General features: G+C 46.5%; 2 long non-coding RNA genes across 2 annotated transcripts; one reads left to right on the top strand and one right to left on the bottom strand.

The window, feature by feature from the left end:
- Positions 1-20,437: 20,437 nt before the first annotated feature.
- LOC131925604 (uncharacterized) lies at positions 20,438-21,173 on the bottom strand. The gene is made up of 2 exons (XR_009383302.1): positions 20,971-21,173; positions 20,438-20,856 (listed from the first exon to the last, which is right to left on the bottom strand). It is a non-coding gene; the product is annotated as an uncharacterized LOC131925604 (long non-coding RNA).
- A 641-nt stretch (positions 21,174-21,814) lies between these two features.
- LOC131925460 (uncharacterized) lies at positions 21,815-67,677 on the top strand. The gene is made up of 3 exons (XR_009383258.1): positions 21,815-21,911; positions 67,183-67,279; positions 67,374-67,677. It is a non-coding gene; the product is annotated as an uncharacterized LOC131925460 (long non-coding RNA).
- Positions 67,678-72,089: the final 4,412 nt, after the last annotated feature.

Raw genomic sequence — 72,089 nt, 5'->3', positions numbered from 1 at the left:
CAAGTCTTGTCTAGATCTGCAAGAACGTGTGATCAGCTCATAGCTAATTATGCTGGAGGACGTGCATGTGACCCAGTCTGTCTTTCCTTTTTCTCTTACCAGAGCATGTCCCTGATGCTGCTGATCGTGACCTTCATGACCTTGAGCTTTGTGTCTCTGACCTTTGCTCCCTTCTGCTTTCTGCTCAACTTTGTTGCCAGCTCCTCTTGTGAACTCTGCAGATTCGGGGAGGAAGGCAAACGGGAGGCATCCTGCTGTTTGAATTGATGTAAGTTAGAAGGGTCTGAGCGAGCAACTGGAATACACTTAGAGAAGGTCTCCAGGAGCCAGTGCACAGGATGTTTAGAAAAACCTGAAGGGACCACTCAGAGGATACTCCTGATAGCTGCCAACTGTGCTAGAAGGAGGAGACATGGAGATGAGAAAAGGGGGCTTTAAAAAGTTATTTTATGTATAATCTTATTTTTATTTTTATGTGTAGGTGAATTTCCCCTGCATGTTTGCTGTACACCACATGTGTGCAATACCTGAAGAGGCCAGAAGAGGGCATTGAATACTCTGGGACTGGGCTTATAGGCAGTTCTTGAATGAACATGAGGACCTGGCTGCTCCTAGGTGTGGTTGAGGAGAAAGGTTTAATTGTAGATATGAAGGAGATAACAGCCAGAGGCATCTGGAAGAGTCCAGACTGAACCAGGCCATGAGAGGAGAGGGTTGGGGGGGAGTGAGAGAGGAAGAGAGGAGAGAAGGTGAAAAGATCAAGAGAGGAGCTGTGGACCAAGAGGCCAAGAATGGATCCAAGAGAACTGGAAGATATGGGAAAAAGATAAACTGGATGATGCTGTGGGAAGCGAAGCCTAGACCCTGGGTTGGAGAGGTTTAGGGTAGGGAGCTTTGGGACCTGACAGTTCTGATCTACCATTTAGGTGCCAGTGATTGAACTTGGGTCCTCTGGACTCTCTTTCCTTTACAGGTTTTAATTACAAAGAAGGACAATTTTTCTAGAGGCCAGCCTGGTCTACAGAGTGAGATCCAGGACAGGCACCAAAACTACACAGAGAAACTCTGTCTCAAAAAACAAACAAACAAACAAACAAACAAAAAAAAAAGAAAGAAAAGAAAAAAAGAAAGAAATTACTAGTAATTCTCAAAGATAGGAAGAGATACTAATTTACACAAAGGTGAAAAGGAACAGATACGGGAGACTAATGTTTACAAAATTGCTAAAGTTTGAGTTTGTATATATTCTTGGGTGAAATGAATGATAAGCAGCACTGGTGGCGGCGCTGGTTACCGTGTGGAAAGGTCACGGTCACGTCAGAACCCAGTATTCGTTTTAGAGCTTTATTAGGAGGAAGAGGGGTGGGGGAGAAGAACCAGGCCTGGGAAAGGAGCACATGTGGTGAGAGACAGAGCAGAACAGAGAGAGGAGGTGGGGTCTGAGTCACGGCTCTTTAAGGCACAAATGGGCTTACAGAGCCACTCCATGCATGTGCAGATTGTGTGACCACACTGCACATACGTGATCATCAGTGCATCCTGATGACATAAGACGCAAGATGCTTTGCTTAACTCCTGAACTGCGCATGTGCAGTCATACAGCTAGAGCGAGGGCAGACTTCTAACATTGGGTGTATGTACATAGCTTTCATTCGATAGCCAAGTTCCACCCCTGCAGCAAGGACCAGCGAATGAGATTATGCTGAATAGAGAGGAGGGGCACCCAAGACAACCACTACATAAGAGTAATAATTAATAACGATGGCCAAGGCAGAAGCAAAACCAAGCCAAATTGTGTGTGTGTGTGTGTGTGTGTGTATGAAGATACAAAGTAGACAGATATGGCAAGAGTTCTGAATGATAAATATCCTTCAAGAGGCTCCCATTGGCTAACCTCTCTGCAACCAGCTGCTGAGTGTGTGTGGCAGGGCAGCGTTATCACCGCTGGAGGGAGGGTGAACTGGCAGAGGAGACTGGAGCAGGATTAAATAGTGTGTCTAAAAACTTGAAGGCCTCAGCCACTTCACTCCACCAGTTCTATTTTAAGGAGCCTACTCTTCACAGATGCACGTGTGCACCGGTACACGCATAAGAACACTGCTTTTTTTTTTTTAAAGATTTATTTATTTATTATGTATACAGAAGAGGGCGCCAGATCTCATTGCAGATGGTTGTGAGCCACCATGTGGGTGCTGGGAATTGAACTCAGGACCTCTGGAAGAGCATTCAGTGCTCTTAACCTCTGAGCCATCTCTCCAGCCCCAAGAACACTGCTTTTAGTAGTATTTGTACATGTGCACACCACTTATAAGAAGGATGGGTGTTCTCAGAAATGTACTGTTAGGTGGTTTCATCATTATGTCAATATTACAGAGTGTGTTTACACAAACCGAGATGGTGTAGGTCAACCACTTGACATGACTTCTTTCAGGCTGACTTTGAACTTGCTTGATAGTTGAGGATGATCTTGAACTCTTAATCCTCTTGCCTCTACCTCCTACATGCTGTGGCTCTAGATGTGTGAAAACAGGGCCTCAGAGACATCTCTAAGCCCCATATAATTTTTAAGTATAAGCACATAATTTCATTTAGAATATATAAATTACTTCCTTTGAGATTTTCCCAAATTTTTCAACAAAGGATTTTAATTGCATTGTGGTGTGGTGGAGCACACTTTTATATCCCAGCTCTCAGGAGGCAGAGGTAGGACAGCTTAGAGATGTGGGAAGTATAAATGTGGTGCACATAAATACATTTACATACTTACACATAAAATAAACATTTTCCTGGGTATAGTGGCACACACTCAGGAGGCAGGCACAGTCAGATCGCTGTAACAAAGGCTAGCCTGCTCTACATCGTGAGTCCCAGGCCAGCCAGGGCTACATAGTGAGACCCTGTTAAGCTTTAACAAAAGGATAGGGCTCAGCCAGTAACAAGCATGAGGACCTGAGCTTCATGCTAAGAACCTATGTAGAAAAACTAGACACAGTGGGTCCTGCTTGTAGTCCGAGTGCTGGGGAGGCAGAGACAGGCAGATCCCCAGGACTCACTGGCCAGCCAACCTAACCTGATGAGTGAGCTTCAGGCCAGTGAAAGACCCTGCCTCAAAAATAAGGTGAACAGCATTCCTGAGAGCTGAGGTTATTCCCCGGCCTCCATACACGTGTACACACATGTGCAGCATGTGTGCCTGCACATATATACGCACAGAAACTTTAAAATAATGATTAAAGTAGTAGTATAGGAAATACACACACTAGTGACAGCTGTTCTTTGTCATCAAGTATTATGGGTGTGTACAATGGTATGTATTGTATTTTATTCTTTCCTTTTCCATTTGTGTGTGTGTGTGTGTGTGTGTGTGTGTTGTTTCAATATGTGTGTATATGCATGCTTGTATGTAGGTAGGTTGTGTGTGTGCATGTGAGAGAGAGTGCAGGTGTGCTCACACACTCATTCATGTATAAGCCAGAGGTTGATGTCAGGTACCATCCCCCACCTCTCTCCCACCTCATTCATCCATGCAGAGTCTCTCAATCAAACCCTGAGCTCACTGCTATGGTTAGTCTTGCTAGCCAGCTTGCTCTGGGGATCACATTTCTACCTTGTAGGGATGGAATTACAGGGGGCCACTGAAACAGAATAAAGTAGAGAAGACCAGTTATTAGATGCTGATCTATTGATTTCTTCAGTGATTTACTTAAGGCTTGTTCTGCCTATTTGCTAAGCATGACTTCACTTGCTACCGGGAACAGAATGACCTGGAGAAAAAGCTGGAACCATGGGTTGTTACCTTTAACCCACTGCCTGTCGCTGTGTTTCTGTAAAACCTCACTTGTTTGAATCCCTAATGTTTGATTTTAGGGTATAAAATGAGAATGCAAACTGATACTGAGGCCTTTCAGGAGCCATCCTGGCTTTGGTTCACCAGTGACATCACTCTTCCACTCTCATTGACGTCATAGTGCTTATTCCAGAAAAATTCCCACAATCCCACCATGCCCAAATGGCATTTTAAGTGGATTCTGTGGATCTGAACCCTGGTCGTCACACTTATGCAGCAAGTATTGTAACCACTGAGCCAGCCCCACAGGCTGTGCTTTTATACGGCAGTTGTTTGTTAACTACAGCACGAACACGTGACTACGTCTTGGGATGGCTGAATGTCACTAGGTGATGGGAAACCTCAGCTTCTTTATAATCCTGTGGGACTACCATTGTTGGCTGGAATGTTGCTATGCTGTAAAGAGTGTGACCGAAGGCATTGATGAGTATTCATCAGTGCAAGAATCACTAAATGAGTCATGGTTCTTCCATGGAACACTGTGCAGTCGGAATGAAGAGGAAGACTCTGTTTACATCCTTAACTGTGTGTATGACGTTAGCATCCACCTAAAATAACATTCACGCTGTTTGACTCAATATCCCTATTTCTAGAAATACATTCAGAAATAAGTAAGGAAAAGGATGGAATCAGGGGGAAAAACTCATTACTAGTTATAGTCAGAAAAAAATAGAGATAAACTATAAACATCTAAATGATAAACTATAAATATCCAAATGATAGGAAAGTCATTTGTTTGCTTATATAACACAGGCACCCAGTGACACATATAGTTACTAAGTTACAACTTTAGGACTTTATCATAAAGTGAAGAAGGTATTTATATGCACAGACTTGGACACACACCTATATAAAGTGAAGAACCAAAGCACCCCCATTTCAAGCAAGCCCCTCACCCCAGCTTGAAACAGTTTCAAAACTCTCAGAGCTGCTGATATAGGTCCCAAGACAAAGTCAGGATGTTTGAAGAGCCATCTGGTAGCAACTGATTAACCATAGAATGCCCCAATGCCAGAGATGGTCAAAAGTACAAAGTCAGGATGTTTGAAGGACTATCTGGTAGCAACTGATTAACCACAGAATGCCTCAATGCAGGAGGTAGTCTATAAAGTTTGACAAACAACCGATTAAAACTACAAAGTAAGATAACACAGAAATTCTGGAAAGCCCCTAAAACTTGAGCCAATCAGAATTGTACTCGCACTAGCACCCCCAACTGATGTAACCTTGTGGTTTTTGCCTTTAAACACTGAGCTTGCAGAGGGGCGGGCACCTCCTCTAGCCTCCGCTGTGTCGGGGTGCTCCACTGAGGTCCCTGCCACGCAGCTTGAACTGCTTCAATAAACCTTGCTTTTGCATTTCGGTGAGTTCATGTCTCTTGTAGTCTCTTCAGGGGTCTCGCACCCAGGGCCATCAGGTAAAAAATGGGATGTTAACAGTGAGGCAAAAGAACGTGGCAGTAGACACCACCATGCTTGGCGAGGCTGGGCGTGGTGTGTGAATTAGCTGGTTTTCCTTGTCTGTTTTCATTGTTTTATACTCAAGTTTTATAAACTCACCCCTTGTCCCACGGATCCTCTGCAGTTCACTCCTTGTTTTTCAGTCACTCCAGGCATTGTGGCCACCTTCTCTCACCCACCCTTCATACCTTACCATGGGCTTATTGTGCGCCCATTTCTCTCTGGGTTTGTTTCAGCTGGCGACACAGTTCATGCCTCTATGAATGAGAAGGGGCTCAGGCTTTGGGGTTGGGAAGCGCAGGTTAGATTCATGGTTCATGTGAGACTTGGAGTGATGTCCTGTGCACTGGGATTACAAGTGGGCTGCCATACCCACCTGGCAGTTATGAGGGTCCTTCAGATCCAAACTCTGGGCCCCATGCTTACCTGGCAAGTGCATAACCATCTCCCGGTGCTGTTTTATCATCCTCATTCACCTATGGGATGGTGCCACCCACATTCAGGGTGGGTCTTCTTTACACTGTTAGAGCTTTCTGGAAATGCCCTCAAAGATACACCACCCCCACCCCCGTGCTGTGGATGATTGATTGATAAATAAAATGCTGATTGGCCAGTAGCCCGGCAGGAAGTATAGGGCGGGACAAAGAGGGAGGAGAATGCTGGGAAGTGGAAGGCTGAGGGAGGGAGACACTGCCAGCCGCCACCATAAAGTGAGATGTAAGGTACTGGTAAGCCACAAGCTATGTGGCAACTTATAGACTAATAGATACAGGTTAATTTGAGATATAGGAACTAGATAGCAAGAAGCCTGAGCCATTAGGCCAAACAGTTTAAATAATATAAGCATCTGTGTGTTTACTTTATAAGTGGGCTGCGGGACTGCCAGGTCTTGGCTACATTCCCCCCGACTCCAGGTGTGTTTCCATGGTGATTCTAAATTCCATCAAGTTGACACTGAAGATTACCCACCACAGAGTGTGCTAGTAAGAACTGTGCTGCAGGCTGGAGAGATGGTTCAGTGGTTAGAGCACTGGCTGCTCTTCCAGAGGACCTGGGTTCAATTCCCAGCACCCACATAGCAACCCATAACTGTATGTTATTTCAGTTCTGGGGAGCCCGATGCCCTCACACAGACAAACGTGTAAGCAAAACACCAATGCAAATAAAATTTTAAAAAATCATAAATAAAAGAACTATGCTAGGGTACCTGGCACAATCCAGCCATCCTTATTTCTTCTTTGGAGAATGAAGTTTAAGAAGAGCTGCCGAGTCTCCCCTGATGCTGGGAACCAGGTGTCCTTTCCACTTTAATTCCCTAAACTTACAGCAAAGACACAGCTCTGAACTGAGGGCTGAGGAGAAGGCTCTCAAGAGAGCAAGGGCAACAGCCTGGGCTCTTGCCAGGTCCTGCCAGGGAATGCTGGCTGTGACCACGTGAAGCTTCAAGGAAATCATCCGATGTCTCTTTAGCTATCCTTCAAGATCTTGGCTTTTTTCCATTCATCAATGGGCCTTAAATAATGCCTGACAATTGGTCACATAAATTATGCCTGATACTCACCAGTGGGGAGGAATAACTCTGTTAGTCAGCTGGGGCTGGCCATAGCCACCTAGTGTGTGTAGCGTTCTGTAGTCTGACTGGATGCCCAGGGCCTTATTAACACAGTATCATGATCTCCATGCCTGTCCTGTGGCTGGGTTCATGTTTCTTTCTAGGGAAATTTACCTTTGGCTCAGTTTGCTTTCCCTTTTAATTTACAAGCACGAGAAAGCACCCAGTTCCATCAAAGCCAATTCCAAGAACTTTGAACCATTTTGAGCTATGAAATTTGAGCTAGTCCCAGACCTGTCTCACCAAGACCCCTTGAGACTTGACAAGACATTGTCAAGACCTGGGGTTTCACAGTGCCGTAATTAGCACTGAGCCAGCAGGCCAGAGACTGTGTGAACACACACACACACACACACACACACACACACACACACACATACATTCTGTATCTTGTTTCTGTGCCCCATGGTCTTGTCACACACTTTGCGCATCAGTTTGGTAAGCCTTTGGACTGTTCTATTGCTGTGAAGAGACACTGTGACCGTGGCCACTCTTATAAAAGAACGAATTGAATTGGGGGTTTGCTTACAGTCTTAGAGGGTCAGCCATTATCACCATGGCAGGGGCATGGCAGCACTCATGATGCTGGAACAGTGGCTGAGCTACATCCTGATCCACAGGCCTAGTGTGGACTTTGGAAACCTCAAAGCCCATCCCTAAAGACACACTTCCTCCCAAAAAGCCACACTTCCTCATCCTTCTAATTCTTCTCAATCAGCGCCCCTTTCTGATTGACTAAGCATTCAAATAGGTGAGTCTATAGGGGGCATTCTTATTCAAACTACCACGAGGTCAAATGTCATTAGCCTTTACATTGCTGTGCAGAATAATCTTCACTTGTCACTATCAAATGCTGATTCCAAACCAGGAAGACTGATTTTGACGACTAATGAAAAGAGCAGTTTTTAGCCGCAGGGGAGCTGGACCCAGAGAATGACTGAGCAGCTGTGAGATCAGCTGAGGACTGCCAAACACTTGACTGCGTGCTTGGAGGAAGTGATGTGTATAGTTCTGCCCACTTAAAGTCTTGCTCTGAATACTTGGTGCTGAGGCAGAAGAGTCTCAAGTGTCAAGATATCCTGGGTTCAAGGCCAGCCTAAACAACTTAGGGACAGGTCTTAAAACTAGAAACTGCTACATTAAAAAAAGTTATCATACTTATCATATAATTTTGGTAAATAGAACACTTAGAAGAGCAAGTTCAATTTTAGCATTCCAAGACCCCCTCCCCAGGGCTCCGTGTGACAGTATGGGGACAGGTGGCCCCGTTGACAATTTGCAATGTTTTGCTCTTCTCTTTCTATCAGGACTGGGCCATGTAGCCATGAGGCCCCTCATATGCATCAAGTACGACCCAACCTGGGTTGCATACACTGAAGTGTTGCCTCTCTCAGCTCCTGCATCCTGGAGGGGGGTGGGGTGGGGCGGGTAATGGGGTATGTGCACTGTGGGTGATAGGCTGAGTAGAGGAGGCTTTTGTGGATCCCGGAAACAGTCTCTAGCTAGAAGGCTAGGGCAAGGGAGACACAGAGGCAGCTCCTTGACCCCAGAGATGTGTCCTGAGGAGCGTTGTGTCCTGAGACGGGCCACGGAAGGGCCTCCTTTGGGCAGGTCTAAGACCAGTGCTACTTCCAAGACTGTCCCAGGAATGTTGGGTCTCTGGGGCCTCTCCTTCCTTTTGCCTGTCTCTGTTTTGCAAATGTGTTATCTGAGTTTAAGACCTAAATCCTTGATGTCTAGGCTGGTGGAGTATTAGTCGAGCTTTGAGGGGCTTTGCTGGGCTTCAGACTGTGAGTGTCAGGACTTAAACGGAAACACTGCTAGGAGACCTCACGACCGACGGGGCTTCCGATTCAAGCCTTGTCTGCTCACTCCTCACTGGCTGGCTGCTCACGTATCATTCCTTCTTAAGACTGCCCTGGGATTTAGAGGAATATCCTTTCTTGATCCTGCAGCTCTCTCCCATCCGTCTTTCCTCATTCTCTGATATTCTGAAGGTCACCATTGGCAGGCCTGCGGAGCCTCAACAGGAGTGCCTACAGTGAACTTTTCCCAGAGAAATAAAGAGCGGCTGCTGACTGCCCTCTACTCAGATCTGTGGAGGGGGGACATTTGGTCTCTTAGGGGAGGTAGTGGCTACAGAGCCCATCTGTACCCTCCCCACCGAGCCTTCCTTTAGCCAGCTTGTTTCTGCCGGGGGGGCTGGAGGGGGTTACTCAGTACCGGGTTGACAGTGTGGATTCTGAAGACCATCCGCCAGACTTGGGTTGAAGTATTGGCTCCACAGCTTATCGGCTGTGCAATCTGGGCCAAGTCACTCGGCCACTTTGGGCCTCAGTTTTCCCCTCTAAAGTCTCTAAAATGGGGATAAGGATAATTGTGTTATAGATCATTAAGAGGCTTTGTGAGAAAGTTCACAAACAGTTCATGTTTTCAGCAGGAAATGTAACAATCGTGAAAGAAAGGAAGGAAAAAGGGAAGGAAGGAAGGAAGGAAGGAAGGAAGGAAGGAAGGAAGGAAGGGCTTGATGTGCATGGTGGCATGTGCCTGTGATTCCAACACTTGAGAGGTGGAGGCCGGAGGACCAGGAGTTCAAGGTGATCATTAGCTACACAATGAGTTCAAGGCCAGCCTGGGCTGCATGAGACCTTCTCTCAATAAACAATGATAGCTGCTCCTGTTAGCAGTTCCTACTCCTACCTTTGAGGGCAGCCTTGGCATTGTGTCGACCTTTCTGTGCTTACATATCCTAGTTGACTTTCTATTGAAGTGAATAAACACTGAGCCCAACATTGAGAGATGGGAAATTTGTCAGGGCGGGAACTCAAGGAGGGAATCAGGAACGGAAGCAGTGACCATGGAGGAACACTGCTTATTGGCGTGTTTCCATGGCTTGCTCAGCCTGCTTTGAAAAAATAAATTATTTTTATTTATGGGTATATGTGTGCCTGGGTGAGTTTCTGTGCACTACATTCATGTAGGTGTTTTTGGAAGCCAGAGGGTGTCAGGTCCCCTGGAGATGGATGTAGCTGTAGTTTTCTCCAGTCCTGCCTGGCCCACGGTCAGGACAAATCTCTCTCACACGCCAGTCCCGAAGCCACTCAGACCCAACTGAGTAAACACACAGAGACTTATATTGCTTACAAACTGTATGGCCGTGGCAGGCTTCTTGTTATCTAGTTCTTCTATCTTTTTTTTTTTTTTTTTTTTTGGTTTTTCGAGACAGGGTTTCTCTGTGCAGCTTTGCGCCTTTCCTGGGACTCACTTGGTAGCCCAGGCTGGCCTCGAACTCACAGAGATCCGCCTGGCTCTGCCTCCCGAGTGCTGGGATTAAAGGCGTGCGCCACCACCGCCCGGCTAGTTCTTCTATCTTAAATTAACCCATTTCTATAAATCTATACCTTGCCACATGGCTTGTGGCTTATGAGTATCTTATATGTTGGTACTCATGGCAGCGGCTGGCAGCGTCTCCGGACTGAGCCTTCCTGTTCCCAGCATTCTCTTCTCTGCTTGTCCCGCCTATACTTCCTGCCTGGCTACTGGCCAATCAGCATTTTTATTTATACAAAGTGATATCCACAGACAGTGGCTGGAGTTAAAGGCAGTTAGTTGTGAGTTACCTGATATGGGTGCTGGAAGCTGAACCCGGGTCCTCCGGAAAAGCAGCGAGTACTCTTAACCACTGAGCAATCTCTCCAGCTCCCGTTCTGTTTTCTTAGACCACCCAGGACCACCTGCTCAGAGGTGGCACTGCCCGCAGTGAGCTGGGCCTTCCCACATCAATCATCAGTTGAGAAAATGTCCCACAGACCAGGCAATTTGATGGAGGCATTTTCTCACTTGAGGTTCCCTGTCCCCACATAACTCTAGTCTGTGTCACGTTGAGAAATAACGAAGAAGCAGAGGCTTGTGGAAGAGTTCTTGTGGCAGAGAGGCCCACCAACAGAGCGGGTTCTCTGTGTTGGTGGGAGGCTGGAAGCTGTCTGTGCTGGGAAGACTCTCCTAGGGGACATAGGGAGGGCATTAAGAGCTGATCCCTAGATTCAGTGCCATCATGGACACAGAGCACAGTTTTCCCTGCCAGCTGGACACACTGCCTGTGAGTGAGGCCAGTGTGAGGGCTTCCACTGGAAAGCAGTCAGAACTAGAGCAACTTGATTGCAGATTTTTTGGCCTCCTCTCTAATGACATCTCTCCTCTCCAATCTCTAGCCCTTCATTTATGTATTTCTGCACATTGCCAAATCAGATACATACATCAGGTCTTTCAACCTTGCAAGAGTCATTGATTGTTATGTCTGCCGATGTAGATATGGAGAAACTGAGGCTGAGAAATTTCAACTACTAGTTTGTGGTGGTTGGTATTATTAATTTGGCAGAATCTGGAATCACCTAAGAGACAGTCTCTGGCATACCTGTGAGAGAGATTGTCTAGAATCTAGATCTGGGTTCTAGATCAAGGTTGGTCTCTTGAGAAAGTCTGTGCGGGATGATCTTGATTAGATTAATTGACAAGGGATGACCCATCTTACTTGTAGGCAAGACCATTCCCAAGGCAGGGATCCAGGACTGTATGAAATAAGAAAACTGAGCTGAGAATGAACATTTACTGTTCTCTGTTTCTTGACTGTGAATATCTATGTTTGGCTGCCTTAAGCTCCTGCTGTCAACCTCCCGGCCATGATGGACTGCATTCTTGGACGGTGAGCCAGAACAAGCCCTTTGTCCCTTCAGCTGCCTTTGTCCAAGTGTTTTAATCACAGCAGTAGGAAAAGAAACCTAGATATCATCCCAACTACACAAGGGGTAAGAGGCAGGGCTTGGACCTGCACCTAAATCTCTGTCCCCATCACTCAGGCCATGTCGAGTTTATCTGGCCATAGAGCTCTAAGGTGATTCTTGCAGTACATTCCTGCAGTAGATGGTAGGTCAGTGGAGGAACAGGCTTTCCCTACGAGGGTCAGGCTGAGGATGCTCTCGAGAGGTAAATGGACGCAAGATAGTTGGCAAACATGGCTTGAAAGTCACCATCATTTCAACCAAAATGAATGTAATTTGGCTTTGCCAAATGAACAGGCCTGGGGGTGGTGGGAATGATGGGGGATTAAGTACTTTCAGAATAGTTCCTTCTGGATGGAGGGCTTTTGTTTTCCACCCTCCCTTGACTGATCAAGGGTTGGGAGGGTCAGGGAAACAGATGGAGAGGCATTAGAGATGGAAGGTTAACATTGCCCCTGATGCGCAAGCACACTGTAAGAAAAAGTGACTTCACAATGCCCGGCAAATTTACTTCTGGGGAGAAACACATCCGCCATTTGCAGAGGATTTTCTAGGAACAAAGCCCTGTTGTCACTCTTCTTTGCAGTCTCTGAACTGGAGGACATCAGAGCCATGTCAGGGACTCAGTAACCATCCATGTCTCCACATTTCCCCCAGACTCGTCTCCACAGGGAGCAGGCTGTATGGTTAAGTGAACACACACACACACACACACACACACACACACACACACACACACACACACACACACGCTGGTTCCTATCTGGGTACCGCTGGTCTCGGTCAAGACAACTATTACCACTTCCCACTGCTTCTCACCTGGGCCCTGTGGTGAGCTCCTCCCTGAACCCCAGTCCTATAACCAGTGCCTGCTGCCTCCACCCAATTAAATCCCCTAAAAGACCTCTGATCAAGCCCCTTTCCTGTTCCCCCTCCTTCCCAGGACAAAGCTGGGCACTCCAGGACAGCTATGGAGTGAAGGATTGCCCAATGTTCGTGAATTTTTTTTATATTTATTTGTTGACAGTTTCATACATGTATACAATATATTTTGATCATATTTACTCCCCATTCCCCTCTCTGATCCCCCTCCCTCCCTGGAAAACTTCTTCCCCACAATATGTCTCCCTCCATATCCAATCTTTTGTTACTGTGAGATGACAGTGCCATCTACAAATATGTTGGACCCTCTTTGTCACTATCCTGGGATGCGTGTGCCCTGTGGGCTATAGGTTGGACACACCTGGACCTAGACCTCATTCTCATGCCCATGGCCATGTCAGTTTGTGTAAAAATCCTGAGTACTTCTTAATCTCCTCCTGCTGTGTAGCAGCTGCCCACTGTCCTCAATTGGCGTTGCTCTCAAGGTTATAGCTTATTTCACTGCAGACTCATTTAGTTGCACCCAACCGTTGGGAAGCAGTCTGGGGGCAGGGTCTATGTCTCGTTCATGTCTTTGGTGTTGGGTCCAGGGACCAGCACATGATAAGAGCTCTGGAAATAGCAGCTGATGAACAAATGCATTCTGGTACCTTGACCTGTTATTTATGTCAATTTTAGATCAAGCAAGTCTCAAAATAGACGTGTTCAGGATGAACTCTCGGTGCTCACAGACCTAATAGCCCAGCTAAATAGCTTACTCTATTTACTGTAAATTAAGAGCCCTGAGCTAACGAGATTGCTTAGGGATTGGAAGACTCTAGTTGGGTTTGTTACCACTTACGCCATGACCACTTAATGTTTTTGCAATAATCTCATTTCAAACCTCAGTAATTCGGATTTGTATGTCAAAGGATGTCACCAAATGGACATTGTTAGACAAATCCTTCCACAGTGACCGTGGCAGAAAGACCTTGTACCCTCTTCCTTGCAGCAGGACTGATGTTGCCACAGTGTAGCTACCCTGTGTCCCAGCCTGTTGTCCCAGCCAGTAACTTCCACTACGAGACCCCTGAGAAGAGACCTTAGCTCCTGGGTCCTGACTCACATATGTGTGAGTATGGGGTTGAAAAATGTCAGGGCCCAAAGAGGCAGTGGGACCTACTGGAAATGCTTACAGATGGGGGCTTAAAGGATGGATCTAATTCCTAGTTCTATATGTAACCTTGGGAAGGCTTCTCTCTTTTCAATGGGGCTAATTTTTTACATTTCTATGGGTTTTCTTAAGGATCAATGACACAAATATGTCAAAGGACATAGGCACTCTATACACAGGTGTAGCTAAAATTCTGAGAGACTGAGCCTAGGGATGCCTCTTTGTTACTGAGCACAGGGCTTTGCTGGAAACCGTAAGAGCTGGGCTCTGCTCCCAGGCTACCTAAGTGCTGGGTTAGGCTCCTATTCAGATTTGTGAAGACTTGCAGGCCTGCAGCCCAGGTGGGTTGAGGTGTCTAGAAACTTCTGCAGATTTTTGCTTGGTTCTGGATCTACCTCAGCAAATATGGGCCTCTGATGCTGTCACACTCTTGAGAATGGGGATGCTAAGCAGGGAACACACCTCAGGTTAAATTCAGGAACCTTTCTGTGATATTTTTAGGTGGTTTGAAAACACGTGAACAAAATGATTGTGTCTGTGTGATGTATACATGTTTGTGTATGTGTATATGTGTGCACGTATGTGTGAGAGTTGTCATTGGGTGTCTTCTATTGCTCCTCACGTTTTAAAAATTCACTGTGTGTATATGTGTGGTTGCACATGTCACAGCATGCATGTGGAGGTCAGTAGACAATGTGTGGGGGTTTGTTCTCTCCATGTGGGTTCCAGAAATCAAACCCAGGTCTTCAGTCCTGCCAGCAAGCACCCTCGGACATTGAGCCATCTCTCCAGCCCTCTATATTATTATTATTATTATTATTATTATTATTATTATTATTATTATTTTGAGGTAGGGTTTCTTTGTGTAGCTTTGGAGCCTGTCCTGGAACTCGCGCTGTAGACCAGGCTGGCCTTGAACTCACAGAGATCCTCCTGGCTCTGCCTCCCGAGTGCTGGGATTAAAGGCGTGCACCACCACCACCAGGCTCCTTTTACATTATTTTTTGAGATGGTCTCTCACTGAATCTGGAGCTCACCTATTTGGCAAGGCTAGCTGGACAGCAAGCCTCAGGGATCCTCCTGTCTCCACCTCCTCAGTGCTGGGACTATAGGCGTGCGCGCGCGCGCGCGCGCACACACACACGCACACACACAGAGTGCTGGATCATAGGCATACACTAACACACACACACACAGGCGCGCACACACACACACTCTGCTGGGATCACAGGCACACACACACACACACACACACACAGTGTGCTGGATCATAGGCATACACTACCTCATCTTTTTATGTGGTTTCTGGGGAGCTGAACTCAGACCCTATGCTTGCGTGGCAGACACGTCACTGAGCCATCCTCAACCCTGCCTTTTTAGATTAAGATGATGACTTTTTAATACAATAAATTGGCTGAGGTTTAGAAGTGTATATTAATATGTTAACATGAACCTTAAATGGTCTTATTAATAAAAAAAACCCGGGAGCCAGGTATTGGGGTGAATTCTGAAAGATCAGCGAAGCAGAACAAGCTACAGCCAACCTCACCTCCATAACTCCTCATCTGATTCTGTTTCCACGAATCCTAAGAATGAAAGCTTCTGAGTCCTCACCAGAATGGATCTCAGCTGAACTGTTGCTAAAAGCCTAAAAGCTTAAAAGACTCTAGTTCCTGGTCCTCATGCCTTATATACCTTTCTGCTTCCTGCCATCTCTTCCTGGGATTAAAGCTGTGTGTCCCCATGCCTGGCTGTTTCCAGTGTGGCCCTGAAGCCTCCCGAGTGACAGGATTAAAGGTGTGCGTGCCACCGTTTTTTAGCCTCTATGTCTATCTAGTGGCTGTTCTGTTCTCTGACCCCAGATTAGTTTTTAGGGTACTCAATATATCGGGGGACACAATATCACCACATTAATAGTTTGGGACAAGGGCATGGGGAAATGGTCATAAGCACACTGTCGAATAAGGGTAAACAGGGCCAGCTTCTCCAGAAGGCAGTTTGCCAACAGGAACCAGTCTTAGAGATCAGGAGCTTAGCAATTTCATTTCAAGCATTGATCAGAAGGAAACAATCATGAGCAGAGGAAAACTTCAAGCCTGCATGCAGTCTTCTATGTGAGGGCAAGTTTGGAAGTTACCTAATGCTTAACAATGGGAGAAGGTAACTAATTAATCACTCTTCATTAGACTACCACAGAAAAGCATCCATGTAAGCGCTGCTGAGCAAGCAGCTTACAGAATAGAGCTAACTTCTAAATGACACTCCTGAAATATGTTCCTGAAGAGGAGCAAGTATGCACTCATATAGCCAAAGAGAACTTAAGTAATATATCCTAAAGTGTTAACTACCCCCTTCCCTGGGTTTTACTTTGTTCTTTAGAAAGGGTCTCACCGTGTATCCCCAGCTGGCCTCAGACTGGTGATCCTCCTGTCTCAGCCTCCTGAGTGTGGGACTACAAGTGTGCACAACTCCACTGCTGCATACTTGTGTTTTTGAAGGGTGGGATTATAAATTATTATTTCCTTGTGGCGATTGTCAGCATTTTCTAAGTTTTTGCATTATGAAGAAAATGTTTGTGGAAGTCGGGGCTGGGCCCCTCAAGACAAACAATGCAGCCAGAAGCTAAGAATTCCCAGGGCCATGTGAGAGGGACGACTGCTGAATGAAAGGCCAGGGAATGCCTTTTTGATCCTGGCCTGGATGTTCTCTCAGTCGATCAAAGGAAGCCTCAGCTGGAGGATCGTGGGCGGAGGAGAGAACACAGTACAGATTTCCATCCCGGCTTAGAACCGACTGTATTTATAGCCTTTCGCAATGACCTTTCTAGTTGATTGCAATTTATGGTTTCTTAATTGGTTTTCTGGAAACAAGCAGTTGGCAACTCATATACCAGCAGGGGAGGCCCGAATCCCATCAGGGTGCCGGTTGGGGGGATGGGGGAGCAGGGGGGGCTTGAACCATTCACTCTGCACAGTCTCCCTGACATGCTGAATTACTGCACCTTTAATTGATCCATGAGTCACAGCGAGGAGACGGTGGAGGGGCTGGGCTAGAAATGAGTAATCTCTTGATGGTCTATATTTATGTGTCCTCCCACGGTGACATCCATGGACAGTTTCTAAGGCTGGGCAGCTTTTCTTTGACATGTGGGACCACCTGCCTGGTAGCCAGGCAACAGAAGCGCGTCCAGTTTGTTTGACAGAATTGAAGGGCTAAGACGGGGAGAATAAAAGTCACTTCTTAAGTCACTGAGCTAAAATAGCCACAAGAAAGGGCCTGAAGGAACACCCGAGCATGCAGACTCCAGCTCTTGCACGCCGGGATGTGTCATCTAGCTGTGGGTCACCTTCTTGAGGACAGACTCTGGTGTCCTTCCCATTTCTCTGGCATGTCAAAACAACTTGGGCAATGTTTCTCTACTTTTCCTTCTGATTCTGTGTTTCCTTCAAAAACTAAGGCTCTGTTTTCCTTTTCTTTTTGAGACTATAATATAATTACATTTCTCTCTTTCCTTTCCTCCCTCCAAGCCCTCCCACATACTCCCCCCCATCTCCTTCAAATTCATGATCTCTTTTTTCACTAATTGTTATCGCATGCATCTATGTATATGTATGTACATTTATATTCCTGAATACAAACTGTTTAGTCTGTATAATGTTACTTGTATGCATGTCTTCAGGGCTGACCATTTGGTACCAGACAACCAATTAGTGTGCTCTTCCTGGAACAGGCCACTTCTGCTCCCAGTTTTCCCCAGTTGCCTGTAGTTCTGTGTAGGATTGAGTCCTCACGGGCTTTTCTCCAGCCACCTTGGCATGTCCACTGGTGCTGTCTTTGTTTAACACATGCCTGACAGGCATGTTGGTGAGATTTTATGGGTGTAGCTTCTACTACTGCTAGGAGATACCATCTCACAGCAAATTCCCCATCATTTGACTCTTACAACCCCCAACCCCTTCCCAAAGTTTCCTGAGTCTTAGGTGTGGGAACTTTGTAGATGGATCCATTGGGACTGGGCTCCATGACTCTGCATTTTGATTGGTTGTGCTTTTCTGCAGTGATCTCCGTCTGTTGCAAAGAGAAGTTTCCTTGATGAGAGGTGAAGACTACATGTATCAGGCTAGACCCTGGAGGAGGGCTTGGGAAGTCTGGGTTAGTAGATCCCTTTTGAGATGGTATCATCCTGTAAGGCATGTATTCTTTGGATCTGGGTATGTAAATATCCGGGACCATGCTAGACAGAGTGGAAAGGGAGATGCTCAAGGTGACATTGGGGTTGTAGTGGGGAAAGATAACCCAGCCTATGCTTGGTACCATGTTAACTAGAATTTAGTTCTTCTTTCGCTCCCCCTCCCCTTTTCTCCCCATCCCTAATGACAAGGTCTTGCTCGTATCCTCAGGTGGCCTGGTACTCACTAGGTAGATCAGGCTGACTTTAAACTCAAGACAATCCTCCTGACTTAGGCTCCAAGTGTTGGGCGAGCAGGCATGAGCCACATGCCTGGACAAATTGGGCTCATCTCATAACAAACTCTACCATGAAGAATTGCTTCCATTTTCAGGTTCAAAGATGAACTCGACCAAGGATATCCCACCAATAAGCAACAGTGCTGGGGTGTTGAGTGAGCAGGGCAGTTTGGGATTCCACCCTCTTACCTCCTCCACCAAATGCTCTGGAAGAGAGATGGGAATGCCTCAGGGTAGGACACAGGCAAGTTTAGCTATGAGTAGTTCACACTTGGAGAAGACAGTGAGTTCTGGACAGGCTCAAGGTTCTCACGTGTGAACGGCATATTTGTCTTCAAATGTAACCAGTTGTGCATAGTCTTAAGTACCTCGGCTGCCTAGGAACCCTGCAGCTGGTTACTGTCAACCGGGGGCAACTTTTACATCCCACACAGAAGGACGAAACTTTTGGTGACTTCAGAGACATCAGGACTCTCACCTACTCGTCTCTTCTTCCAGGATCCCATTTCAAATCCTCCGGGTAAAGACAGTATTTGAGCAAAGTAGGGGAATGTTGTTTACAGCCACTAGCCCTCCAGGAAGTTCAATTTGTGTAATAGTTTTGACAGGCTCCATTGTGGAGAAATCGGAAAGTACAATAAAGAATTAAAAAGTGGAGCCGGGCGGTGGTGGCGCACGCCTTTAATCCCAGCACTCGGGAGGCAGAGCCAGGCGGATTTCTGTGAGTTCGAGGCCAGCCTGGGCTACCAAGTGAGTTCCAGGAAAGGCGCAAAGCTACACAGAGAAACCCTGTTTCGAAAAACCAAAAAAAAAAAAAAAAAAAATGGAAAAAAAAAAAAGAATTAAAAAGTGTAAAGCATGTGGCAGTCCCCTGTTGTGGAATATTAACTGAAGATTGTTACATTCGTGTATGCTGTAGAACATTTGTTTAATGATGCAAAGATGTGTTGCATTCCTTTATGCTGCATTTGTTTAACTCTGTGAAGCTGTGTTACTCTGCCTGCCTAAAGCACCTGCTTGGTCTAATAAAGAGCTGAATGGCCAATAGCAAGGCAGGAGAAAGGATAGGCGGGGCTGGCAGGCAGAGAGGATAAAAAGGAGGAGAACTCTGAGAGGAGATCAAGCAACAAGAAAAGGAGAGAGGACACCAGGGGTCAGCACCCAGCTACACAGCCAGCCACGCAGTAAGAAGTAAAAGAAAGGTACACAGAATAGAGAAAGATGGAAGCCCAGAGGCAAAAGGTAGATGGGAGAATTTAAGTTAAGAAGAGCTGGCTAGAAATAAGCCAATCTAAGTAAGAATTTATTCATAAGTAAGAATAAATCTCCTCTGTGTGATTATTTGGGAGCTGGGTGGCGGGTCCCCCAAAGAGCCAAAAAAAGTAAAAAAAGAAACAACAGTCCCCATAGTGGCTGACCACAGAACCAGTTTCAGGGTCTGTTACTTAATGTGACCTCCCTGGGTAAGCTTTAAAATCTGTGTCTTGATTTTTTTCCTAGACAAATAATAAAAAATTACCTTTTAAAACCCCTTGTATTATTTCAGTAGGATGTTGAGAGGTATAGGAAAGATAATTTCAAGTGTTCGACTATTTGACCAGCTACTTTGAATCAGAATTTTCTCTCTCTCTCCCTCTCTTTCCAGTTAGGCAGATACCCCACCACTGAGCTACATCCCTAGCAAATCTTATTTATTTAATCTTAGTGGTGTGTGTGTGTGTGTGTGTATGTGTCTGTGTGTCTGTCTGTCTGTCTGTCGGTCCATGCTCATATGCCACAGTGTATGTGTGTGTATAGGTTGGAGAACAACCTCATATGTGTCTTTGTTTCTACCTTGTTTGGAGGCAAGTCTCTTTGATGTTCATCACAGTATAAGTCAGACCTCTGGGGGTTTTGCTGTCTCCACCTCCCCATCTCGCTGTTGGAACACTGGGGTTACAGACACATGCTCCCCGGCTGGATTTTACCCTAGTTCTTGGGATTCAAACTCAGGTCTTTTTCCTTGCATGGTAAGCATTCTAGCTGCCAAGCCCCCCCGCCCCCCAGGTCCCTTGCCACTCTTTTTAATGTACATTTTTCTTTTTGAGGAAGGCTCTCATTCTGTATCCCAGGCTGCACTGAAATGAGCCATGTACCCCTGGGTAGTCTCAAACTAACAGATCCGTCTGCCTCAGCCTCTAGGCATGAGCCACCACGGCTAGCTTTTAATATACATTTAAAAAGCAAAGATTGTCAAGGTATTTTCCCAAAGGGTTTTACAAAATGTCACAGTCGCTTAGCAACACAGAAGCTGACTCACAATTTGATCAACATAAAGTCGTTGCTAGGATGGATCATTAACAATATTATTCATAGTAATCATCTCAGTGGCCAGAAACAACAACCATTTCCCTTTGTTTTCTTCTACAGGCAGTTGAGACTGTGTGGACTTGAGCTTGGTAGTCTGCCTTTTTAATCAATGGGTTTCAGGTGGTTGGGAATGTAAATCGCTAGGAGTGCCTGGGTCTGCACACAGATTCCGAAGACAATCATCATGAGCATAGTGAAACAGCGCCACGTAGGGGTGGGAGGCTGGATTGCAACGTTGACATTTCCTCTAAAGGGTTAGGTGGTCTCGGGGCAAGTTCCTTAATTTTCCTAGCGAACGGCTTTCTCCCCTGCAAAATGAAGACGTGGACTCGGAAGCTCCAAGGTCTGCTCTCTACTGTTATTTTTCTGGTTTTTCAAGACAGGGTTTCTCTATATAGTTTTGCGCCTTTCCTGGAACTCACTTTGTAGACCAGGCTGGCCTTGAACTCACAGAGATCTGCCTGGCTCTGCCTCCCGAGTGCTGGGATTAAAGGCATGCGCCACCACCGTCCGGCTTCTACTGTTCTTTATTGTCAAGCCAGAAGGCTGCCCATTTGGGCGAACTAGAACCGTAGGCTCTGGAAAGAGGAGGAGATAACAGCAACTGCCGGGTTGTTGGGAAGGAGGAAGGGCACTCTCTCTCTCTCTCTCTCTCTCTCTCTCTCTCTCTCTCTCTCTCTCTCTCTCTCTCTCTCTCTCTCTCACACACACACACACACACACACACACACACACACACACACACAAACAACAAAAACAAAAACCAAAAACCGTCCAGAAGCCCGAACAACGGCCTTTGAGAGTCCAGATGCCCACAGTGTCCACCAGCTTTACCTTGCAAGTACCAAAAGATGTCTTCCTTACCTGGCCTGCCCCATGCCCCTGACCACACTGCTCCCTTCCCCTTCCCCTGTTGCTACCCCAGGTTCCCTCCCATTAGTGCCCTTCTCATCCCTTCTACATTCGCTAATTCAATGAGTCCCCGGTCTGTTGAATTAAGCCCACTGCTGTCCCTGCCAGAATCCTCTAACAGCTCTAATTGGAAAAACAGCCTCAGCCTCTGCCCATCAAAGCTGATTATATCCGTGAGCAGAGGGGCCTGGACCTCGTCCGGGATGTGAGTTTCACCCTGCCCTGAGCTCATCCCGCGTTCCCTGGGGCAGCGCCGGAGTCAGCGCCGGAGAGGTGCCTTCCCTTCATGAAGGAGCAGCAGCTGGCCCCCGGCTTCTCTGACGGCATAAACAAATTTGTGCGCATCACAGGGAACTGGAAACAACTCGTGCTCAAGGCAAGACATCATTTTTCTCTTCCCTGCATCCACTTTCCCCTTCCACGAATCCCAGAGGAACCTGCCAAATTGGAGGTAAGGATTCACTCCAGGAAAAGGTACTCTTGCCTCAGGAAGCCAACCTGAGGTCCCACAGTCCAACCACACAGCAATTCCCAGGAGCCTGCTCATTTGAACCCTTTTCTCAGGGGTCAGAGGGGTCAACCAATCAAGAGCATGTATCATCGGCTGTACTGAAACCGGATGAGGAGGTAGTGGTTTTAGGATACTCACAGAGTTGCACGCCATCACCTCTTTTTCTGAAGATTTCCCTCGCCCTCAAACTTCACATCCTATTTTTCCCTCTCACACAGCTACACCATCAATCTACCTTCCATGTTGGCTAAACCTCTGGTTTTAAGAGCCACCCCGTGTCTATTCTTTGCTTTCTACTTTGATAAAAGACCTTTGCATGATGTACACAGGATGCCTTTTCTTCTGAAATCTCCAAGCATCAAAACTTGTGACAGCTTTCTGGGTTTTTGCCACACTTGGGACTAAGAAGAGCCCTTTGTGTCCTCACTGCCAAGATGCTGAGCACATTCTGGTCCCTTTGGTGTAAGTCTGGGAATACAGCCCTAGTCTAGCTGATATAACTAGGCAGTATTAGATGTTTAACCAGTGTTAAGAAGCTTGGTTGATTCAGCACGAAGGGTGAGCCATTTCAGCAAACTTAAGAAACCATAAAGATGGCCAGTGCAAACCATCCAGGGGCAGGCACCATCCAGGGGCAGGCACCATCCAGGGGCAGGCACCATCCTGGGGAGTTGAACATCCTCCAAGGAGCATCAGGATCGCCTGGAGGACTTAGAGCCAAACTCTGGAGTGTCTAGGCTCTTTTGGGCTGGGGTGGGCTTGAGGTTCTGCATTTCTCAGTGGTCAAATGCTGCTGTTGCTGATCACATCACACCTCTGTGTGGCACCACACACAGAGAAGTGTATGTACAGAACAGTCACAGTTAGCGCCTCCTTTGTACTGACTAATGGCCACAGCAAGGAAGAGCTGTCATACCTATGCATTCATGCATTTGACCTTATGGACCCCCTCCTTTTTATTTTATTTTATTTTTTTTAGACAGGGTCTCACTCTGTAGCCAGGATGGCCTGGAACTCACTATCAATCCCAGGCTGGCCTTCCAAGTGCTGATATTATTGGGATGCACCCCCATGCCTAGTTCATATTCACTCCTTAAATCTGATGGATTAGGTCAGGACCTTGTCTTGATTACAGTTATTGGTAAATAACACTGGCTTACATTTCCATAAGTATGTTTTATATTCAAATTTTCCACTTCACACTTGGGAGCCAAGATCCACAATTCCTTAATGTGCTTATAACAGGGCATAATCAAATCACACAGAATTTCTGAACAGAAGTGAGATGGAATTTATAGATTATTTTCTCCTTCTAGTTATGGGCACCCTTGAGATTTTACCTGAAACATAAATTTGCATACATCTGTGTCTATTTTGGCCCATCATGTGGAAGGCTCTCCTTTGAACTTGTTCATGTCTTATTTTCATGGGAACATGCCTGGCCCCAAACCCCTAGGCTCCAGGTGCTGAGCCAAGTGTCAGGCACTGGGTCACAGCCAGAGCATTCTTCAGAACATACATTCCTTGTGAAAACAAGTGCTGTCTTCTAGAAGAAAACAGTATTGTCACATCAGGAATGACGCACAGTTATATACGACTCCCCATATGTTATAGAGCATTTTCATGTTAGGGAATAACATACTGTCTATTGCATTACAAATCAATTTACAACATCAGTACACAGAGCTGATTTTCTCAGGAGCTGATGTGATCAGCTGGTGATCAAACCCGGTCTCCAGCTAAGGCTTCGACCACACATCCACCCATTGCTTGACTTAGAATCCACTTGTCATTCTGGAGGGCTTGGGACATCTTCTTAAAAACAACAGAAGCCTACCTGTGGTGTACAGCAAGATAGCAGAAGCCCCTGGGGGCAGACGAGCAGGTGACAGGAGTGTCTATTACCATTCAGTTTTCAGCCTGAAATGTCCAGAAGTCAAACCACGCTCCCTGGAACATTTCAGTCTGTTCATTTGGCTGAAACCACCTCTTCCTGATGCTTGGGTTCCTTCTCTGAGATCCACTAACCATGTCCCACTGGGACTCCGTGGGAGGACTTGGCTCTCGGTGCCATTGAAAAGCCATCCAGGTCACTAGCCTCAGCAGTCCTCATTAAAGCACCCAGGGAGCAGAAGTGGGGGTGGGTGGGGGTGCTTGGCCTTGCTAAGGACTGCAATGACTACAGGCAATGGGTATTCCTGACGGTTCCGGTCCATTCACTCTATCGTTCATCTTCCCATCCCTACCAGCCTAGGTTAACTCTTCTTTCAGTGCTGGTGCCCTGATTGGTCTTACTACTTCTCAATAGACTTGCCAGTGTAACAAGTGTTTATTTTGGTCTTTCCTTGATTCTAATAACAACTTAGTAAAAGTAAAACACAATGAAAATTTAAAAACACTCAGAGCTAGCCACGGTGGCCGACACCTGTAATTCCAGCACATTAGAGTGCAGATGCAAGAGGATTGCTGTGAGTTTAGTTCTAGCCTAGGCTACATAGTGAACACTACACCAGCCAGGGCTACATAGCGAGACCCTGTTTCAAAACAATAACACCCCAAAAGTGGCAACAACAGCCCACCCAAATTCTTAGTACTCATGATAACCACTGTTAGTATTTTGTTATCTTTTCAATATAGGAGGGCATGGAAAGTATTCAGTTTAATAACTTTTCAAAGTATAACTGTGTTGCTTCCTTATTTAAGCCTTTTAAAGACTTTTCCAGCCACAAGGGTGATGTTTGATGCTTAGCCATTCCCTGCCTTCTGGAGTCGGCCTTCTTTGTCCTGAGACTCTGCCTCAGAGCCTGCACCAAGCGTGTGCCTGGCTGACTAGATAGGTCCCACTGGGTCCACAAGGACGGTGTTAACAGGTGGCATGGGCTATACTGAGCCTTACTACAAGCCTTGGGCACCTCCTGTCTCAGTCTCCTCTCCCAGGCCTCAAACACAGATGTGCGGTGCTCACCCCTACAGACTGTCAAGCTTGTGGCCTGTGCGTCCAGCTGCTCCTGTCTTCACGTCCACCTCAGCCTTCCCTCAAGCCATCTTCCCTGCCCAGAACGCTGCTGTCCTTCCAGCCATCATTGTCAGAAAGCCCAGATCAAAGGCTTGGTTTTTTTTTTTTCCAAGGTGCTTAGGAAACCTCCTCCCTCCTGCTTGTGGGCACGCAATACTCCACTTCTGTGCAACACTGAAGAATCAATCAATGCCCTCATCACCATCCATGCCCTCCTGACCTCTCCAATACCTCGTGGCTAGGAGTCATGCTTGTTATGTCCTTCACTCCATCAAGGGCTGTTCACAAGCAGGTGAAGCGAAACCGATCACGGCTATACCAGGCTACGCATGGGCTCCCTGCTTTCCTCCGGTCTGTTCTGGAGTGGTTTCTTCCTGGAGCCAAGACCAAGAGCAGGGAGAGAAAGGCTGCAATCTGACCTGGGCCTTTTCTGGATCTAGGCTGACAGTTAATGGTAGGAAGACTGTAGGTAGATGTAGTCATGACAACAAGAGAAGAATGCTTCCTGTTACCTTACATTATCCCAGGGATTTTAGATGCTTCAGTACAGGATATACATTAGATAAGGGAGCCAGCAGGTCAGAATCTGAGTGCAAAGCCAGTCATCAAGCTGATTTACAAGACTGCTGGATGTGGCTTCTAATCGACTCTGAGTTTCTCAGCAACCCAAGCAAAAGAGAAACACAGTCAGCTAAGACGAATCAGAGTCCAGGAAGAGCTAGCTCTTCTTTTCAAGCTTTGAGAAGCATCTACTTCAAGGAACAGGTCGAGCGCTCCATGGGATTCACTGCCCCATCATTCCGCGTAGAAAAAACAGTTACCCTGACTCCCCTACAAACAGGGATAGAACCCAGAGTCTGCCTCACACATGGATGCCGACTGGGCCTTTGAGCTTGTGGCCTGTGTGTCTCTTTCTCCTCTCCCATGCCTCCCATCCCTGCACCTTTGCCCACACTCACCTTAGCCTTCCCTAAAGTCTTACCCAGAATGCTTCAATCCTTCCTACCATTAGGAAACCAGGATCAAAACTTCATTATTTTCTGTGTGTATGTGAACGTGTTTGTGTGGACTCATGTGTATGCAGGTGTGCAGGTGCACAGGCACTTGACACATGCTTGTAGAGGCCAGAAAACAACCTTGGGTATCATCCTCAGGCACTGTCCACCTTTCTGTTTTGAGGCAGGGTCTCCCACTGTCCTGGAACTTGACAAGCAGGCTTGGTCAGTGAACATCAGGAATCGGACTCAGCCCCTCAGTGCTGGGATGACAAGTACATGCTACCAAGCCTGCCATTTTCTATGTGGGTTCTGGCAATCGAATTCAGATCTTTGATTTTCATGCTTACATGGCAAGTACTATATGAACCGAGCTATCTTGGGTACTCATCCCCCAAAGCCCCTCCCTTCTTTGGAGATGAGGCCTTGCTATGTAGCCCAGGCTAGTCACAAACTCCAGCTCCTCTTCCCTGAGCTGCCAGAGTACTGGGTGTACAGGCATGTACCACCATGTCCAGGCAACAAAATGCAGATTGTATTGTTTTTGCTATTGTTTGCTTTTTGCTTCTGAGACAGGGTTTTTCTTTGTAGCCACGGCTGGCTTCGAACTTGCTATGTAGACTGTGCTGACCTCAGACTTAAGGAGAGCTGCCTGCCTCTACTTTCCAGTGCTGGGATTAGATGTCTGTGGCATCCTATCCCACTAAAGAGCAACTTCTTAGTGTGTGTCGCAGACTAATCTGAGGACACACACCTAAGTGCATCCTGCTGGGAAGCAGTGCCCTGGGGGGTGGCAGCAGTCACTGGAAGCTCTCTGCACATGGGCCTGAGGTGGAGCCTAGGGCCTCTGGGGTAGCTATCTTATTGCTCAGCTCCCCAGGGCAGTAGTTCTCAACCTGTGGGTCATGACCCCCTTGGGGGTCACATGCCAGATATTTACATTCCGAGTCCTAACAGTAGCAACATTATAGTTATGAAGTAGCAATAAAAAGAAAGTAGCTGTTGAGGGGGTCACCACACATGAGGAACTGTATTAAAGGGTCACAGCATTAGGAAGGTTGAGAACCATTGCTCTAAGGTCTTCAGCAGAGCCAGGGAGGACTGGGGACTGACCTCACTCAGCTCTGGCCTCTGTGACCAGCCTCGCTCACTCTGCTGTGTAGCTTTGGAGCCTGTCCTGGAACTCTCTCTGTGGACCAGGCTGGCCTCGAACGCACAGAGATCCACCTGCCTCTGCCTCCCGAGTGCTGGGATTAAAGGCGTGTGCCGCCGCCGCCCGGCTCACCTCTACTTTTCTACCTTTAATGAATTAGAGATTGGGGTCAGCTGTCTGATGATTTTATATTGTCACAAAAAAAAAGATAAACTCCAAATTTGTCATGAGTAATATGTCTTTCCACCAAACTTTTGGCAAATATTTTCTGGGGGAATTTAAATTCATGTTTAAATTAGGGTTGGGGATTTAGCTCAGTGGTAGAGCACTTGCCCAGCAAGCTCAAGGCCCTGGGTTCAGTCTTCAGCTCTGAAAAAAAAATACAAAATAACAAAAAAGACCAAAACAATTTGGGAGGGGAGCAAAATTTTAGAGGGTTTATATCCCTAGGTAAATATACAGAAAAAAACAAATATTTATACACATGTTCAGGACAGAACTTACTCATAAACACCCCAAAGATGGAACTAGCTCAAATATCCATTAACAGATGAACGAAACACGATCCCATCATTGACAGGCTTTGCAACACATGCTTTGACATGGCTGAATCCCCATGCATTCTGCTGAGAGACTGGATCCAGACACGAGTTCACATACTGTATATACCTTTACAGGATGTTTCCATAATAGGCAAATTCACAGAGGACAGGGCAACTGCTTAATGGGCATGGAGTGGTTACCCAGCAATATGGACGTACTAAGTGCTGCTGAACTGTATACTTCACGATGGTAATCTTATGTTTATATGAATTGGGGCAGGGAACTAACCCTGAAGAAATGGCCACCAGTGTTGCTAATGAAAAGCCATCTTATAATTTGACAATTAGCCAGGCAGAGGGTAGGACTGATATCCTTAGGAAAACGAAGGACTCACTCCATCAGGGCCAACACACACACACACACACACACACACACACACACACACACACACACACACACAGAGGAGGGGACAGTAACCACAAGTGAGTGTTAGGCTTACAAAGCTAGAGGTACTTTCTCTTTCATGTGGTTACTGCCCAGGAGTCACACATGTCTCCTCGTGCTAGCACTGGCCTTGAGTAAGTATTCCATAGCAAGAATGCTGGCCCGTGGACTAAAGCACAAATTAAACATAGGCCTCTGTTATTGTCTATTCATGGCTCATCTGCTTTACAAATATTTACATATAAACATTTCCATAATGCTCTCTCCCTATCTGATGAATGTATTCAGCTCCATCTGCTTTTGTATTTATGCAAAGAATTAGTAAGGATGTCCCTTTCCTGTCAAAGACCCTCTGGGGTATTCTGTGGATAAAACTGGACTTAACTTCCCTGGAGTTACTTCACAAACCTGGGGACATTCTCATCTTCTTTCCTGCTGGATTAATGACCTGCCCCAACTCATTTTCTGACAATACTCAAGCAGGACTATAACAGCATATGTCCTTACTCAATGATAACATATTCTTTTGTATTTTTATTTATCCAATTAATAGTCCTTGAATATTGGGTGTCTGTCATATGCTAAACGCTGGGCCAGGTTCTTACTGGGGTTACAACTGTGTCAAGGCAGACGCCAGCCCCAGTGACATGTGCCCTGGATGGATCTCCAACAGGGGAACTGCAGTGTGCTGTGGAAGCACTTTCCAGGAGGACAGGTAGTCTGGGGGAATAGGGAAGGTCACCCTGAGCTTGGGGGAGTCACTTAGTTAAGCTATGGGGCTAGGTCAGCAGGAATCCACACAGGGAAGGGTCCTCCAGAGCTGGGAGATGAAGCAGAAGGTCCTGGCCATGTCCTTTGCCCTGGCTGAGAGCAAGCCAGGACACCCATACCCACAGGGATCTGGGAGGCTCAGCACTGTATGTACCAGCTCAGCTCATCATTCAATGCTAAGTACTTCCTCTTGAGCTCTAATTAGTTCCCTGCACCCCTGGTCCTTAGTCTGTTTCCCCTCTCCCTTTACTGCCCATCCAGGCCCTTTTCTCAAATCACTAGGTGTCATTCTTGGCTGTTGAGGGCTATGGAAGCTCTTTGAGAATCTGATGAAAGCCATGGATACTCCTGTACAAAAAACCCACAGTCACAGAATTCTGCCTATAAGTTAGAGAACTAACCAAATCCCAAACACCCATCCCTGCCTCCTTCCATGGGCTCCAGGCCAAGAGGTCCAGGAGGTCTCTTGCATTCCACCAGGCCTGGCAGTCACAGCGCCCATAAATGGGCAGCATCTGCCCTCCCTGGGCTCGTCCTGACTTAGGGCTCAGTTCTCTGCTTGTGGTACTCCGTCAGGAAGCTCGGATGTGCTCTGTCCATGCCCCTTGATGCTGGCTCTGCACCTTGGTCCCCTAGGTCTGTGCCTGGGTCATTCTTACTCTAGTTGCCTGTTTTTTGGATCCCCTTTCCTCTCCCCTGCCCTCCCCTCCTTTCTTCTCCCTCCCCATCCAATCTCTCCTCCCTTTTCTCTTCCCCCCTGCAGAATCCAGAGCTGCTTTTTCATATATTCCTCCCCAGCCACCTCTCCTTAACACCCTTTGAGCAAAAACCAAGGTTGAGTGTGTGGTGGCACATGTCTGTCATCCCAGCACTCAGAGGTGGACCCAGGAGGACTTCAGCCCATTTGAATCCAGCCCGGTCTTACATAGTGAGTTCCAGGCCAGCCAGGGGAACGCAGGGAGATCCTGTCTCAAAGAGGGCCAACTGCTCAGAAGCTGCTGGGAAGAACTTGTGGACGGGGTTCTGTTTGAGCAGAAGCTCCTGACAGCAGAGTGATTCTGTCCCCAGGGGGCACAGTCAAGTTCAGCAGAGCTGCCCGGGAGTGAGGGAGCAGCTGGTGCGAGGGAATGCCTCCAGGAACAGAACACGGAGAAAGATGACAGGGCAGAATTCTTTAATAGTTGCCTCCACAATGTCTGAAGGCTATGGACATTTCTGCTTCAGTAGGACTCTTCAGAGGAAGAGGTTGGTGAGCCCTGAGTTCTAATGGCAATTTGGAGCCCATCCTCCAGGTGGCGATGCCTTCATGCCAACAGTGGCAGCCTGTGATGGTGTAGGTTGCTCAGGAGGTACCCCGCCACTGTGTCAGGAACGCCTGAGCATCCTCAGAAAACCTAGACTGCCAAGCACAGGGTGGGCCAGGGCTCCAGGGGAAATATACAGCAGCTTCCAATGTCTCCCCTCCTCATTAGTGATAGGACCTCGGTCTTGTTTTCCTTCCTTTCCTTTCTCATTTTGAGATAATTATAGATCCATGAGCAGTTATAAGGAGCAATACAGAAAGATTCTTCATGCAGTTGTTTCGAACGGTGTCTTATAAACGACCATTCCGGATCATGCCAGAACACTGATGTTAACCCCATCCAGTAAACATTCCAATTTTACATGAACAGGAATATGCATGTATTTAGCTCTATGAAATTTTGTCACATGTAGATTTTGGGGGATTGCTAGTGTTCATTACAGTGTTCATGACAAGAATCTGTCATGCTATTCTTTTGTTGTTTTGGTGCAGATTCTCACGTAGCCCAGGCTAGCCTCAAACTCACTATGTAGCCAAGGATGACCTCAAACCCCTGACCTTCCTGCCCTCACCTCCTGAGTGCAGGAGGGGCCACCACACTCGGCGTTCCTTCCTGCCATGCTCTGATAGCTCTGGCCACACACCCCCTTCATTGATCTGTTAATCCTTTCTACAATTTCGTCATTTCACAGTGTTGCGGAAATGAAATCATATGGTATGTAACCTTTTGAGAGAAACTTAATTTTTAGCTGGGCATATTGCCATCCAAAACAACAAACCATGTTTCCCAGCTTCTGGTACATGTCTGGTGCAGTCATGTGACCAAACTCGGATGGACTGCTTTTAAGTGGAAGTGTTCCTCGGAAGGTTGCTTATTGAGAATGGACACAGCTGGAAGAGTCTCCCCTTGGACTTTCATGGTTTCGCTCCTAGTCGGTATTAGGATGTGATGGCTAGGATTACAGCAGCTCTCTTGAACCGTGAGGTAACTTTGATGCTAAAGAGATCTGTGCTTTGGAACTAGAAATAAAAAACTATGACCCTGGTTCCTTAATGGCACCATGGAGCTACTGTATCAGCTCAGTACTATCCATGGTCAGACTTCTTCAAAATCCAAGAGAAATACATTCTCGTATTGTTAAAGCGTTTTTCCCATTTGTTTTATCTGGCTGAACCTGAACTGAACTTACACAAGGTGTTTTCAGGATTTTAAGCAGTGGAGAGGTGCCCTGAGCCAGGTTTCAGAGCAGTAGTTCTTAAACTTCAGTGTGTGTCTGAGTTATTCAACACGGATTGTTGGGCACCAGCCAAGAGAGCTTCCGGAACAGTAGAGGTGCCTGGCCCCAAGAGTGTGCCTTCTAACAAGGTCTTAGGTGACATGGATACTGGACCAGAGCTGTATCTTGAGAACTGCTTGTTTGAATGGATCGACTTGGCAGAGCGGATGTTGATCTGGTGGCATAAAGACTGAATAGGAGGAACCATGTCTGGGACAGAGAAGGCCACCCAGTGACTTCTTGGAAATGAGACTAAAAGTAAGGGGGAGCAGAGGAAATCCAAAGGAGACTGGGAGGATTCCAGGGACAACAGAGTGGGCAGGACCTAGGGGATGGCCTGCTGGAGCTGAGTAGGTACCAAAGATGGCAGGATGGGAGACTGAAGGCCGTCTGTTGACAGAGAGGGCAAGTCCAGAGGGCCTGCTGCTTGGATAGGAGACGTGTGCTATTTGGCGGTGTCAAAGTGGAAAATAAGAACACAGGAGAGGCGGTTGGGCCGCAGGCTGGGAGCTGGAAATGCCCACGCAAGGCTGTCACGGGAGCAGCTGTGTAGATGCGTGGGCAGAGGGCAGCATCACACCAAAACTCACATCGAGAGTTAGGAAGATGGGACAAGTCAGCAGTCCAGTAAGAGAGTGGACAAGGACAGAGGCCAAGGCAGACCCCTATGTGCTGGGAGGTTACAGATTGGCCAGAGTTCTTGTCCCCCTTCTTCCCTTCCCTCTTCTTTCCCCCAGAAATCCGGACACCTCTCTCACAGCTCTCTTTAGAGTTGATAAATAGTATTTCTTGAAACCTTGTAGCTCTTACTGAGAGTTGAGTTCTCTCCCACCCAGACCCCAGATCCAAGGTGGACTTGTTATAGCTAGTTCTCACCGGTGTCTTCCTGGCTTCCAGCATATAGGCCAGGTCATGTGGTGTACCACCTCTTCCGGACCACCACTCTCCCCACAACTGCAAGGGCAGGAAACTCTCTCGTTTCCTTGGAACTTAAGGGAACTAAGGAAAGTCTGTCCTCCTTCAGGGCCCCATCATGGCTGTCTATGGCTACGATGCTATAAGTGTCCTACTCAAGGGAAGGAGGGTCTCAGAAAGGAGGACCGCTGGTACCTAGATGCCAAGGAGCCAGCTTAGGAGGGGATGGGTAACACTGAGACCACTATCAGTGTGAGAGTGGCAGAGCTGAGGTGACAGAGGTCATCACTCTTGATGAAGAGAGGGAGCAGAGAGCCAGGATGTTGGGATGGGGATCACAGGCAGGGCATTTCTTGCAGGAGGTGGAGATCTAAGCTTGGTGTAACAGAAGGAAAGAGCCAGGGGCAAAGGGATAGGCCAGACCCTAGAAAAGAAAAGACAGCGAAGGCACATGGGCCCGAGTGAGTGCCATAGTTAGGTTTCTGTAGCTGTGATAAAACACCACGATCAAAAGCAATGTGGGGAGGAAAACATTTATTCCATCTTACAACTCTCAGATCACACTCCATCTGAGGGAAGTCAGGGCAGGAACTCAAGGCAAGAACCTGGAGGCAAGAACAGAAGAAGAGGCAAGAACAGGAGGAGTGCTGCTTACTGGCTTGCTCCCCATGGCTTGCTCAGCCTGCTTATAGAACCCAGGACCACCATCCCGGGGTAGCATATCCTATAGTGAGCTGGGCCCTCTCGTATCCACATCAATCATCAAGAAACTGCACCACAGGCTTTCCCTGACTAATCTGATGGGGGCATTTTCCCAATTAAGGTTTTTTTTTTCCTTCTCAAATGATTCTCCCTGTGTCAAGTTGACATAAAAACTAACCAGAATAATGAGTAAGGAAGGGTTCACAGAGCCACAGGACAGAGGGCCACTTCAGAGTCAAAGGAGAGGACAAGGGAAAGGCAGAAATGTGGTCGGGAGAGAGCAGAAGCAGCCAAGGTTCTCACAGTGGTACCGCTGTGAGGTACCAGAGATTTAAGGCTGATGGATTCTGAGCACATGAGGGGTGGGCTTGGAGCCCAGTGTCAGGTGAGGCTCTGTGGGTGCAGAGCGGGTGGAAATTCAAACAGGGGGGTGCACTGGGGAAGCAACCCTCGGAAGCTCCATCATGGCTGGTGCTGTGAGACCACTGGGTCGTTCCAATGCCAAAAGAGGAAGGGCCGGCCCCAAGGCCACTGTTCTGATATGCCTGGGCTGAGATGGTAGTGACAGTGTGAGGAGGTCTAGCAGCTGAAGCTGTCTGAGACCACTGTGGAACACACAGTCCACCAAGTTGAGGCCCTCACCATGTATTCAGCATGGTGACACCCCCTTCAGTGGTCATGGGACCAGGAAACTGTCAAAGTGTGGGGCTATCCAGGGACAGCCAAGGATACTAGGACTTTCCTGTGATATATATTTCTATACTCTTCCCTTTCTTCCAAGTGAGATACATTCTGTTAATTAAAAAAAAATTTATGGAACACCTATAATGAAGAAGAGAGAGAAGTGCTCTGATGGCAGGATTTCTGAGTGAGCAGGGCAGGGGCACCAACCACTGACTCAGAGAGGTCAAGGTAGGTATCTTCTCAGAGAAGCTGAGCTCCAGCTGATCTTGGGGGAGTTCTCTAGACCAAAGGTTTATGGGAGAAAGGAGGGAAGAGAGGCGTGTCCTAGGCAGAGGAAGAGCTTGTACCAGTGCTGGGAGTGAGGAAGGGCATGGTGTTCTTTTTTTTTTTTTTTAAAGATTTGTTTATTTTTATTTTATGTGTATGAATGTTTGTTTTTGTTTTTTGTTTTTGTTTTTGTTTTTGTTTTTGTTTTTTTTTGCCTGCATGTATGTCTGTGCACCATGTGTGTACAGGGCTTAGAGAGGCCAGAAGAGGCTGTTGGATCCCTCTGCAAATGGAGTGATAGACCATATGGGTGTTGGGAAGTCAACCTGGATCCTTCAGAAGAGCAGCATGTACTCTAAACTACTGGGCCGTTTCTCCATCCCTCAAACATGGTGTTTTTGAAGAACACAATTCCAGGTTGGCAGGGGACGTCAAAGAGAAGAATGGAAGGAAGAGTGAGACTAGGAAGACAAGGAGCAGCCAGGTGCACAGGCCTCTGGGAATCCCTGTTGGAGCCTGTATTCCCTCTAGGGACCATGGGAAGACCAGGTGTTCCTTGTATGGGTGTGAGTGACAGGAGGAGGAATGGGATGAAGGACAATGTAGGAGTGATGGAGGTGAGTGACAGGAGGAGGGATGGGATGAAGGACAATGTAAGAGTGATGGAGGCACCAATTGGGAGATGCTAGAATAATCTAGCAAGACAATATGACTGGGACTCAGGTAGTGGTCACAGCCTTGGATTTATACACACAAACATGAGATAATTAGAAGGCAAATTCAATCATGGCTAGGGGTGGCTGGATGTGGGTGGTTAGAAAAAGGAGAAATAAATATATCAACAAACCAACCAATGGCTTTGCTTCATGCTGTATCCAGATTGACTCGAAGTAGAAAGGTTGGTGACTGCTAATAGGAATGTCTGCTGGTGGATATGGTAGTCTACATATGTAATCCCAGTACCTGGAAGGTAGGGGCAGAGGATTGAGAGTTCAAGGTCATCCTCAGCTACATAGTGAATTCAGGGCCAGCCTAGCTAGCCTACATGAAACCCTATCACAATAAATAAATAAATAAAGAGTAAAATACATTACAGTTTTTAAAAAGGAATGTCTGGTAGAGAAGTACTCCAAGTTGAGGAAGGAAGGCCTGAACCCCAAGATGGGATGTCTTGTGGAGAAACCTGAGCCTTCCCACCACGGACACTTCTATCTATGTGCCTTTGCCATCCTTCTGTGCGTTTGTGTGATCTGCACAGCGGTGGTGACATTTTATTCTTCAGAATGAGGGAAGAGGGGGCAGAGAGGTGCAGTATAGACAGAAGCAATTAATAGTAAAAAATATCCAGTTTTAGCAATGATTTTCAGAGTTCCAGTAGAGCAGGAAGCAAGAGTGGCATTATCCAAACAGAAGATTAAAACGTATTCTAAGATGAACAACCTCTTTTGTTCTAGGATGCTTCAAGCATGAGTAGGGGTAGAGAAAATGGTAGACAGACCCCTCCTTACCTCAGCAAACCTTCTGATGATTCCGAAGCATGTCCTTATACATCATGTACAATTAATAAACACTTCAGTGTGTCCTCTTTAAGAGTCTCTTAAAAAGATGGCTCAGTGGAAAAAGGCACGTCTCCACCCTTGACAATCTGAGTTCAAGCCCTAGGATTCACAGGATGAGAGGAAAGACCCAACTCCAAAAGTTGTCTTCTAACCTCCATATTCATGTGCCTCTCTCTCTCTCTCTCTCTCTCTCTCTCTCTCTCTCTCTCTCTCTCTCTCTCTCTCTCTCTCTCCTCTCTCCCCTCTGTGTGTGTGTGTGTGTGTGTGTGTGTGTGTGTGCGTGTGTGTCTGTCTGTCTCACACACACATAGCTTATGAACTAAATAAACATAACGGTTTATTTTTAAGTCTCTTTAAAAACATAAAGGCTGAGAAGATGCTGTATAAGTCGTTTCCAGAATTTGGATCCCCCAAACCCATGTGAATACTAGGTGGGCAATGGTGGCTTGCTTGTAACCCAGCCTCAGAAAGCAGAGACAGAGGACCACCAGAGCAAGCTGGCTAAGGAGACTAGCTATGTGGGTGAGCACTCTGGGTTTCATCAAAAAACCTCACTGAATAAGATAGAAGAGCAATAGAGGATGAGACCCAACATCACCTCAGGGTCATATATGGACATGTACTGCCCCTCCAACACACATATGCACATATGAAAATAAAAAAAGAAAAATACAATGCCATTAACACAAATAAGTTCACACTTCCCTAGTATCATTAAAAAATCCAATGTCCATGCACAGAAAATATTTGACCATGCCAAAGCTAAGGTTGGGTGGGTGTCCTCATGGGCACATGGTCGTTGGTACTGTCAACACCATTTGCTATTACCCATGTCCACAGCCTATAGTGTTCTCAAATAGTCTATCTTAGATTATCCCAGGACTCATTAGAGACCCCTAAATGTTGGTTCAGAAGACAACGATAAAATTCTGAATAAAAATATTTTACTGGCTACAGAGTATTTAGCAATTCAGTTGGTTTATGTGGGTAACCAGCTGCAAAATAAGGTGTCAAAAAAAAAACCTGAAGAGGCCAAGTGGTTGTGATGCACACCTTGAATCCCAGCACTTGGGAGGCAGAGACAGGTGGATCTCTGTGAGTTTGAGGCCAGCCTGGTCTACAGAGTGAGTTCCAGGACAGGCACCAAAACTACACAGAGAAACTCTGTCTCAAAACAACAGCAACAACAACTGAAGAAGCAATACAAATATTCATCAACAAAGGAATTAATAGAAAGTTAGATGTATGTGCTATGAAACATTATTCAGCCTTAAAGAGGAAATCATTTCAAATGCTACAATAAACATGAACTTCAAGGACATTGTGCTAGTGAAAATAGGCCATTCACTAAAGGACAAGTCCTGTATGAATCTGCTCATATGGACTATCTAACGTCATCAAATAATAGGAACAGAAAGAAGAGAGTGGGTCGTCAAGGACTATGGGAAGAATAAAAGGGGATTAGCATTTACTGGGTGTACAGCAGTGGTTCTCAGCCTATGGATCAGGACCCCTTTGGGGGCTGAACATTTTCATAGGGGTCACATATCAGATATCCTGCATATGAGATATTTATGTAATGATTCATAACAGTAGCAAAATTACAGTTATGATGTAGCAATGAAAAATAATTTTATGGTTGGGGGTCACCACAACATGCGGAACTGTATTAAAGAGTCACAGCATTCGGAAGGGATTCAGTTTTACAAGATGAAAATGATTTGAGAGATCTGTTGCACAGCAATGTGGACATATCAACACTGTTCAGCTGTGCATCTAAACATGGGTGCCATGCTAGGTTTAGTTATTGCCTTGTATTTTATTTTTGCAGTATTGCCTTACCATGCAGCCTCTGTCTCATGATCCTCCTGCCTCAGCCTTCTGAGTGCTGGGATTACAAGCATCTGCCAGCATACCTGAATTACTTATTTACTTTAGGATTTTCCTTTTTTAAAATTTTTTTTATTAATGATGCCTCTTGGATATTTTTAGTTTTTTTAAAGGTGTGTGATACCGTGTCCAGCTCTTTAAAAAAGGTTTATTTATTGAGAATTTTATAAATTCATAAAATGTGTTTTGATCAATTCCACTCCCGATTCCCTCCTCTCCAATTCTTCCCCCGTCCTCTCTGCCACTTTCCCTCCCAACTTTATGTGCTCTCTTTCTTATTTTATTTTTATTTTTTGATTTTGGTTTTCCAGACAGGGTTTCTCTGTGTAACAGCTGGCTGTCCTGGAACTCGCTCTGTAGACCAGGCTGGTCTTGAACTCACAGAGATCCACCTGCCTGTGCCTCCCAAGTGCTGGGATTAAAGGAATGTGCCACCACTGCCAGCTCCTTATTTTTAAACCTACTGGGTCCACTTAGTGCTGCTCTATGTCATGGGTGCAAAACTGTCTACTGGAGCATGGGAAGTCTTTCAGGGGCTGCATCCCTGAAGGAAGGTCACTCTCCTCCCGACAGCAGCCATCGTTTGCCAACAACCTTTCAGCTGGGGTGGGACTTCACGAGCCCCTACCCCATTTTGCTAGGATTTGCTTGGCTGGGTCTCATACACGCAGTCACAGCCAATGTGAGTCCATGTGCACAATGACCCTGTTATGTCCAGCCAATACTGTTTCACTGCAGTCACCCACTGCTCCTGGCACTTACTCAAGGGACCTTTGAGTGCTGCGGGATGGAAAGGTGGTATAAATGTTTATTTAGAGCTGAGTGTTCCACAGTCTCTTATTCTCTGCACATTGGCTAGTTGTAGGTCTCTATTAATTGTGATCTACTGAAAAAAAAAAAAAAGAGCTTCTCTGACGAGGCTTGAGAGAGTCACTAACCTATGGGTATAAAGATAAGAACTTGGGAGGAAATTTAAACACTGTGTCCATTTAGCTGAACAAAAGTATTACATTCTCCCCTAAGGCCTATGAACTAATGGTCATAGGGTTGGGCTCAGTTAATAGCTCCAGGCATGAGTACAGTCTTGTGGAGCGATCTTAAATCCAATCAGAAAGCAGATGGTTATTCCCTTAACATTCATGCCAACATTGCACCAACCAATCTTGCCAGGCCACTGATGGCTGTAGTTTGTAGAATTCACAGCTGGGTATGATTGTTCAATAATGTTCTCCCCAAGTGGCAGAAAATTGAAACTTCTGGCACTCTGAATGCTTGTAAGGTTTTACCATCAATTTCTAGAGAGTGACCAAGAGCAATGACGACAGCCTGTAATGTTTGAGGGTCTGGGGACCCCACTGACCAACAACTAGAAACCAGACTTGGCACTAGGCTTTTGCTTGGTAGCCTATGGTGTCTGAGGAAGGCATTGTTCCCCTGTGCTAAAGGGTAACTCCATTTAAAGTCCTTTTATATGTGTATATATTTCAGGAAGCTTCTAAGGTAGTGGGTTTCCATATAAGCATTCCAAAAGTCTTTAGTGTTCATTATCCCTCCCACACTGCCCCCTCTACCCTACCCTTCCATCTCCCACCCCATTTAATCCTTCCTGTTCTGTTATTCCCTCTCCATAAGGTCTCTGTTCTATCACCCTTCCCTTGAAATGCCGCCCCCCCAATACAATGGCCCCTCACTGGTTTTGTAACCTTTGAGGATATTCCAAATGAAACACATATCTAGAGATTGAAGGCTAATACTCACATACAAAAGAGAAGTGTTTGTCTTCTGGGTCTGGGTTATTCTATTCAGGATAATTATTTCCAGCTCCATCCATTTTCCTTTACATTTCATAATTTCATTTTTCTTTATAGTTGAATAATATTCAATGTATACCACATTTGCATGATCCATTTATCAAATGATGGACATCTAGGCTGTTATGTGAATAGGGCAACAATGAATAGTGAAATATAGGGTTCTTTGGGAATATACCCAGGGGTGGTGTAGCTGGATCAGATGGTTCATCTATTTCCAGCTTTTTGAGGAATCTCCACACTGATACCCATAGTGACTGCACTGGTTTGCACTCCCACTAACAGGGAATGCCTGTTCCTTTTTCCCTACATCCACGCCAGCATTTATTTTTGTTTTAAAATCCTAGCCATTTTCACTGGGATAAAGTGATATCTCACAGTAGTTTCAATTTGTATTTCCCTGATAGCTAAGGATAGTGAACTCTGTGATTTTATGTGTGCCATATATGTACAAGAGCCCACAGAAGCCAGAAGAGGGAGTTGGGTCCCTTGGCACAGGAGTTACAGGCATTTGTTGGGAACCAAACCTGGGTCCTCAGCAAGAGCAGTAAGTGCTCTTAGTGGCTGGGCCATCTCTCCAGCCTTCTTTTTAAATTTTAAGTGTTTTTAAAAATTAACTTAAGCTAGGCATGGTGGCCCACGCCTTTAATCCCAGCACTCGGGAGGCAGAGGCAGGCAGATCTCTGTGAGTTCGAGGCCAGCCTGGTCTACAGAGTGAGTTCCAGGAAAGGCACAAAACTACACAGAGAAACCCTGTCTCAAAAAACCAAAACCAAAACAACACAAACAACAACAAAAGAACTAAAAAATTAACTTAAAAGCCATCATACAAGACAATAGGTTTAATGACCTCTTCATGTGTGTACCATGCTCTTCATTCATATTTATCTCCACCTACTACACTCCTCCATTCCTCCCCTCCTGCTCTCGCTGAGGCCCTTTCTCTACCCAGTCCCTCTACCATAACTTTTGTAGTTAGGTCCTTTTTAGCTGTAAGAGTTGGAAGGACGTTATAGACTTCTGGGATGCTATTCCTTTTGTCGGGCTTGGGAGGGCATTGGGGTACACTCACTCTCCTTTTGGGGAGCCACTTAGGAAAATGAGGCTGGAAGCCCCTTAGCTTTTGTTTATCAATCAGGAAGCAAATGACTATATCCCATAAGGCTGCCAGAGTTGGGTGTTAGGGGACTGGATAGGCTAGGGAGAGTAGGAATAAGAGGTGTGTGTGTGTGTGTGTGTGTGTGTGTGTGTGTGTGTGTGTGTTGGGGTGTCACCAGTAAGAGAAAGAAAAAAAAAATGTAGACGCCTTTGTCAAGGGCTGGGCTGTCCTTGGGGAACATTCTGGGAGGAGAAGTGTTCCTGTTCGCTGTGAGCAGTGACGCGCAGGCGATGTGGAGTGACAGATACAAATTCGTAGCACACTCCAGCAGGCAGTCCTGCAGGAGACTAAAAGCTCACTGGTGCTGAGAGCTGGCAGGGTGGGCTGGGGGCTGGGAAAGGCTGAGTCCCAGGGCCTGGCTGGGGCACCGGGGCCTGCAGAGTGCTTTCAGGCTTATTAGTAGTGTGAAGCCGCTTTTCCAGAGAGCGCAAGCGCAGCCCAGGGAACCCAGGCAGCCCTGGGCAGAACTAGCCTCCAGCCTGCCTTGCCATCCTCCACAACACTTCCTGGGAAAGTTTCCCTGGAATCCGTGCATGGCGGAGAGAAGAGCACGGTTTTGGTAACATGATTCTCGCGCTAGACAGAGCTTTTGAGGAAGGACATTGGCAGAGGGATGGCAGCAGGGGCTTCCTATCCAGACTTTGAAACCAGAGGGAAGCTGGTCTCCTTATGTGAGGGCCTGCTGTTCATGTTTATTGGAACTCAAATTGTCCGGGAGAGCGTAAGTGGTCCACCTACCGTGACAGCATAAGAACCAGATTAGCTTCTGAGGCCTGAGGAAGCAGCCATTCTACCCATTTGATGCCATTCTCTGGGAAGCAGTATTAGTGGGGAAATACCCTGGCTTTGGGTACTTCTGTCTCTTCTAAACCTGTCTGACATTCACCATACGCAAACACCCTGGTCAGTAGGGTACCACACCTTTGTCTATCATTTAAAAGAACAAATCCATGACATGGGAGAGCAAGAAGGACGTGGTTTTTGTTGTTGTTTTTGTTTTTTTCGAGACAGGATTTCTCTGTAGCTTTGGCTGTCCTGGAACTTGCTCTATAGACCAGGCTGGCCTCTAACTCAGAGATACACCTGCCCTAGCCTCCTTAAAGGCACACACCACCTTTAAGATTAAAGCCATAGTCTTTAACCGGTTTAGAATATGGAAAATGAGCAAAACGCTCCCCAGCTCAGTTCCTCATCCTCTGTCCTGAGCTGCCTGCCCCTGGCCTCCCCACAGACTTCCACACTGGCCTGGAGTTCTGGTGCCTCCAGGCTTTTCTGCTCCCTGAGCACCTCTCTTCAGACATCTCTATACCTAGCGTATCTAACAGCACCCTTCTGGACCTGTGCCCGAGGAGCCATGCTCCATGCTTCAGACTATCTCTTGAGGCCCATAAAGATGGCTCAGTGGATAAAACAACATGGGTTGTGCAAACCTTGAGGCTGTGAGTTCAAATCCTAGAATGTACATAAAAAAAAAACAAACGCAGTGGCGTGCATCTGTAATGTTAGCACTTCTATGGTGAGATGGGACGCGGGGGTCAAGAATTGGCCAGAGACTTGAGGGCTACCAACCAGTTGTGTGAACCAAATTTCTCTTGAGTCTGGGGTGATTATTGGATGGGCTCAGGTTTCTGTTGAGCCCAAGAGTGATTATGACTTCCCAGATTAAATCCAAAGAGCTCACCCAGTGAGTATGTGTGCATGTGTGTAATGCCTTAGAAATCATTTTTAAAGGCAGTTCCTCAATCCACATCGGATGCTCCTGGCAAAGTGGGGCTAGGAAAAAGTGGCAGAGGAACAGGGGAGGAATTTAAATTCTTCTACACACCTGGGACAATATCTCTCCTGGATTAAGGGAAGATAATCATCTTGAAGTTCAAGTCCAAAGCTTTGGGTGGATTTCCCTGCTGCTATTTGTCTGTCTATTTTGGTAGGGATGGGGTAGCTATAGCCTTCATTTTCTATTCTGTAAGGTAGGACATACTAGAGCCCAGCACTTACAACTACATACCTCCTCTCCTGATACATATAGTTCTCTAAGGGATTCTGTACCCTTTGTCAGAAAGTGGCTCCTTTGGGTCTTTGTGAATTAACCTCATCAGACCTATGATTAAAGAATTAGACATTATTAGATCAAAAGGAGAATAGAAGCAGAGTTGTCAGCCCCTCCCCCAGTTTTCTAGAAAATGAAACTAACCAGGATCGTGCTCCCAAGTCTTTCTGCTCACAATTATTTCAATGGCATGGCCGTGTAGCTGTAAAGTTGGCTTATGTTCTATTCTCTCTTTTGGGACACTGTTGTAGACCAGAATATGCACTGTAAAATGTGCCTCTTTGGCACAAGGGGTGTTTTGAGCTGATTATTTTGAGATACAGCAGACACAAGAGAAACTCTGAGAACACAGTATCAATGACTCTTCTGAGGGAAATGTACATTTTTATAGAAAAATGTCCATTTGTAAGTGCGTCTTCCTTCTGCACTTGGAAGAGAAACCTGAATAAATCTCAGTTAAGTCTTATCAGTGGAAGGGCTGAGGATATAATTCAGTGGTAGGGCACTGGCTGAGTGTCCATAAAGCCTTGGGTTTGGTCCCCAATATTGCCAAAAGGAAAAAAAAGTTTATCAACTGAGAAAGCTTCTATGTAAATTCACTTATAAGGGTTATGAAATGGGGAGACGGCTTGGTGGCAAGACTACTTGCTGAACAGGCATGAGGACCTGGGTTCAAATCCTTGCACCCATGCAGAAAGTTGGTTGTGGGCACCTGTAGTCACACACAGTATTGTTGGGGGTGGACACAGTAGGATATCCGGGGCTTGCTGGCTGCCTGCCTATCTTCTGACTCAGTAAGAAACCCTGTCTCAAAGGAATAAATCAGAGAATGACACCTAGAATCCTCCTCGGTCTTCTGCATGCACATTCATACATGCACACATGTGTATGCAACACACACACACACATGCATACACACAGGCACATCTTATGCTAGTACATTCTCTAAAAGTGGCTTCCCCATATGCTTCTCTCTTTGCCTTTAGCTGAAGATGGTACCAGAACCTGAATCCTAAACCACTTCTTTGAAATTTAGGCTTTGTTGTCTTTGGTTTCTCCCATGTATGTATCAGGCCTATGTGTAAATAAGCTCCTGTTTTTTGTAGTGGTATTTGCTTCACCCATGACCTTGGGTTATATGGCCCAAAAGAGGCGGTGTTTCCTGCCATTGTATATGATCTCTTATAAGGAGTTGGAGAAGGTCTTCCTGCTCCAGCTTGCCAGGTGGATTTGCTCCTGGTCAGATCAGAGGATGACTTCTGCTGTCTACTCCATTCTGTAATTGTGAGTGTGTTTCCTCAATTTATATCTTAATAAATTCTGTTACCCACTTAATAGACTCACATGGATTGATTGTAAATAGTGGCACCCAACGTGGGGCACAAACCCACTACCCTGAGATTAAGAGTCTCATGTTCTACTGACTGAGCTACATGGGACCAATGATAGCAGATCAGTAATAGATATAAGAGTCACTCCTTTAATGGCAGGAAACACCACCTCCTTTGGCCCATATAGCCCAAGGTCATGGGTGGAGCAAATACCACTAGAGTTTTTCTTTGCCAAACTGTTTTGTTCTAGTGGTCGCAGCTAAGAGCTACAAAGGGTAGATGGAAGATTATGTTTTCTTTTCCTACATTCTGAACTCCTGGAAGATGGAGTATTTCTGTTGTGTCCCCACCTGGGTACATTGTCTGGGTACAATGGTTTCACTCCTGCTCTGAGCTGGGAAAGGTGCATATGAGCCTTTCTGTGCACAGCCAGGAAGATGACTAAGGAAAGAGAGGGGTGAACAAAGACTTCCCCCAGTTTCTACTTGCTGACCCAATAACCAGTGTTGAGCATTCCTAGAGCTGACAGCACACACATGGAGAAAAACAGCTCTTCATCTGAGCCAAGGGAAGCCTGTCAGTTTGATACATCACAGGAAAAGGAAAAGAAAGCATTTCCCTCACAAGTGGTCTGGGAAGCTTCTATGTTTGGGATTCCTTTTCTCTGTGTCCTCAGACCATAAGTGATTCAGGCAAACAGCTAGGACCCAGCAGGGCCTGAGTGATCGATTAGCAAGCAGGAGCAGCGGACATCTAGCTTGGTGCCTGGGAACTCAACCAGGCCAGCACCCCTTCTCCCCTAAACTGCGGCAGGACTGACAGACGCACATACCCAGCAGGATCCCAGTTCTTTGAGCTCCAGCAGAGTGACCCTCTGATGTTTACTCTATTGCAGGCATGCACTTGTAAATCTGGGCTGGGAAGCAGACCTGCAGAACCTTCCCTGCATTCATTCGTAGCATCTATTTATGAGATGGGTTTCTAACATGATTATTCCTCCCTGCCTTGATCTGATTACATGACCTTTTAGAATTTTCTTTCTTTTGTTCATTCATTCATCCATCCATTGAACAAAGAGCATCTGGCATCTACTTCCTGCCGGGAACCTTCTAAGCCAAAATCAATAGAATGTTTCCCAAGCTTTAAAATTCCCTGCTTGTAGCAGCAGCCTATTAAAAAGGGAAGCAGCAGGGTGGGCTGAATTCAGAAATAGCCACACTAAAATCTAACTTCTGCTGTTTTGCTAATTATTCATTCTCTCCAAATCTCAGTTTCAATAGCTCTAAAATGGGAAGAATTCCCCACAGAATTGTTATGATTTAAAAGGGGAAGTGTATATAAAACATTTTGTACTTCATGCCACACACACACACACACACACACACACACAGAGAGAGAGAGAGAGAGAGAGAGGAGAGAGAGAGAGAGAGAAAGAGTGAGAGAGAGAGAGAGAGAGAGAGAGAGAGAGAGAGAGAGAATGACCCAACCCCCTCAACATTCTCTTCTCTTACTACCTTATAGCCCTGGTCAACACTGTCATTCAAATCCATGTCCCTTCCTAGGGCAGTGTTCTTGGGGTTTTAATCCTCTGTGAGAATGAGATCTGTGTCAAGGTCAGCTGCAAAACCCAGAGCTTGTGGGAGAATGGATCCATGAAGTCCAGTTAATAAATAAACACACAGACATCAAGGCTACCGGCTGTCAGAGTAACAAGACTTTATGTTTTCCTGGCTCCTGTCATCTTTGGGACTGGAAGCACTTAATGAATTAGTCTCGCTTGCAGTCCTCCTGGGCAGAAATGCTGCCATGTCAACAGCGTGCAGTCACGGTAACCAGCCAGAGGTCAAGTGCTTCTCTGCACTCTGCCAAGCAGATCCCTAGAGCAGGTTTGGTGGGGGTTTGTTTCCGATCATAAATGTACCAACTGTGCGCTAGGTAATTTACATGATGTAAGTCAAACCCCTTAGAAATCTGTTCACGGAGATAAGTGTGGCTGCCATTTGATTCTATGTCCACACAGACGTACCACACCTACACACACTCAGATTATACTGTGCACTTGCTGTTTTAAAATTTAACAACACACCGTGTAAATGATGTTTCTACATCATTTTAAGTGGTGGGCTAGCTTACTATAGAAACTTTCTATTAAATGTTTCTGCTGATACTTGCATGGTTTAGATTTGGCTTGGTTGGGTCTCTAACAGGTTCATGTATTAGACGTTTGACCCCGAGGGTGGGAATGTTGGAAGCTCTAAGGGGCTAGGGGTTGGCAGGAAGTGATTTGGTCATTGTGGACTCTGCCTTCAAAAGGAATCGAAGGGTAGGCATGATGGCACACACTGTAATCCTAGACCCTAGAAGGTGGAGGCAGGAGGGTCTGGAGTAGAAGGTCATCCTCAGTTCCATAGCAGATTCAAGGCCAGCCTGGGCTACATGAGAGGGTTTTTACCCAAGAGTAACTGTGGTTGGTGATGTAGCTCATTAGGCAGAACCAGGTTTAATCCCCAACACCACATAAACCTAGTGTGGTAGTGCACAACTGTAACTCACTTGGAGGGCAGAGGATGCAAGATCAGAAGTTCACGGACATCTTCTGCTATACTGCAAACTTTAAGCCAGATTGAGCTACATGAGACCCCATCTCAAAACAAATAAAACAAAATGAACAAGCGTGACTGTGATGGTTAACTTGACAGGGTCTAAATCACTGGAGCACACCCCCCCCCCCCCAGCATGCCCTGTTTGGACGGGATTAACTAGATTACATTAATTGAGGTGGGAAGACCCACTCTAAATGTGGGTGGCCCCATTCCATGGGCTGTGTGGTCCTGGACTAAAAAAAAAAAAAGAGAGAGAGAGAGAGAGAGAGAGAGAGAGAGAGAGAGAGAGAGAGAGAGAAAGCTAGCTGGGCACAGGCCTTACATTGTTTTCTGCTTCCTACTGTGACCAGTTAGCTGCCTTAAGTTCCCTAGGCCATGACTTTCCTGCCATGACAGTCTGCATCCTCAAACTGTGAGCCAAAATACACCCTTCTTTAAAATGACTTGTCAGGGATGTTGTCATAGCAACAAGAAAATAAATACAGTGGCCCATTTAGGGTTTCTCTCTGGCTTTCTGTCTTGCCACGTGATCAGCCCTTTCTGTATGTTTTCCAGCCATGCTGTGCAGTCAAGGGAGAGGGGGCCCCTCATCACAGGTAGCATCATGTGGCTTACACATTTAGGCCTCCAAAACTGTGAGTTAAATAAACCTCTTTCCACAAGTATCTGGCCTTGGGCACTTTTGTTTTGGTATGGAAAATGGACACTAATTTAAGATTGCTTTAAGTGCACGTGCCATCTCATGTCCCCTCCTTTAGGATTTAGACAGCGAGAGAAGGCACAAGGCATGGAAGAGCGCGGGAGGTTTGCAGAAGTAAATGTTACTTGGTATGTCAGGAGTAGAACCGGGACCCTTGTAGGGAATACAAACGGGGAGCTTGGAGAGAGGCCATGCCTTGAGAGACCGTAGGGAGCTCCCGGCGTGGGAATCCCTGCTCCTCTCATCTGCCCCGGCGATCACCTGCTTGTGAGCTGCTCCTGGAACCCCTCATGTTGCCTTCACCATCCTGCCCTTGCCAACCTCTCCAGCCTCAGCTCTCCCTGCCCTGGCCTGGTGCTCAGTGTGTTCGCACCCTCCGAGGCTTTGCGAGGCTGTGCTGAGCCTGGCCTGTCCATTCACTAGCTCAAATGGTTTTGGAAGATCAGAGTCGGCTGCTGATTCTTCTTCCCCGCTCAGGCTGGATTAGTGCCTCCTCCCTTCAACTCCTCATACTATTAGAATCCCAGCCCCTCTATTCCGATACCTTCTGTGTCCATCTCTCTTCTGGTTTCTTGGGTTAGTGTCTTACATATTATGCATATAACGGGTGCTTATAATGGGTGCTCAATCAGTATTACAATACAGTAAAGGTGGTCTCAGAGATTTTTTTGGTGTGACCAAGATACACGAGTCAGGAGAAGCAAACAGGGCAGATCTCAAAGCTAGTCCAGTCTCTGTCATCTGCTGTTATCCTCCATCTCTTGCCTAGACCATGATTATCATTGACCCACTGCCTGCCACTCAGTTTTCAGACGACCTTCCACAGACGTTAATCTCTAGCCACACTCAGCCAATAAAGAGCTCACTGTGCAGGTGTTTGAGCCTATGTTTTATACCCAGAACCCACATAAAAAAGTCAGACTTGGCAGTGCATGTTGGAGGTGGAGACAGGAGGATCCCTGGAGTTCACTGCCCAGCCAGCCTTGCCTACTTGGCGAGTGCCCCTAACTCAAAAACAAGATGGATGGTACCTGAAAAACAACATTCAAAGTTGTCCTCTGGCTTCTACATATATGTACACACATATGCACGCATACCCACATGCATATGAACATACAACACATTCTGTGCCCATTACTTTCCTATTACACAGCTGTCTGGATTGCTCTTAGAATAATACCGTGGACTATAAGGTAGCCCTTGCACAGCTAGCCAGTCTCATTTTATTCTATCTGTTTCCCCATTCTCTTTCTTTGAGACAGGGTCTTATGTTGTTAAAGCTGGCCCCAAACTCTCGATGTAGCCAAGGATGTCCCTGAATGCCTGATATACCTGCCTCTACCTTCCAAATGCTAATAATCAAACATATGTCACCACCTGCAGTTTATGTGGTCCTGGGTGGGTGGAACCCAGGGCCCTGTGCATGCTAGACAAGTGTTCTACCAACTGGCCCTCTGTACCATTTTTCCATGTAGTTTTATGTCCCAGGCATGATCTTTCTTTCTGATCCCCACACAGCTGAAGCCCTCTCTTGCCTTGGAACGCCTCATTCCCCCAAGTAACTGGCTCTTTCCCATCATCCCTCAGGCTTCTGCTTAAGTGTCACTTCATCTATGAGACCTTGCTTCAGAGTCACGGGACCTGTTTGTTTCATCCCAGCATCTTGAGGTTAAATAATGGTGATTTTATTTTTAGATTGTTTGATCATGTCACTCCTCTTAACTATGGGGCAGTGATTTACACCTGGCCAAAGGAGATAATGGGCCATTGGAAAGCAGTTCCGGTTGACCACTGGGCTACACTGCAGGCATCCAGTGGGATCAGGTCAAGGATTCTGTGGAATGCTCTACCATGCGCCTGTCAATGAGTGATGAGCTGTGAACGGTGACAAGCGGGAGGACCCAGCCCTAGACCATGAGTTCCTTCCTGGTTCCCCACTGGGTCGCCAGTATTTGGCCAATGTCTGACACACAGTGAGTGCTTGCTGTGGAGCTGAGTGGAAAAGATGATGGATGTTTATCAAGCCATTTCTCAATCAGAGCTGATGCCAACCACAGGGCTAGGGCTGGGAGAAGATACCTGCTGTACAAAGCATCACCCTTAGTTGCTGGACTTTGGGGGGGGGGATTCTGGATGCTCTAAGTTTAGAAGTGAGATGGCCCAAGGAGTAGAGGATTCAAGGAACTCTAGGAAGAAGTCTTCTGTCATCTAAGAAGAAAGTATTTAACCTTCTCAATTTGTATGGCCCTATCTGTTCCCAGTCAGTCCTAGGTGGATAGGTGGATAGATAGAGGCCAAGAAAGAAGAAAAGAATAGGGCCTAGTGTATGTGTGCTAGAGAAGTGCTAGCCTGTCACACTTACACTCATAGACCATACAGAGAGCCTGTGAAGTATGGTAGATGCATGAGCAGATAAAAAGATGGAACTAAAGCAAAGGAGGATGGGCGGGGCAGCTTTAGATTTTTTTTCCTGTTGTTTTTCTCTTAAGCCATAAAAGGCCTTGTCCTGGCTAGTTTCACGTCAACTTGACACAAGCTAGAGTTATCAGAGAGGTGGGAGCCTCAATTGAGAGAATACCTCCATAAGATCAGGCTATAGTTAAGCCTGTGAGACATTTTCTTAGTGACTGATGGAGGAAGGCTCAGCCCATTGTTGGTGAGACCACCCCTGGGCTGGTGGTCCTGGGTCTATAAGAAAGCAAGCTGAGCAAGCCACATGGAGCAAGCCAGTCAGCAACACCCTTCCATCTGCGCCTGCCTCCAGGATCCTGTCCTGTTTGAGTCCCTGTCCTGACCACCTTCAGTGATGAACTATACAGTGTAGAAAGATGAGCCAAATAAACCCTTTCCTCCCTAAGTTCCATTACTCATGGTTTTTCATCACAGTAATATCAACCCTAACTAAAACAGGCCTATTTCTCCAAAAGTGTAGTCTTTTCCTCTCAAATACTGTAATAAAGTAAGTATCTTAAGTTAAAATTTAAAAAAAAAACCAAAACTTCATTTGTGGGGCTGGAGAGATGGCTCAGTGGCTAAGAACACTGGCTGCTTTTGCAGAGGATCTGAGTTTGATTCCCAGCACCCACACAGTGGCTCACAGCTGCCTGTAACTCCTGTTCTAGGGAATCTGATATCTGATCCTCCACAGGGACCAGGCACACACACGATGGACATACATGCATGCAAGGCAAAAAAATTCATCCACTTAAAATAAATAAAGATATAAAATTAAAAAAAACCCCTTCATTTGTATTTGGAATTCCAGAGGACCTAGTTATTATTTGTCTTCCAGAAAGGAAACATTTGGGAAGCTGGCGGGGTGGGGTGGGGATTGAGGAAAGCCTGAAATCCAAATAAATAAGCATTTCTCCCCAGAACACATCGGCATGCTTTCTGAAGAAGCTTTGTTACAGAAGCATGAAGATTAGAAAGCTTCCAGAAGAATTTTCCCCTAGTCTATCTTTCCTACATGGCCTTTCCAATAAAGCCTCAGGAATTCAATAATCTCACATCTAAGCCTGTGACAGTCTGTGTGTAGAGACAGCATGCGACGGAGCATCTAGCTGGTTTCATCACCCTCTGTCTGAGTTCTACTCAGCAGCTAGGCTTACTGTGGAACAATCTTTGTACACTGTTAATATGTATTGCTCTCATTGTTAATAAAAAAAGCTGATTGGTCAATGGCTAGGCAGGATATTCAGGCAGAGAGAATGCTGGGAAGAAGAGTGGAGTCTGAGGAGTCACCAGATGGAGAGGAAGCAGGACATGCAGGAGAGGTAAAAGCCACAGCCTCAGGGCAGCACATAGATGAATAGAAATGGGTTAATTTAAGTTGTAAGAGTTAGTTAGTAATAAGCCTGAGCTATCAGCCGAGCATTTATAATTGTTAGTAAGTCTCTGAATGGTTATTTGAGAAGTGGCTGGTGGAACAGAGCTGATCAAGGTCTGATGAAAACCCTGCCTATATAGGCTAAACACTGTTAGTGAGTCTGGTGACTGGGAAAGATGTTGGCTTTTAGCAGTCATGTCCCCGTGAGATGTTCTTGATACCTGTGGGGGTTGTTCATATGGATTTCCTGCCACTGCCCTGAATTTAACAGGCTTAAAACATAACTAACATTTTCCCCCAAAGTAACAACTCCCATTTATGTCAACACAATCATCATTGTTCAGTTGTGTAGCCCTGAAAACTTGAGACTACGATACTTTTATCCTCCTCAGGGACTGTTTCAAACCTTTGCCTTGTTTCTCATCCCACATATCACTCAGTCCTCTTCACTCTTAGCAAACAACACTGTCTGTGTCACAGAGGAGGATAACAGCATCCTGAGCAGACGGAGGAGGAGTGGATGGGGGTGGGGGTAGAGGGGAGGGGAGGAGGGGGGACTGAGGGAGAGGTGGGAGGAGAGGAGGGAGGAGAAACTGTGATCTGGATGTAAAATAAATGAAAAAAAATTAATTAATAAAAAAAGAGCCTCCTGAACTTGCTGTCCCATTCCTAGCCTAACTAGTCTTGTCCAGGATTACCCCACCCTCATCCTCATCACTTCCCATATAAAGGCTGAAAGGCTCTCCTAGTCTGCCCAGCCTCCCACTGTGATCTAGGTCAATCTCCTACCCTCCCTGCAGTCTGCACTCCATTGACTGTGACCTCTACCCCTTCCCCCTCTTCTTCCCTTCTGGCTCTGACCTTTCAGCTCTTGGATACCATAAAGCTTCTTTTGCTCTTAGGACCAGCTCGTTGCTCCCACACACTGCTACTGCCCAGTACTCTCCCTTCTCCTCCAGGGCAAAGCCAGGAGGAGTGAAGTCTGTCTCTGAAGTCCCCACACCCCTACAACAGGCAGCCATTGACTGCTGCATTTCCCTGCCCGTTCACACCAAACATCTCCGACATCTGTATTTGCTTCCTCTACCTTCTCACAACGTACGCGTTCTGGACGTGCTGAGATCTGGCTCTCAGCTCCTGCCTGCTATTCTGAGACTGCTTCTGCGGGAAGTCTTCAGTGGCCTCCATCTTGTCTCTCCCAAACACTCTGCTACTGACCAGTCGCTCCTTCTCCTCCAGACTTATCCTTAATTTTTCTCTTCAGCCTCTCAGGGCACCACCTCTCCTCATTCTACTCGCACTTTACTAACAACCTGCTCCCTCCTGACCCCATAAGCCTGGGCCTTTCCCAGGTTTCTGCCTTTGCTCTACCATGTGTGCCTCAGGCACTTATATGATCGTGGCTCATCCTTGAGTTCCAGCCTTGTGACTCTCAAAACATTATATTCTCATATATGTCTCCTAGGAATCACTGATACAAATGGTTAAAAACCTGCTCTCTTTTCCAATGTAAGTTTCTTTTTGTCTTTTCCTCCTTCGTCACCCAAATCCTCGAAGTCCAGTAACCCATGGGTCGGTCATTCCTTCTCTATCTCTTCTCTACAGACAAATCACCACGTTCTACACATCTTCTCATCTTCTAGAGCACGTCACTCAGATTCACATTACTATAAGAAAACACATGAGATTTACAAAGCAGCAGAGTTTATTTGACAGGTCTGAAGCTTCCAGCCCAAGACCAGGGTGATCTATGACTTTGGGCCCCTGGTCGGGATGTCAGAAGACAATGGCAGGATACATGTAGTAGAATAAACTGTTTACTTTATGGCAAAAAGCCAAGAGGTAAAGAGATCACTGCCCCCAAACCCTCTTGAATGGTACATTCCTAACAACAGAAGGACTTCATATTGCCCAACATCCTACAGGTTTTTACCAGCTTCCAATAATGCCCCCTTGGGAACCAACCCTTTAACACATGGCATGGATGAAATAGACCCCTTCTTCTTCTTCTTCTTCTTCTTCTTCTTCTTCTTCTTCTTCTTCTTCTTCTTCTTCTTCTCCTCCTCCTCCTTCTCCTCCTCCTCCTCCTCCTCCTCCTCCTCCTCCTCCTCCTCCTCCTCCTCCTCTTCCTCCTTCTTTTGGTTTTTCAAGACAGGGTTTCTCTGTGTAGTTTTGGTGCCTGTCCTGGATCTCGCTCTGTAGACCAGGCTGGCCTCGAACTCACAGAGATCTGTTTCTGCCTCTTGAGTGTTGGGATTAAAGGTGTGCGCCACCACCACCCAGCCTCTTCTCTGTTCTTTAATGCCATTGTCTTTGTTTGGCTCATTAACTCACGACTAGATAGTTGCAATCTACTTATTTCTTTTATAAACTATTGATACCCAACTCTGCCCATTAAGTTATTCAAGGATCCTATTGTCCTTTATTATTCCAAGTGTATCCTCTGGATTTTATAGTTATATGAGTTCTTTGAGGGCATGGGTCATGAGTAGTGTTCCAGAATTCTCCAATGTTCCCAGAACAGAAGTGACCATAGATTACACGCCCCCAAAAGATATGAGGCAGCAATAAAACCTGTCTGCTAAGAGATAGGTTATACTCTGGGATGAAGGATGCTGTTCACTGAATTCTATGCCATAGTTAGAAGATGTTCTGTGTGTCAGCACAACCTCCACAAAGAAGTTGATAATGGTTTTCCGAGGATCCTGGGAAAGGTATTCCACCAAGACATTATTGTGGGCTATGATGTTACCACATGGACTCTGATGACTTTGGAGATCTTTTTGTCTGTTTGAGACAGGGTCTCTGTACATAGCTCTGGCTGTCTTAGAATACATTATTTAGACCAGGCTGTCCTCAAACACAGAGATCTTGGTGTGTACTACCATGCCTGGCCCTACTTTAAAGATCTTAACTTTGAGGGCAACTATGTGTAAAGTTTTATGTGGTCCTTAAGATGCTCAGGGTCCTGGAATCTTGGGACTATGGCCTATTTTGCATCTTTTTTTAAGGTTTAGTTATTTATTATGTATATAGCATTCTGCCTGCACTTATCTTTGAAGTCCAGAAGAAGGCACCAGATCTCATTATAGATGGTTGTGAGCCACAATGTGGTTGCTGGGAATTGAACTAAGGACCTCTGGAAGAGCAGTTAATACCATTAACCTCTGAGCCATCTCTCCAGCCCCAGCCTAACTATTTTGTAATGGTTGTTTGATCTCGGAGACAGAGGCAACAGTTTAAATCTTACGTGAATCCCTTCTGTTTTCCAGAATTAAAGTCAAGACTATTCTGTTTCCATTGTCTTGAGGCCCATGTTATTTGATCTCCTTTGCTATATATCCTATCCTATCACTGACTCTTCCTCAATAAGAATTTCAGCATCTTTCTCCCCTTCATCCTGGAAAATGTTAACACTGAGAGAAATTATTTCCTTAATACCTTATCTTCACATTTCATTGTCTCCTTGATGCCCATGGCTACCACTTGCATTTTTATTTAGGTCATATTTAGGATCTATTTCACCAGAACTGTCCTCTGGTCAACCTGGACTATCACTGCACTCTCCCGACAATCATTCTACCTCAGATCATAGTGACTATGGCCGTATCCCCACCCCCATCCCCATGCTACACAACTCCTCTACCCAAACTGGTCCTCTGCTGTTTGTTAGACAGAGCTTTCTAACATATAAACTCAGGAGTGTTATGTCCCTGCTCAGAAATTTACATTGGCCTCACATCTCCTACATAATCAAGAAGTCAGAGTCCTTCACCAAGCAGACAGCACACCACACTGCCGTCTACTCTCATATCTCTATAAGCAGACATTTCATACTCTGACATGACTGAACTACACACAGTTCCTGGCCTCCCCTGTCAGTCACTAAGCTCCCAGAGCCTCTCTGTGCCTGGAAGAGCTATTTTCCTGCCTATTTACAAAGATATTCATCTTTGGTTCCAGTTCAAACACCAATTCCCCCCACCCTGCCACGGAAGCCTTTTCTGCCTCATCTAGGTGGAGCTAGGTGCTCTTTCTCCCAGGCGCCCCAGAACTTGGTGAGGCATCCATTGCAACATTTACCTCACCAGATTCACAGCATGAAGGCAGGAAGCATTCCTAGTTATCTCTCTATCTCAGCCCCACGTGCAGGCCCAGCTCAAAGTTGTTTCAATAAACATTATGAAAGGAATAAAGGAATGAGTTCCAAAGACACCCTGTCCTCTATTCACACAAGGTCAGAAGAGACTGGGCACTGGAATTAATTGAATCTCTTCTCTCTTTACCCTGGCTCAGTGCCCTACCCATATGATTAAACCTCCTAATAGAGTCGGCTAAGCAGCACATACAAATCCCTCAGCATTAAGTAGAAGAAAGGCTTCCAAGTGCTTAGAGAAGAAAGCCTCTGGTGCTTCAGCGATGTCTGACTACTTCCAAGACACGAAGTCCCTGGGAGCTTTAGTGAAAATTTTAAATGAAAACCAATTATGTGCTCGGCACTGGGCTAGCCCCTGACGGTGAGGGCGCAACCAAAGCGACAGAGTCCATTAGCTGGTCACTTGCTCTGTGTCAGCCACAATTCTATGGGATGGTGTGGAAAGGTGTTTATGGCTGTCGATCTTATTTTTCTTTTGGTGGGGGAGGGGTTTCGAGACAGGGTTTCTCTGTGTAGCTTTGCACCTTTCCTGGAACTCGCTTTGGAGACCAGGCTGGCCTCGAACTCGCAGAGGCCTGCCTCTGCCTCCCGAGTGCTGGGATTAAAGGCGTGCGCCACCCACCGCCCAGCCTGTCAATCTTATTTTACAGATTAGGAAACAGGCCCAATGTCACATAGCTAACATGTGCAACAGTACTATCATCATTGTCTATCCCGCTCCTTTCTTCTTCACCTAACCCCCTCACACCTGCTCTAAAATAAATATAAAATAAATCCTTTCTGCTCTCTTGCCTCTCCCTTTGACTTCCTTCTCTTCATCGGATGACACCACCACCCAGAGACTTCATCCTTTTTCTTACTATCCAGGGGTGAAGAATGCTCTTCACCCAATTCTTGTGCCAGCCCAGGGAGAGAAGACCCCTTTCCTCCTGAGGGCAGCTCCTCCATCCGACATTCCATGCTAGATGCCCATCTTTTCGGGAATCTTACACTACGATCCTTTCACTTATAACTTTCCCATTAAATTGGATCCTTCCTGCTGGCTTTTAAAACACCATGGCAAGAATGCTAACCATGAGGTCGGTCCACCCGCACATGCAGTCTGCGGTCCACTCTGAGTTGGGTTTTCTTGTGTGTGATGTCAGACATGGGTTCAGTCTTCTCTGTCATGTGCATAGATTTTCTCACCCAACATATTTAAGAGACTACCCTTTGCCCATTGTATGTTTTTGGTGCTTTTGGTGAAGATTAATTAAACATACATATGTGGGTATATTTAGGAGCTTTAAAATTCTGCTCTGATGGTTTATATCTGTCTGTACTCTATTCTAGTCTTTTTTTCTTTTCTTTTCTGTTTTTTTGAGACAGGGTTTCTTTGTATAGTCCTGGCTGTCCTGGGGGTTTGTTGGCCATTCCGTTGACCAATTACCAAGATCCAGGTTCAGTGAGGGAGTCTTTTTAAAATAGGTGAGGAATAATAGGAGACATCTGACATGGACTTCTGGACTCCACGCATTCTTACAGAAGTGATCATGCCTACATGCACACTTGCTCATATACCCCCACCCCCCACAGGGCTGGAGGGAAACACATTGACTTTGGAACTTGTATTTTAAGAGACTCTCTGGTTAGTTCTAACATTTTTGTGGTATCGTGAGGGTTTTCCGTAAATAGGGACAATTTTATTCCTTTCTTCCCTACTTGGATGGCCTTTGTTTCTTTTTCTTCCCTCAAGGCTCTGGCTAGGACTTGTGCTGTTATATTGAGTAAAACTGTCAAGATGGCTGCTCTTGCCTTTTTGCTGATATTAGAAGAAAAGTTTCCGGGTTTTCAACATTGGATATGGCGCTAGCTGTGGGCTTTCCACTGGCTCCCATTTCACTTGTGTGTGGGTACGTGTGCACATGTGTGTACTGTCGAGTGTGTGGGCCAGGGCTGCTGGCCTGCCAGCTTCTGAGGGTTCTCCCGACCTTGCACTCCACCTTACCACAGCAGTGCTAGAATTACAGACTCACTGCCACGTCCAGCCGCATGTGTTCTGGGGATCTGAACCCAGGTCCTCACATTTTGCACAGGAAGTGCTTTCCCCAGTGATCCTTTAAAAATAGAAGTTCCGAGTGTGTCACTGCGGGATAGACTTTTTGCTGTGACAAGTACCTGAGCAAGCCAACTTAAAGGGAAGAAAAGCTCAGTTGGGCTCGGAGTTCCAAAGGGGAGATGTGACAGCGCAGAGCAGCTCACCTCATTGCACCTGGGAAGCAGAGAGAAGAGGGAGCAGGGGGGAGGGGAGGGGGAGAAGGAGAGAGGGGAGAGGGGGAGGGGGAGGAGAGACGGAGGGGATGGGGAAGGGGAGGAGGAGAAGGGGAGAGGGGAGAGGGGGAGGGGGACAGGGGGAGGAGGGAAGAGGATCTGCTCTAGCAGCCTTCCTCTTTTTTCCTCTCTTGTTCCATCCAGGCCCCTGGCCTATGGGACAGTGCTGCTCACATTCAGGGTGGGCCATCTTGCCCTTAGTTAAAACTCTGGAGACGCCCTCCTCACCACACCCTGGGTACTTCTAAATATGGCGACGCTGATCATCAGGGCCAAGTTATAGTTGCTTTGCTGCTTAGTCCTCCAGAGACGCTCATCAAGTACTTAGTCCTCAGAGACGCTCATCAAGTACTTAGTCCTCAGAGACACTCATCAAGTACTTAGTCCTTCAGAGACACTCATCAAGTACTTAGTCCTCAGAGCCATGCATCAGAATCCTTAACATGACTAGGACTCCGTGTTCTTCTCCCTCTGGACCTCTTCTGCTCATCCTGTAGAATGCTCCCCCAGTCTCTGAACTCTACACCCACTGGCCTTTAGAACCTCAGACGCCATGTTTGTTCAAGGGTGGGCTTTGCTCCTTCCTGGAATGCCCTCTTCCAACTTCTGAGCTCTTCTCCTTACTAAACTCCTACCCATCCTCCGGTTTCAGCTCAACCACAGTTCCTCAGGTGATTTCCCAGGTCCTCCCTGAAGGGTCCCGGATACACTATCAGTAGTAAACGCTTGTGATACCACGCGCCACTCTACAGCTCTAACCACAGCATCTCTGTATGTTTCTTTAGTGGTGGCTTGTTTCTCCTAAACAACTTCAAGCCTCAGGAGAACTGGGATGCTGACCCTTTTCCTTCCTTCTCCACAGTACACCCGGGAACATTTGATAAATCCTTGCTGGTGTCTTGAAAATGCAACACTCACTTCTCAATCCAATACCATCTGGTTCCTAGCCTCATTACTTCGCTGAAATTGTCCTTGCTAAAACCATCAACAGTCATCAAATGCCAATGCTTCCTTGGAATCCTAGTGTTCTACCAGCTGGTGTGAGGGTTTCCTGCATTAAAATAGAATTTGGGTAGTCTCCCCCCCAACTCATAGGAGAAGAGTGGGCTGATAAAATAATTTTAACCCAACGTTTTTGTTTCATAAATTTTCTTGACAGTTGGAACCTATAGTAGAACCTTGCTCAAGATGTTCTCCTACTTAGCTCCAAATTTATGTTTTTCAGTAATTGTAACGTATGAATATTTCATAGTTATTCTCCAAAAAGAACCATGATTTTCCTGAGTTCTATCGTATGAACAATTTTTGAGCCCCACTGGCCAAATCCAAAGGAATATTTTTGTCCTCTCATTTGCTCTCTTTGCAGTCTGGTACTGTTTACCATGTTGTTCATTCCTTTTTAGCAACCAGTACTTACTAAGCACATGTTACGATCTCAGGCAGCCCTTTGTCCCCGATTCCACTACGGCATGCAGCACCTCCTGTGATCTCGTCCATGTGCCGTGTGGCCCTGGGTGGTACAGAGACCATGGGCTTGTCCACCCCCTCTTCCTCTCCCTCCATAATCAGACTGCCACTTGGGTCAAATGCAAAAATGATTTTGGTGACACCCAAGTAAATATGAGTGAATGAAGAAATGAACAAAAGGTGAGGCGGACTATACTTTGTCCTTGTGCCCGGTGTCCTCACTGAAGAAGCCATTGAAACACAAACTTGGGACAACAGAAATGATGGTCTTCACCATTTGGTATATAAAATACCATCTGCTTTTTCCTTTCGAGTAAAGTTGACTTGATATAAATTATGATAGTCTAACAAGTCGGGACATTTCACTTCTAATATCTGTAAGCCATCACCAAGAGATTGCTTTTTTTTTTTTTTTTTTTTTTTGGTTTTTTTTTTTTTGGTTTTTCGAGACAGGGTTTCTCTGTGTAGTTTTGCGCCTCTCCTGGAACTCACTTGGTAGCCCAGGCTGGCCTCGAACTCACAGAGATCCGCCTGGCTCTGCCTCCCGAGTGCTGGGATTAAAGGCATGCGCCACCACTGCCCGGCGATGAGATTGCTTTTTGTTTGTTTGGTTTTTGGTTTTTCAAACCAGGATTTCTCTGTGTAGTTTTCGTGCCTGTCCTGGATCTCACTCTGTAGACCAGGCTGGCCTTGAACTCACAGAGATCCACCTGCCTCTGCCTCTGCCTCTGCCTCTGCCTCTGCCTCCCGAGTGCTGGGATGGAAGGTGTGCACCACCACCGCCTGGCTAAGACATTGCTTTTAATGCACACACCCCACATATGTGTGCATATATAGTGAATGATTTATGGGGATATAAACAGTTTCATTCTATAAACATTTTTAAATGCCATAAGCTGCAGATATAACTTGGTAGCGGAGTGCTTTACTAGGATATGAGAAGCCTTGAGACCAATGGAAAGAAGGAAGAGAAAGAAAGGAAGGGGAAAAGAGGAGAGGAGGGAGGAGATAGAAAGGAAAGAAAGGAAGGAAATAGGCCGTGTGCTATGCCCGCGGCAGAAGCTAGGTAAATAATGAGATTCTATTAATGTTTCTTTACTTCATATTGTAACCCTGTGCCTTGCCCAAGCTACTGTCTTGGTTCTGCCCTTTCTCCTGAGCTTGTCAATCAAATTCACTCTATCACCTAGGTCTAGTTCAAGGGTCACTTCTAAGGGACCTTAACAATCCATCAGAGTCAATTGACCAGCCTCTGATCCACTTTAGTGTTTGTGCCCCGACCTCATGTCACCAGTTTCTCTACTTAGCATTTCTGCTGGTGATGTGAACAGTTCTTTCCCATACTGCCTTGCAGGTATCTAGAACCTAGAGACCACATGTTGTTTGTTGTTTTCTTGGCTCTTTTGGGGGGCCCACCACCTAGCTTCCAAATAAATCACGCACAGGAGGCTTTTTCTTAATTATGAACGCCTGGCCTTAACTTGGCTTGTTTCTTGCCAGCTTTCCTTTACTTTAAATTATCCCATCTATTACCTCTGGGCTTTTCATGTTCTCTTACTTCTGTAAATCTTACTCTTATTCCACGGCTTGCAGTGTAGCTGGGTGGCTGGCCCCTGGAGTCCTCCTCCTTCCTCTCTCGTTCCTTGATCTCCCTCCTCCAGATTTCTCCTTCTAGTTATCCTCTCTCTGCCTGGCAGCCCTGCCCATCCTTTCTCCTGCCTTGCTATTGGTCATTCACTCTTTATTAGACCATTAGGTGTTTCAGGCAGGCACAGTAACACAGCTTCACAGAGTTAAACAAATGCAGCATAAACAAAAGTAACACACCTTAAAATAATGTTCTACAAGAACCATGGCTTGCTTGGCTCTGATTTCCCAGTGCCTTGAGCAATATGTGTTTTCCGAATTCAAGTGAGTTGACTGACCATTCACTACCAGGATGCTATGCAAGCATCTTTTTCTACTTTTTAAAATTAGTGGGCTTTCTCCTTCATGGCTAGGTTCTAGCGGCCTTGGCTAAGAGCCCAGGCCAGCTTCTTGCTCCCACCTCTGTAGGCAACCACAGGACATCAAAGAAAGCTATTGCCTTGTACGCTCCAGAATTTGTTTGGGGAAAAACTCAAGCTATTTCCTTCTGAAGTGGAATGGAAGTCAGAGGTGAGTCCTCACCAGTGAGCTACCTGAGAGCAAGGTTCTTAGAGGTCTTGGGCTGTTTCTTCTAAACATCAGACAGACTCCCAGCCCAGACCTGAGGCTCAAGGGACACCCCCACTGACCTTTTTCTTTGGTACAGACACAGATTTCCATACCACTAGTATCTGGACCAAAGCAATGACAACCACCATTCCCTGGGGGACATCACAGGCTGTCCTATCCTTTATATGTACATAGAGATAGAAGAGAGATGGGAATCTAACTAAGAATACAGATAGTTTTTTTCCCTGCCCTGTGATGTGTACAAACTTACACGTATCACAGTGATTCCAGCCATCAAAGCACACGACTCCCAGCCTCATCTGGTTATAATCCAAAGTTGTGTGTGCCCAGGCGATGCTGGCGTACCTGGCTTGCAAGTTACTGTACAGAGAACAAGAGGCCTGTGAAGGGGCAGGAGAAAGACTTGGGGCTTCATGGGGAAGAGTCTGAGCTCTCACACGTTCAGGTTCAAGAGGGCAAGTGACACAGGGTAAGCAGAGAGCTTCCCAGAGTGGCTGGGACCTGGAAAGCTCCTGGTGAAAACTGGAGAACCCATCTTGTGGCTGGAAGAGACTGTTATTCAATAGCCTGCCCTGCCTGAAAAGGGGAAGACTGTAGCTAATACTCCACCACCGTCCTTTCTGCATTCATTACTTCCAGGCCGGGCTGCCAGCTCTCTCTCTCTCTCTCTCTCTCTCTCTCTCTCTCCCTCTCTCTCCCCCCCCCTCTCTCTCTCTCCTCTCTTTCTTTTGAGACAGGGTTTCTCCGTGTAGTTTTGGTGCCTGTCCTGGATCTCACTCTGTAAACCAGGCTGGCCTTGAACTCACAGAGATCCGCCTGGCTCTGCCTCCCTAGTGCTGGGATTAAAGGCGTGCGCCACCACCGCCCGGGACAGAGATTCTTAGGGGCCATGAAGTAAACTTGGCATCTTCACTGCTGAAAAATAATCAATGGGGCATCTCAGGAGACTCCACTAAATCCAGTGAAAACTTCCTTGCTCAAATACTCTGAGGGCAATATAACCTTAGACTTCAGAATGATTTTCTTGTTAATTTTAAATTGCTCATTAATGTGAGTGTATGCCACATGTGTGCAGGTGCCCACAGAGGCCAGAGGAGGTCACCTTCTGTAGAGTTACAGGCAAGCTGCTGCACATGGGTGCTGGGGACCAAACTGTGGTCCTCTAGAAGAGCAGCAAGTGCTCTTAACTGCTTAGCTGTCTAGCCAGTTCAACCCCAGAATAATTTTCAAGCCTGTTGTGGTGGTTTGAATAAGAATGGCCCCATAGGCTCACATATTTGAGTGCTTAGGGAGTGGCACTATTTGAAAGGATTAGGAGGTGTGGCCTTGTTAGGGTAAGTGTGGCCTTGCTGGAGGAAGTGTGTCACTGGAGGTGGGCTTTGAGGTTTCAAAAGCCCAATCTAGGCCCAGTGGCTCTCTCTTCCTGCTGCCTGTGAATCTGGATGTAGAATTCTCAGCCCCCTCTCCAGCATCATGTCTGCCTGTGTGCTGCCATGCTTCCCACTGTGATGATAATGGACTAAACCTCTGAACCTGTAAGCCAGTCCCAATTAAATGTTTTCTTTTTATAGGAGTTGCTGTGGTCGTGGTGTCTCTTCATTAGCAACAACAGCAGCAGAACATTGACCAAGACACAGGTTCTTTCAAACATGCGCCCCCCCCCCCCCCCCGACACACCTGGTTCCAAATGCAACCCTTAGAACCAGACATACATATCTGCTGATGTCACTGCATTCTCCTGGTCCTTTACTTAGGATTGCTGTGCACTCGCCTATCCTCTGATAAAGGTGAGACGTTGAGAGGTGATTCTGCTTATTTGGATTGTTTTCAAAGCCAGCTGAGAATACCTTGTCTACCCAGCTCAGACGGTCTCCTGTCTGAAGACATTTCTTCTTCCTGGCTTCCTAAGAACAACCCTGTCTGTTTCAAAGGAATTCTGGATGGCCCTGATATTGTGACCCTGTGTCCCTTGGCTTGAATCCAAAGGAATCCTCTTGAGCGCCATAAAGGAAGTGGGAGGCATCACCAACACTGTTTAGCAGAAGATGTATTTGAGGGAATGTGGTAAGCCCTGGCAGGGAAAGAGGGTTGTTGAAACTTTACATGGTTCAAAATTCAAAAGCCACAAAGGGTTTATAGGGCCATCAGTCCTGGGGTCAATAGATACTTTTAGACTCCGTGTCTCTCTTTATTCTACTCTTTTATAACATAGTATACATTCTGTATCTCTTATCTTCTCCCCTAAGCCCATACCTTGGAAAACAGTCTCATCAGTTATATAGGAAACTTCCCAATTCTCTCCCTATAGATGAGTAGGACTGTGTTTGACTGTTTGGAAGTAGGGTGAAATAGTCAACAAACTCCCTTTTGATGAATACATAGCCTTCCTTTCCTAGTTCAAATAATGCTATGATATACTCTTTGTGTCCATGCAAGTACAGCAAGCAGCAAGTGGAGTCCCTAAAAATGGAATCAATGGGACAGATGGGCCAGGAACTTCTAATTGGGGTAGGTACTTCCAAAATGTTTCCAAAGAGGTTGGACCACTTGACTTCCCTGCCATCAACGTAGGAGAGAGCCTGTCTGCCCAGAACTGCATGAGCAGTTATCCACCTTTCCACTGTTTGCTAACTGAAGGAGGGGCTGTCTATGTTACTGTGCTTTGCATTTTAAAGCCAATGAACAGCATCCGGCTCTTCTAGACTGGCACCTTCCCTGAGTCTAATGGGATCACAAACATCTGTCTGTAAACAACTGTCTTTTCTTATGATGGTTCTGGATTTGGGGCATCACAGAATGTTGGTTCTTACAGAGGGAAGAGTGGTCCTATGGCAGGGTGGGAGATATAGGAATTTGAGGAATTAGACTACAGGCACAGATCTGCCACTTAGCTTTATGATCTTCGCAAATAATTCTACGTCTTCCAAATTCAGTCTCCTCACATTAAAAATGGAGGTAATATTGATTTTTTGCAATGCCTTGTGATCTGGCACATGAAAGATACTTAACAATGGTATTTAAATGGTAGCAGCTTTCCTTGGAGTTAATAATCACCAGGTCAGGGTTAACCCCCTGGATACTTTTCACAAAGCACACTCCTACTCCCTAGCCAGGATCAAATGGCTTTTTCCTCAAGTGGCCAGCCAGACCATTCCCAGCTCCTCCTCTGAGTCACTTAACCTCTTCCACAGCCTGAGGTAGATCTCTAAACTCTTCTTTGAGCCTGAGTGAAGGCTATGCCAGCTTGTCCCTGGGCCAGCTTTCCTTGTTGCCATAAGATGTCTGAACACAAAGGGAGAAGACAGGGCTCCTTTTCAATTACAGATGGGCAGGCGAGAGATAACACAGAATCCTCTGACAGAATGCCAAAGACTTTCATCAGCTCCACACTCGGTGGTGTCTGCCTTTTCAGGATATTATTTCTGAGGAGGTCACCACAGGCGGATCTCTAATTCTGACAGGAATGCCCACAGCTATGGTTTCTGTTTGTGCCAATAACCCTCTCCTCAGAGGACTCAGAAGTTTTCCATTCAGGCAGACAGCACCTCCTTTCACTCCCCAGGCTGGTAGAAATGGTGAGCATGTTCCTGGAGTGAGTGGGGAGCTGGGAGGAGAGTTGTAGTTCACATGCCTAATACACATCGAACCATCAGAAAACCACACTGGGTTCTCTCTGGATACGGATATGACTGTATGCCGGCTTAGAGCCTCTCCTACCTGGGAGCTGGGAGAAGAGGTTGGGAAATTATAACTGTTATCAGAGCGTGCCTTTGTTCTTTCTTTCCTTGGTTCACCTCTGGCCTGTCTGAAAGGGACAGGATCAAAATGTCTGTGGCTTCCAAAAACTTCCTTAGTACCGAAAGAGACCACCTCGTCCCTCCGAAGACTGCAAACCCCAGGGAATCTCTAGCAAAGTGAATGCCGGGTATCTCCCATCATTGTCCCTCGAACTGTCTCCTATTGTGTCTGGAATTGTTTCTCCTGGGACTGGCTCAGACACAGGCAGGACCCAGAGATCCCACTGCATACATCAATCCCTGCCAGTTACATTGTTGTCTCCCTGGAATCGGCCCCTAGGCCTGCTTGGGAGAACCCCAGTTCCTGTTCTCCTGCAACCCGGCCAATAACGCTGTCCTGGACTGGGAGAGGGTCTGCTGTCCTCACAGACTGGAAAAGCCCAGAGAATGTAGCTCAGTCTGCTGGCTGGACGGCTCCCACAACAAACTTGTTAGGAAGTGTAAACGTCCAGGGCCCAACAGCTGCATGCAGAGAAAAGGAAGGTCCTGGTGAGACCAACAAAATAAAACAAACAAAAACAATTACCCCCACCCCACCCACGAGCGCTCGCTGCCAAACAAAATCAAAGTAGCCGAAGGTAGCCCTAGGGTGCTGATAGCTCATAGGTCTCATTTCTGCCTTTCTTCTTTGCCTCTGAGGACACCACCCTTCTAGGGAGTCTTCTGAAGCACCAACATGTGCCAGCAGAGCTCGGGGTGACCAGGACCAGGCAGCAGACTCACTCCAAGCCCTTGTCCCTCCGTCGCTGGTCTCTATTTGGGTCAAACCTTGATGCGGCTAGTAGAAGCTTTCTCGAGGCTGGCGCCGGGTCCGGGATGCGGGCGCCGGGAGGTGGGCCCCGGGGCTCAGGAGCAAGCGGGCAAAGGACCTGCCACGGAGCCGGATCTCTTAACGGGAAATCTTTGGCTGCCCGGGCCCCAGAGTCGCTGGCAAAGATGCCTGTCCCCGAACTCCCTCGGATTGTCGCGCCCCCACACCCCGCCCCTTGAAGCCACAAAAGCACCTCTGCCCTCATTATTTCGTAAAACTTCAGGAAAATCCCTAGCAAGCTTGCTGGAACCTGGACGCACCGACTGACAATTGCCAATGACCAGGACAGCGCCCTCCAGTCCCCGAATCCCCTCCCGCACCCACGATCGCTAGGTTCCCATGCCTAGGACATCCCTGGAAGCACCCGGTGTCGCCTGCCCCGCGGCTGGTCACCAAGGGTCCCAGAGGGTCGCCAGCGCCAAGGTTCAGCCATGAAAGCAGGCAGGATCCCAGGAAAGTGGTGCGGGGCCAACGGGCGGGGACCGGTGGAGGCGAGGGGCTCCAGGGGCTGGCAGCCTCCTGGCTGCGCCTCTTTGAGCTACCGCAGCCGCCGGAGCCAGGAGGACGAAGAGCGCGGAGCTGGGTCAGGGCGCGGTGCGCTGCGCAAGGTGGCACGGGGGAGAGCTTACCTGGGTGTTCAGTCGCCCCAGACAGCGCTCCGGCGCCGGGCACATCCACACTCCGAGCCCGGCGATCCGCCTGCTGTGTGGACGCACCGGCACAGCTCCCTGGGCGTGGGCAATTGCCTCGTAGGTCCCGCGGCTAAGGCTGCTCAGCTCCGCCGTGGCTCCCGCGCGGCACTGCCCCGGGCTCTGCGCGCCTTCCTCCCAGCGCCAGCGGCCTGGCCGGCCCACGTGAGGCTGCTCTGCCCGCCCCGGCTCTGAGAGCGCTGCCCGGGTACCCAGCCCAGAACCTCCTGGCTCCTCCAGGTGGCCCGGGATGGGGGCAGGTACCGAGAGACCTGATTGGCGCTGGAGGGAGTCCTGGGAGAATCCCCAACCAGCAAGGAGAAATGCACTTAGGGATGTAAAGGGTCCGCTGGCGTGTTTGTCCAGAAAAAACCCTCACTTAGCTCAGCTGCCTTTTAGCCCAAGCAACGCAGACCCCAGGAGTCGCAGCATCCAAGGGACGACTCGGTAGTGGGGACTTTGACGGGCTGCAAATGGAAAGTCTAGAAGAGAATTTCGGCGCCAGAGTGTGTCGCTGTCCACTGAAGAGGGACCGCCGCGACAGCTACGTCAAAGGCTCATCCTTTTGCTATTCCCAGGCCTGGGAGTCTAGTGCCTTTGATGTACCAGGTCCTTGTGGAGGAGGCAGAGTTAGAGTGTGTGCTTACCCAGCCCTCTGGTGTCAGACCTATCAGGAAAGGGACAAGAGAAACATTAGAGGTGCTAGGGATTTCTTAACTAGCGTCTTAAAACAAAACAAAACAAAAAACCATTTATTTATAGGTGTGCGTACTATGCCCCTACGTGAAGGTCAGAGGACAACTCTCAGGAATCAGTTCTTTCCTTACATCGTGTGGGTCCCGGGACTTGAACTCAGGAGGTCAGTGACAAGTGTTTACCCTCTAAGCCACCTCAGCAGCCCTCCTCAATGACTTAAGACTCTGAGAGTTACCTGAGAACTGTACCCCAAACAGGAAAATTATGATAGCAGTCGTTGGAAGGTCTGCTCAGAGAACAGTACAGGAGGAGAATGAAGGAAACCATCCTCGACAAAGGATCTCAGGCCAGAATTCCTTTCTCAGGATTCTGCGTCAGTCCTGTTTGGTCTGGAGATTTGGAGGAAGAAACAGGGCCACTTAGAATAAGCCAGTGAGGAAGCTTTCCCACTACATCAGTTATGTTTTCTTTTTCACACTTGGGGTAGTCTGGGCTGTTCAAGGAAAAGATGACAGATTTGAGAAACAAAAATAAAATCCTGAACATGAGAAATGATAGGTTCCCAGTCTGATCTGATTCATCAAAGGGTAAGAAGAGTGTCATCCAGATAGATGACTTCATTATTCTCAATTCATTATTAAAGAAATAACCATCTAAGGCCAGCTTCCCCCTCCACCTGGTCACTGCAGGGGAACTTCTGTGGTTCAGTACTACGTTACTCTCTCTTCCCGGGTTGTAAATATAAAGCTCACATTTCTATGCATCACCTCGTCTTGGCACAATCAGATCTCACACCTGCATTCCTTTCTCATCTCTTTTGCGAAGGCAAAAAACAAAATATGAGAATCTTGCCATTTCAATGCAGACCTTTACACAGAAAAACAAGATGCTGTCTGTACACTGGTTAACGACTCATTGTAAGTCAGACATCTATGTAAGTCCCATCTGAGTTATTGCCAGAACCCAAAGCCTCTTCTACACCTCTCCACTTCTCAAGTCCCTCCTCCTGAAGTAGCCACCATCCTAACGTTGTCATATCCTCCTGTGTGTCTAGGGTTTTGTCTATTTGTGATACATCGCTAAACAACATCATTACTTTTGCTTGTATTTAAGCTTCCTATAAACAGAATAACATATCGAGCATTTATATTTTTGTGCCTATGCTTTTATTTGGTTGTTTGTGGTAACTGCCTCTTTTGTTACATGTGGTTGGTTGTTCATTTTTCACGATACTTGATATCCTTTTCTATGAACACGTCACTATTCAGGTATATGATTTAGAAGGACTGCTTCCAGATGGTGTCACAGGAGATTGTGAACTGCTTGACATGGGTGCTGGCAATCATCCTCCGGTCCTTTGGGAGAGCAGTGTGCACTCTTGACTACTGACCTAACTCTCCAGTCCTCACAGGTGGTTTTGAGAAACAAGGCAAAGATCAGAATGTGGTTCAGTTGGCAGAGCACTTTCTAGGCGTGTGCAAAGCTCTGGGCTCCATCTCCAACACAGTAGAAACCCAGGGTGCCAGTGCATGCCTGTAACTGTAGAGAGATTTTTCTTTGGGCCACCAGCTCACAAAAAAGGACAGGAAGGAGGATCAAAAGTCCAAGATTATCCTCCACTATGTACTGAGTTTGAGGCCAATCTGGGCTACACAAGACCCTATCTCAAAATAATAACAATATTAATGAAAAAATACAAAGACATTTCGAGACCCACGTACCCTTTACCTAATTTCCCCTACTGGTAACATCTTGAGAATTACAGTACAAAGTTTCAAGGTGAATATTGTCACCAACACAGTCCAGATACAAAACACGTCTATACCACAAGAGTTCCTCTTAGTGCCCTTCTGTAGACAAACTTACTTCCCTTCTGCACCTCTCCTACGTCCAACTTCTGGAAACCATTTACTATATTGGTTTTCAGCTCCAGAAATTTGTGATTTCAAGAACGCTTTACAGATGAAGTGGTTTAGTCGCTCTCTAGAGATTCTTCCTGCTGTCCCATGGATCAACGTTTCCTTTCTTTTTATTACCGAGCAGCATTCCTCGGCTGCATGTGCCACAGCTTGTTTAATTGTTCTGTCGTTGCCAACTGTTTGCAGTTTGGGGCTACTACAAACGAAGTTGCCGTAAACACTCACAGACTGGATTGTGCATGAACCCAATTTTCATATCTCCAGGAGGGATGCCCAGCATGCCAGTGCTGGATGATGTGGTAGCTGGGTGCTTTATTTTAAGAGTCGGCCAGTCTTTTTCCAAGAACTGCTGCGTCATTGTCCTCACTAGCAGCGTGGTTGATCTAGCCTCGATTCTTCCATCGTTTGATGAGTGCTGATGAAACTATCACCCGAATCTAGGTGATACTCCCACAATGCCCCAGAGACAGTTCCCTTGTGCCTCTTCATCTTCTGTGGGATTCTTAGATGTGTCTTATGGTTGTTTGAATATTTAACGTTAGACTTACCCCAACAGAAATTTGTATGGACAATATAGTATTGCTAGGAATTATGTTGTTGACTACCGATCTTGCATAACTGAAACTTTATACCTGGGCCCAGAGAGATGGCTCAGCAGTAAATAATGCTTATGCTCTTGCAGAAGACCTGGGTTCAGTTCCCAGGACCCAGGGCTGAAGCTTAGAACCCTCTGTAACTCCAGTTCCAGTGTATCTTACAAGCTCTTCTGGCCTCTATTCATGTGGGGCACATAAACTCATACAGGAACACACACACACACACACACACACACACACACACACATTTTAAAAATTTAATTAAAACCTCTGTACCATTGGGCATTAGCACTCCATCTTCTAGTCTTTTAGCTACTGGGAACTGTTCTAGTCACACTCTTGGTGAGTGGCTGTGTTAGCACCAGAGCATTAGCTGGATCAGGCAGCTCGTATGGCTCATTTCACTTAGCATGATGTCCTGGTTCATCCACCTTGTTCAAGGAGCAGGATTTCCTTCTACTGCGTACAGATCACATCCTCTCTCCTCTCCTCTCTTCCTCCTCCTCCTCTTCTTCCCCCCACCTTCTTGAAACAGGGTCTTAGATCTAGACAGACTGGCATTGAACTTGAGGTCTTTCTGCCTTACCATCCCATGGGCTGGAGTTATAGGTATGCACTAGCTGATATCATATTATTTTATCCATTCATCTGTTGGGGCATTTGGATTATTTTTATATCTAGGCTAAGGTGGATAATGCTGAAATGAAGATGGAAGTGTGGCTATTTCTTTAAGACACTGATTTCAATCTTTCACCCTCCTCCTCTTCCTCCTCCTTATCTATCTATCTATCTATCTATCTATCTATCTATCTATCTATCTATACATTGTATTATAATTGTGTCTCAGTTTCTTTTCTATTGCTGGGATAAGACACCAATTCCAAAATAATTTATAGAAAAGGGTTTATTTGAGACTTAGAGTTTCAGAAGGCACCAGGCAAGCAGGCATGTGCTGGAGCATTAGCTGGGAGCTTTACATCCTGGAAAAAGGCAAAAGACAGAGAGAGGGACACTGGGCTTGTTGTGGGCCTTTGAAATCTCAAAGTCCACCCCTAGTGACACACCTCCTCCAACAAGGCCACACCTCCTAATCCTTCCCAAGTAATTCTACTAACTGGAGACCAAGTGTTCACATATATGAGCCGATGGGGGCCATTCTCATTCAAAGCACCACAGTTTGCAAATGCTAGTTTCTCCACCAGCCTTTGTTTTCTTTTGATAATTGCCATCCTAACTAGTGTGAGGTAATATCTCAGTGTAGCTTGGGTTTGCATTTCCCTGTTTTTTGGTTTCTTGTTTTTTATTTTGTTTTTTAGTGATGTTGATGACCTTTTCTTATACCTCCTGGCTTTGGAGATATCTTTATTTAATTCCTTTGCCTAAAATATTGAGATGATTTTTTCTATTTCTACAAAAGATGACATTGGTTTTTTGTTTGTTTGTTTTTTGTCTTTTTTTTTTTTTTTTTTTTTGGTTTTTCGAGACAGGATTTCTCTGTGTAGCTTTGGAGCCTGTCCTGGAACTCAATCTGTAGCCCAGGCTGGCCTTGAACTCACAGAGATCCACCTGCCTCTGCCTCCCGAGTGCTGGGATTAAAGGCGTGCACCACCACCGCCGCCGCCGCCGCCGCCGGCGACATTGATATTTTGATGAGATGGCACCAAGTCTGCAGACCACGTTGGAGAGTATGGGTGTTTTAACACTATTAAGTCTTCCGGCTTGGCCTTTGAGCCTCATGCATGCTGGAGAAGTGCCCTGCCACTGTGGTTTCTCCCAGACCTTGCATTCCGTTTAGTTTATTTCATTAATGTTTTCATGTAGACTGTACGTATCATTTACCTCCTCTCTTGGTTGCTAAATATCTGTGGTTTGACGCTGTTGTAAATGGAGCTGTTTTCCTATCCGTTTCTTTTCCAGATAGTGAATTGTTTTTGTTTGGCTGTTTGGCCCCAAACTCATAAAAATCCATCTGCCTCTCAAGTGCTGGAATTAAAGGTGTTTTTTTTTGTTTTTGTTTTTTCAAGACAGGGTTTCTCTGTGTAGTTCTGGTACCTGTCCTGGATCTCACTCTGTAGACCAGGCTGGCTTTGAACTCACAGAGATCTGCCTGGTTCTGCCTCACGAGTGCTGGGATTAAAGGTGAGTGTCGCCGCCGCCGGGTGTGTTTTTAATCCAGGGTCTTATTATGGAGGTGTGTACTCACTAAGTAGCCTAGGAGAATTTATAGAAATCCTTCTGCTTCAGCCTGAGCACTAGGATTATAGGACATCATGCCTGGTGTGTGTGTGTGTGTGTGTGTGTGTGTGTGTGTGTGTGTGTGTGTATGTGTGTGTGTGAATGCATGTATATATAATTATTTTTATTTCTTCATTTTTGACAAAGGACTTAATATAACCCAAGCAGCTCTTGAACTCCTGACCTCTGCTTCCATCTCTCAAGTGAGATTATAGGCTAGGTG

Source organism: Peromyscus eremicus, chromosome 15 (assembly GCF_949786415.1).
Source record: "Peromyscus eremicus chromosome 15, PerEre_H2_v1, whole genome shotgun sequence".
NCBI lineage: Eukaryota > Metazoa > Chordata > Mammalia > Rodentia > Cricetidae > Peromyscus > Peromyscus eremicus.
Note: the sequence above shows the minus strand (reverse complement) of the source record. Positions and strands in the feature narration are given on the sequence as shown.